Source organism: Chamaea fasciata, unplaced genomic scaffold (genome assembly GCF_029207755.1).
Source record: "Chamaea fasciata isolate MVZ Bird 193981 ecotype frontalis unplaced genomic scaffold, bChaFas1.0.hap1 SCAF_31, whole genome shotgun sequence".
NCBI classification, from domain to species: Eukaryota; Metazoa; Chordata; class Aves; order Passeriformes; family Sylviidae; genus Chamaea; species Chamaea fasciata.
The window spans coordinates 2,652,440-2,720,358 of record NW_027094116.1 but is presented as its reverse complement, the minus strand read 5'-3'; the positions used below and the strand labels follow the sequence as shown (position 1 = coordinate 2,720,358).

General features: G+C 52.9%; 9 protein-coding genes across 9 annotated transcripts in view; all 9 read left to right on the top strand.

The window, feature by feature from the left end:
* Positions 1 to 8,084: 8,084 nt before the first annotated feature.
* On the top strand, positions 8,085 to 9,803 carry LOC136302982 (uncharacterized). The gene has a single exon (XM_066206563.1). The coding sequence runs from the start codon at positions 8,085 to 8,087 to the stop codon at positions 9,801 to 9,803; it is 1,719 nt and encodes a 572-aa protein (XP_066062660.1).
* A 2,690-nt stretch (positions 9,804 to 12,493) lies between these two features.
* LOC136302986 (loricrin-like) lies at positions 12,494 to 13,840 on the top strand. The gene is made up of 2 exons (XM_066206570.1): positions 12,494 to 12,671; positions 12,735 to 13,840. Exons 1-2 carry the CDS (start codon positions 12,494 to 12,496, stop codon positions 13,838 to 13,840), a joined length of 1,284 nt encoding a protein of 427 aa, XP_066062667.1.
* A 5,486-nt stretch (positions 13,841 to 19,326) lies between these two features.
* On the top strand, positions 19,327 to 20,433 carry LOC136302988 (loricrin-like). Its single transcript, XM_066206572.1, has one exon. It carries the CDS (start codon positions 19,327 to 19,329, stop codon positions 20,431 to 20,433), a length of 1,107 nt encoding a protein of 368 aa, XP_066062669.1.
* A 21,169-nt stretch (positions 20,434 to 41,602) lies between these two features.
* LOC136303037 (putative small proline-rich protein 5) lies at positions 41,603 to 41,905 on the top strand. The gene has a single exon (XM_066206624.1). The coding sequence runs from the start codon at positions 41,603 to 41,605 to the stop codon at positions 41,903 to 41,905; it is 303 nt and encodes a 100-aa protein (XP_066062721.1).
* A 3,729-nt stretch (positions 41,906 to 45,634) lies between these two features.
* Positions 45,635 to 47,593, top strand: LOC136302985 (keratin-associated protein 10-1-like). The gene is made up of 2 exons (XM_066206569.1): positions 45,635 to 45,745; positions 46,274 to 47,593. Exons 1-2 carry the CDS (start codon positions 45,635 to 45,637, stop codon positions 47,591 to 47,593), a joined length of 1,431 nt encoding a protein of 476 aa, XP_066062666.1.
* Positions 47,594 to 52,046: 4,453 nt separating this feature from the next.
* Positions 52,047 to 52,289, top strand: LOC136302931 (keratin-associated protein 10-3-like). The gene has a single exon (XM_066206510.1). The coding sequence runs from the start codon at positions 52,047 to 52,049 to the stop codon at positions 52,287 to 52,289; it is 243 nt and encodes an 80-aa protein (XP_066062607.1).
* A 3,740-nt stretch (positions 52,290 to 56,029) lies between these two features.
* LOC136303038 (keratin-associated protein 4-8-like) lies at positions 56,030 to 56,251 on the top strand. Its single transcript, XM_066206625.1, has one exon. The coding sequence runs from the start codon at positions 56,030 to 56,032 to the stop codon at positions 56,249 to 56,251; it is 222 nt and encodes a 73-aa protein (XP_066062722.1).
* Positions 56,252 to 64,273: 8,022 nt separating this feature from the next.
* Positions 64,274 to 65,185, top strand: LOC136302992 (keratin-associated protein 5-5-like). Its single transcript, XM_066206578.1, has 2 exons — positions 64,274 to 64,825; positions 64,982 to 65,185. Exons 1-2 carry the CDS (start codon positions 64,274 to 64,276, stop codon positions 65,183 to 65,185), a joined length of 756 nt encoding a protein of 251 aa, XP_066062675.1.
* Positions 65,186 to 67,769: 2,584 nt separating this feature from the next.
* The window catches only part of LOC136302930 (loricrin-like), a 384-nt gene continuing 234 nt past the window's right edge, over positions 67,770 to 67,919 (top strand). Inside the window, exon 1 of the mRNA XM_066206509.1 lies at positions 67,770 to 67,919. This exon is cut by the window's right edge and continues 234 nt beyond it. Within this exon, the coding sequence (XP_066062606.1) occupies positions 67,770 to 67,919 (150 nt within the window).

The following is a 67,919-nucleotide window of genomic DNA, read 5'->3' as shown; positions in this document are numbered from 1 at the left end:
ATTACATTTGTTATGTTAAAAAGTCGTGCTGTATTAATATCATCTCTTTCAGTCGTGTGACAAATCGAATTTTTAGGCTTTAGCATTTGCTTTTGGTAACTAGTCCAGAGAGAAGCAGGAGAGGCAATTCGGAAATTCCTCACACCGTCCTATCTGGATGGAGATGACAGCAAAGACACCCAAAAAACTCTAGAAGGAAAAAATTTATTCCCTCCGTTATCAAAGGACTTGCGACTTTGTGGAGCCGCTGGAAAGATTTATTTGCAAGAGAGAACGGCGGGAGAGAAAAGTTAAAATTAAACAGAAAGCACTTAAAATGTTTATATCACGTCCGAAATTTCTGAACTTGCAATAAGCCGTGATATTAAAAGGAAAGATCCTTTGTCAGCCGGGGTGTGGAATTCCGGGCACACAGAGGTCTGTAACTTTTTGCTTTATATGGCTCTTATTGTATTTAATTTTAATTATTATAAAACTTTTGATTTTTTTAACCAAAGTGAGGCGTTCCGCGGTCCTCGAGCGCCCTCGTGTGGCCGTGCGGGCTCACAGCTTCTGGAATGTTTCCTCCCGACTCGGCCGGAGGCGTCGGGAATAATTAACAGCTGCTGCGTTAATGAGCTCTTGATGATTGCCAAGCCCAGCCCCTGCAGCGTGGCCGGGGAGGAGCCGCACAGACGGACAGACGGACAGAGGGAGGGACAGAGAGACAGGCAGAGGGACAGACAGACAGAGGGGACAAACGGAGGGACAGAGGGATAGATAGAGGGACAGACGGAGGGACAGACAGAGGGACAGAGGGACAGACAGACGGGTACAGACAGAGGGACAGACACGGGGATAGACAGACGGGGGGAGAGAGAGGGACAGACAGAGGAGCAGAGTGACAGAGGGACAGACAGACAGAGGGACAGTGTGGTGCTTTAGCATGGATGCGAGGCTTTTTTTTCTTTCTTTCTTTTCTTTTCTTTTCTTTTTTTTTTTCTTTCTTTCTTTTTTTTTTTTTTCTTTCCCCTAAAAAAGTTATAACACGAAATTACCCCCACGTTTCCCCCGGGTTTCCTCCCTCCCTCGCAGGCTCCGAGGTTTTGGGTTTTCTCCCCCGGGGGAATTCGGGGAGCTCCGAGCGGCCGTGGGCGGGGAAGGCGCAGCAGGACCCGGTGTCGAAATCCCAAATTCCTGCAGGGATAAAGGGATGGGGCAGAGGTGGAAAAGCCGGTCCCTGGTGCGCCCGGGGTGGTTCATTCACCCGGGACTCGGTGACGTGCTGGAAAAATGAGGCAGAACTCAAAGGAAAAGAGGGATGAACCTGTTAAAGGTGACCACTGAGCCCCTGGGAGTTTTCCCAAGGTTTTCCATCGGTTTATTCCTGTGTTTACCTTGCTCCAACCCTGTGGGAACACCCCCAGCAGGTGAGGGCTTGGGAAGAAGAAAATCCCATCTGCCGATGTGGGACACGAAAAGAAAGACTCCAGATATTTCAGAAGTCAAGCACCCTCGGCCGAGATACTTTTTGCCTTTCTCCCCATTGTTTGTTTTTTATTTTTCATTAAAATAAAAAATATTTTTCACACATTCCTTCCTCCAACCGTGCCCCAGACCAGCGAATCCCGATTGAGGCCAAAAAAAAAAAAACCTCCTGAAGCTCCTTTGGGGAGTTCCCAGGCGGGTAAATTAACAATCGGAAATGAGTCCCGAGGATAATGAATGGAGCAATTAAGACTTTTCCATCTGATGAATAATAACGATGAGGGGAGGAAGCTGCCTCAGTGTCACAGGGGGGGGAAAAAAAAAAATAAAAATAAAATATTGGGCAGATGACCCAATAAAAAGAGCTGGGTGGATCCTCAAAAATAGGAAGCAATGCAGTTGGACTGGCCGGGGCACGAGGAGGAGTTTGTCCTGCCTTGTCCCCACGGATCCCCGGAATGGGGCTGGAGGTGGCAGTGACACCCGGGTGACAATATGACAATGACAAACGGGCGGCCCAGAGTTGTGAGGAGTGGGGGGGAAAAAAAAAAAAAAAGCAGAAAGATTTCAGATGGAGGGATGAAGTTAAAAGGCTGCAAGAGGACGTAAAACAATGAAACTTGTGGTTTTGCGCTGTGCAGAGTTAGGCCTTAAAAAATAAAAATTCAAATATACAGAACATAGAGTTAGGCCTTAGCAAATATATGTTAAAATATAGGTTAAAATATATGTTAAAATATGCATTAAAATATACAGAACATAGAGTTAGGCCTTAGCAAATATATGTTAAAATATAGGTTAAAATATATGTTAAAATATACATTACCATATACGGAATATAGAGTTAGGCCTAACTCTAAGATGTTCAGAGCTGCAGGGAGTGACCCAAGGTAAAAACCACAAGGATTTATTTCCCTCCCTTCATTGTGGGTATTTTTCCCTCTGGGGAGATCTCAAAATATTAAAATTACGGAACCTCGGGGTGGTTTGGGGTTGGGAAAAAACCTCAAAAATCACCTTTTCCCACCCCAGGACATCCCTTTTCCTAGCCCAGGGTGCTGGGAGACAACAGAATTCCCTCCTGGGAGGGGGCAAAATAAAATTCCAGGCACGCCTGGCTCTCCTCACGCTGCCCCAGCCCAGGAAGAGCGTCATTAAAACTGAAAATATCCCTTCTCCTGTCCGTGCCCAGCGGGCTGGGGCAGCGGCAGCCGCTTCCCATCCTGTCAGGTGAGCTGTCCCCAAACCCAGGCAGGTGTGGGAGGGATCGCTCATTTCCCCTGATTGCCCTTATCAGGACAGGAAGTTTTGGCTCCGAGCTGGTGCCTGGGTCACCCCCACAGGGCTGTGGGGTGGCTTTGGGATGAGGGACACTCATTCCCCATTCCTCACCCCGGGAGCAGGAAGGAAATAAATGACGTTTTCCCACCCCCGGGAGGAGGAGGAGGGTGACACCCCTGTCACCGTCAGGGTGGGAAATCCAGTCCCGGGATCGTTTGATGGCAGCTGGGATGACACAACCCCAAAATGGGGCCGAGGGTTTGGGGTGTGCAGGGAGGAAGCGGCCCCGATTTCGGTGCCGCGACCGAGCCCTTGCCGTGATGGGGCTGATAAGGGATCTGCTCTTGCTCAATTTCCACCTCTCCTCCTCCTTTCTGTTTCATCTGCCTCGGCTCCAGGTCCTGGCTTGCCCAGAAAAGCTCGGATTTAATTTGTTTTCAAAATGTTCTTCCACTTCTTCGGGAATTTCGGTTATTTAAAAGGGATTGTTTCTTTTTGATCGCATTTGGGAGAGCTCCCGCTGGCCCAGGTGGTTCCAGTCTGGCCTGGGACACTTCCAGGGATGAGAAATCCATGGAATAACCTGGGCCAGGGCCTCCCCACCCCTCACAGGGAACAATTCCTGCCCAACATCCAGCAGGAATTTAAATTGAATTGAATTGAATTGAATTTAGATTTCTCCTCTTTCAGTGTGAACTCGTTCCTGCAGTTCCTGAGGAAAAAAAATCCCTCTCCAGCTTCCCTGGGGCCCCTGAAAAACCTGGAAAGGGCTCTGAGATCTCCACGGGCTCAACATTCCCAACATTCCCAACCTGGATCCAAAAGGAACAGTCTCCAATCCCCTTCACCATCCTCCTGACCACCAAGATTTGCCAGGAATTGAACGGAGCAATCAGAAATATTTTTGATCCCCAGGCCCTTCCTGTGCTGCAGCCCCTGGGGTTTAAATCCAGGCGAGGCTTTGCTAAGCTGAGCTTTGCTTTGGGCCATCCCAAATTCCCAGTGGAGCTCCGAGGGTTTCCCAAGGAGCCCCTTGGAATGAGGAACCAGGATGGGGAAAAGAAGAGAATTGAAGCCGGGGCGTGGCCGAGGCTTAAATGTCAGCGGCGAATGAATAAATAGTGAAATTAGGGAAGCAAATTCGCAATCAAAAGTGAAATTAGGGAAGCTGGACAATCGACTGTTCCACTGCCAAAACCACCGGCAGTTAATTATTGGGGAAAGTTGCCCTGGTTGGGGGACACAAAAACCTCATCACCTGTGTCGAAACTCCTTGGTAGGGAGATCCAAATCGGAGCAGGTGTTGAAATCAGGAGAAATGCTCCCAGAAATCAGGAGAAATGGTCCCAAAAAAATCAGGATATTCTCCCAGAAGTCAGGAGAAATGTTCACAGGAATCATAAATTCTCCCAGAAATCTGGAGCTATTTCCCTGTGCTGGGGAATTCCAGGAATCTGATCCCAGGACTGGCTTTGCAGCCCCTTCCCAGCCTCGTTCCCTCCGATAAATACATATATAAATATAGATAAATTTATATACATATATATATGAAAGTATAAACAATGATACATATTATATTTATATAAAAATATATGAAAAGAAGTATCAATATAAATATAAACATTATGTATATGTATATGTGTATGTATATGTGTATGTGTATGTATATGTATATGTGTATATATATATATATATAACTACCCTAACTCTGCACATCTTCCCCTCAGGCCACTGCATCCCAAAACCCCAGAATTCTTTTTTTTTATTATTTTCCAGAAGGTGCTGGATCCCTGAGAGCTGCATCCCGAGCGCCCTCGATGCCGGCAGCAGAGATAATAAACAAAGCTGCTCTAGATATGCAAAGCATGTGCTGCAGCCCTTAATTGGCTTTTCCGACCGGCACAGGGTTGATCCCTCCACGTCCTCCCTTCCCTGCCCTACTTTGAAACATCGCCTCGGTGTTGTGGGAAATACGGCACCGAAATCTGGGGAAATACAGCACCGAAATTTGCGGAATACAGGGCCAGATTTCGGGAAATACAGCACCAAATTGCGGCAAATACGGCTTTAAATTCCGGGAAATACAGCACTAAGATTTTGGGGAATGCAGCATCAAACTGTGGGAAGTACAACACCAAAATTGTGGGAAATACAGCACCAAAATTTGGGAAATACAGCACCAAAATTTGGGAAATACAGCACCAAAATTTGGGAAACACTGCACCAAAATTGTGGGAAATACAGCACCAAAATTTGGGAAATACAGCACCAAAATTGTGGGAAATACAGCACCAAAATTTGGGAAATACAGCACCAAAATTTGGGAAACACTGCACCAAAATTTCGGGAAAAGCTGGGAGGGAAGGGGGAGGCGACTTTTAAATTTGATTTCCCTTCTTTTTTTTGCAGATAGATAAGGCTGAGATAAGGCTGAGATAAGGCTGGCCAGGTGATGGTGTCACCTCCAGCCGGGTTCTGCGGTTCTGCGGTGGGGTTTGGAGATAGATAAAGCCGAGATAAGGATGAGCCTGGTGCTCCAGGGCAGGATTTGGGCAGGAAGGTGGCACCAAGGGTGACACAGCCTCCGGCTCTGCCGCCGAGATCAGCCCTGAAATAATAAATCAAGATCAGCCCTGAAATAATAAACCAAGGTCAGCCCTGAAATAATAAATCAAGGTCCCGTTGCCTCAATCGGCTCCATCTGAGCCAAAGATCCTCCCAGCCCTGGCACTTCGGAGCTCGCCTGGAGCTGGAGGAACTTCCTGCTGCTGCCATCTGGAACAATTCCAGGTTGGCAGAAGAAAGGCAGGAAAAAGTGGGAGCAAACTCCGTCCGGAGTGGATTCCCCGGGGGTTGAGGGCCTGAGGGCCTCACTGCGCTCACGGGGAGCAATTTTATCCTCACATCCAACCAAAATTTCTCCTCTTTCAGTTTTAACCTTCTCCTGTCACTCCAAACCCTGGTAAAAAGCTCTCCCCGTGTCCCTTGTAGGCCCTTCAGGTCCTGGAAGGCCACAATGACTTCACACCAGAACTTCTCTTCCTCAGGATGAACAATCCCAGCTCAGGCTCTCTCCAAATCCCCCCAAGGACCATTTCAGTGCTCCTTTGGCCTTCCTTCTACTTCTCTGCAGGTCAAACCCTCATAAAAACCTCTCCCTGTGTCCCTTGTAGGCCCTTCAGGTCCTGGAAGGCCACAACGAGGTCACCCCAGACCTTCTGGAGACCCCACTCCTCCTTTGTCCTTCTTCCCTCCACTTCTCTCTTCTCTCCAAAGGCCACAAATCACCCGGAGCCTCCCAGGTTTGCGTCACCCCAACCTCTGGAGTTATTTGGTGTGTGTGTGTGTGTGTTTTTTTTCTGGGGGAGCTGCAGCTTCTCCTCGGAGCCCAACGTGTCCGTCCAGTCCCTCGGAAATAACGTGGGAGTCATTCAGGAACGTATAATCCCACAGCCTGGGTTGCGTCACGCCTTTAATGACACGTCTGGCAGGCCAGAAACGTCTTCCAGAATGAGCAATAAATTGCCCACAAATACAAAAATCCCCTCAAATTTCCTCTCCGGGACGCCAGAATTTCTAGAGAGGGGGCACGAAATTAAATCGATTTTAATTGCGCTGGAAGTTTTCTCTGTTTTTTTCCTGTTTCCTCACCTCGCTCCGAGTAGGCGGAGCAGCGCAATAATTAATTTTAACGCCGCCAACGACAAAAAGAGGTGGTGGAAGGAAGGGCGATAGCGATCTCCGCAATGACGAGCCCGAGATTAGGCGAGGTTAAGTGGGCAGCCGGGGCTGGGCTTGGCCGTAAATAAATCAATCATCGTTTCTTTCCAAGAGGCCGACCAGGTCCTGTATAAAAGTTGTGCCAAGCCGCGGTTCCCTCAGTCCCGTTTGACTCCTTTCCTCCGGTTCGTGCCGTGGGACACGGTAAGAGATTAATTAATGGAAATTAATTTGGCTGATTAGGCTGAGGTGGGAATGTGGGGTTAAATGTGGGGTTTTTTGGGTCTGTCTCACAGTTCAAAAAATTTCCTCTTTATTTGCAGTTGTGGTTTTGATTTTTTCCTACCGGTTCAGGGATCATGGAACCACACGGGAGAAGGAGAGAGCGGGGCCATGGAAAATCTGGGCTTTGGAGCCCTTTGGGTTCCTCTGTTTGCCACCACAAACACACACAACTCCGGAATATTCTTGGGAAACCAACCTCAGGGGAAAGGACGGGGAAAAAGAGGGTTTGAGGGGACTCGGCAAAGAGTGGGAAACAGAGGAACAGAAACACAAAGCGGGGCTCCATCCTCATTTTCCAGCCTTTTATCTGGATGGGGAAGGGTTGTTTGGGGTTTTTTGGGGTTTTTTTTTAATCACTTTTGCTTCTTGGAGGAGCCGTTCTCGCCTCAGGTGTTTGGACACCGGATCCTGCTGATCCTTTCCTTTCAGAGCAGGTCCTTTCCCTCCGCAGCAACATCAATTCCTGCTGCCGGCAGACGAGGACGTGGCCAGGGTGGGGATTAAGTGCTGAAGGAGCGCTCAAACTTCAGAGCATCCCTCGGGGGACAGACGCCCATCAAACCCTGCAAGTGCTGCCCCGGAGCTGCTGAAGTTTTGAGCTTTTAAAATTTTTTTTCCTTTTTTTTTTTTTTTTTCCCCTTCTTTTGCATCGCTGACAGCTTTTCCACAGGCTGTTCCTTCTCCTTTTGGAGGAGACATGAAACACTGAGCTCCTTTGAAAGCGGGACTGAAGAATTTCAAAGCACCATCCAGTCGTTGTTATGCAAACGACGAGCCCAGTTCTTTCCTGCGGCCAGGGAATATGAAATCCCCATCCCTGAGCAGCGCAGACCTCTCAAAATTCCCAAACCACATCTGGATGAGGACAATTCTGGGGTACCACGGCCTCTGACACACCTGCTGCGGGAGGGAGTTATTAAGGAATGATAGATTTTAAAAAAAGAGAACAGTTGTATCTGTGTAAGGAGGCTTTGTAGATGGAATAAGCTGAAAGCTTCACAGACTTTCAGTTTAATTCATTAATTCCTTAAGGTGCAGGAGGGAGTTATTATTGTTGTCCTAGATGGAAAAAAGAAAACAAAAAACCCACCCCACAGTTTTATCTTGATAAGGAGGTTCTGTAGATGGAATAAGCTGAAAACTTCACAGATTTATTTCGCTATTTCCTTAAACTGACAACCTTTCCATCAGTCAGAGGTGCGGAGGAAGGAAGAGACGACAATTCCTGCTGGATGGGGGTGGATGGGGTGTCCCGTAACACAACTTTCCCTCCCCCTGGGAGCGCTCAGGGCCGGTTTTTGTGTCTCTCCAGCAGTCCCACCACACGGACCATGGGCTCCCACCAGCAGAAAGGCGACGGCCAAGGGATGTCTGAGCAATCCGGGGGCTGCCATGGCGGCGGTGGCGGCAGCTGCGGCTGCTGCTGCCACAGCGGAGGAGGAGGAGGAGGATGCCACAGCAGTGGAGGATCCATGGGACAGCAGAGCCAGGGATCGTCCTGCCACGGAGGAGGAGGAGGATGCTGTGGCGGCGGCGGCGGCGGCGGCGGCGGTGGCAGCGGTGGCGGTGGCGGGATCATTTATCAGACTCACATGGCATCGTCCTCCTGTGGAGGAGGAGGAGGTGGAGGAGGAGGAGGAGGAGGAGGAGGCCAGCAGAGCCAAGGATCCATCTGCATTATGGGTGGAGGAGGAGGAGGAGGAGGTGGTGGTGGCCAGCAAAGCCAAGGTCCCATCATTATTAGTGGTGGTGGAGGAGGAGGAAGTTGTTCTGACCACCAGAGCCACATGCCCATCTGCATCGGAGGAGGAGGAGGAGGTGGTGGTGGTGGCCAGCAAAGCCAAGGCCCCATCATTATTAGTGGAGGAGGTGGTGGTGGTGGCAAGGGAGGAGGAGGAGGAGGTGGTGGCTCAGGCCACCAGGGCCAAGGTCCCATCTGCATTGGAGGTGGCAGTGGAGGAGGAGGAGGTGGTGGTGGTGGCCACCAAAGCCAAGGCCCCATCATTATTAGTGGTGGGAGTGGTGGTGGTGGCAAAGGAGGAGGAGGAGGAGGAGGTGGTGGATGTTGTAGCTCAGGGCAACAGGGCCAAGGTCCCATCATCATTAGTGGTGGGAGTGGTGGTGGCGGCAAAGGAGGAGGTGGCGGAGGAGGAGGTGGTGGATGTTGTAGCTCAGGGCAACAGGGCCAAGGTCCCATCATCATTAGTGGTGGTGGTGGTGGTGGTGGTGGTGGTGGCAAAGGAGGAGGAGGAGGCTCAGGGCAGCAGGGCCAGGGTCCCATCTGCATTGGAGGTGGCAGTGGAGGAGGAGGAGGAGGTGGTCACCAAAGCCAAGGTCCCATCATTATTAGTGGTGGTGGTGGTGGCGGCAAAGGAGGTGGCGGAGGAGGAGGAGGTGGATGTGGTGGTGGCTCAGGCCACCAGGGCCAAGGCCCCATCATCATTAGTGGAGGAGGAGGAGGTGGTGGAGGAGGTGGAGGAGGTTCAGGCCACCAGGGCCAAGGTCCCATCTGCATTGGAGGTGGCAGTGGAGGAGGAGGAGGTGGTGGTCACCAAAGCCAAGGCCCCATCATTATTGGTGGTGGTGGTGGTGGCTCAAGCCACCAAGGCCAAGGTTCCATCTGTGGCGGTGGCATGGGAGGAGGAGGAGGAGGAGGAGGCTCAGGCCACCAGGGCCAAGGTCCCATCATCATTAGTGGTGGAGGAGGAGGAGGAGGTGGCTCAGGCCACCAGGGTCAAGGTCCCATCTGCATTGGAGGTGGCAGTGGAGGAGGAGGAGGAGGTTCAGGCCACCAGGGCCAAGGTCCCATCATCATTAGTGGTGGTGGAGGAGGAGGAGGAGGTTCAGGGCAGCAAAGCCAAGGGCCCGTGTGCATTGGGGGAGGAGGAGGAGGAGGAGGAGGAGGTTCGGGCCACCAGGGCCAGGGTCCCGTGGTCATCATTGGGGGTGGTGGAGGAGGTGGTGGAGGTGGCTCCTCCAGCTCCGGTGGAATGTCCATGCAGCAGCAGACCCAGCCCATCTGCTGGCCACCGCAGACCAAGCACAAGTAGAGAGGCTGCCAGAAGGACTCTGACACCCAGGAAAAGCCCAGCAGATGAAGATTCCTCACATTTCCTCCCCCCGTTCCATTTAAGATTATTTAAAAATTTAAGATTATTTAAAAATTTAAGATTATTTCGCGTTGTTCCCTTCTCCCTCCCCCTGACAGGAACCTTTGATGTGTAATTCCAGCCAGGGCTGTTGCGTGCCTGTTCCTGCCTCACTTTTTCAACTGCTTGCACCAGACAATAAAAACTCGCAGTTCTAGAGAGTTCTCTGTGTGAGTGGTTGGATTTCCCGGCTCCAGTTCCTTCTTTTCCATCCCTGGTTTGATTCCAGAGCTGTTGGAGTAAAGCTCCAGAGCAAAACTGCGCTGAAACCCAACAGCAGAAGAGATTTGGGGTTCACTGAATACTCCCAGGTCATCTTTTAATGTCTCTCGATGATGATGATCCCGACTTTTGCCTGTCAGAGGAAGTTGATCGCTGGGGTTTCTCCACCTCACCAAAATTCTGGCGATGCCCAAGAAAGTTCTGGGTGGGTTCGGAGAGAGAAAATGACAAAATTCTGCTGTGAAGGAAGTTTTTCCAGGGGCAGTTACCGGGGTGGGAGAAGCTCAGACCCCTTCGTGAGGTGGTGCAGAAGCTCCTGGTGCTCCCACCAAGTTGGGGAGAAATGAAAAGGGGTTCTCCAAACACTTTTCCAGCTCTGAATTCCCAGTGGAACCAGAGGCCCAGGACTCCTGCGAGGCCTTTCGGAACACCTGGGGATTTCCTCATCCCCACAGGGCCGAAACACAGCTCCGGGTGTGAATCTCCAGAGGGAGGAGTTTCCCTGTGGGCTGGGATCTCTTTGATGTGGTCTGCTCTGGGCAATTAGCAGGGAAAGGGAATTAAACTCAGAATTGTCCTACGGGGAGGCAGGTGACGAACACCTGGAATTGTCCCAGGAGTGACCCAGGATTGTAACGGCTTCTCCTGCCCCTCCACCCTCTGCCCTCTCCCCCCCCGGGGACCTCAGTGAGGCAAAAACACCTCAAAACACATCCAGATGAGCCCCTCCAGCCAGTGCTGCCTCTTTTCCTGGGAATTTCCTGGGAATGGCCGAATTTCCTGGGATTTTATCATGGGAAGCCATCGAGGGCGCTGAAATTCCAGCGGCACGAGGACTGAGGTTGCTGGCACAGAGCCAAGCCAGAGTTTGGGGTCCCCACTCCAGGGGAGGGTGGGGACGGTGCTGTGAAAAATCCCCGAACCCAAAAATAGCCCCAGGAGGAAGAAAACCGGGATCCAAATTCCAGAAATTCCCAGGGTGGCAGCAGGAGCACGGCACAGCCTCAAATCCTGGGTTTTTTTTTTCTTTGGAAACGCCAGAATCATCCCCAAAACGAGCAGGAATTCATCCTTTTTGGTCCAAATCCATGGAGATGCTGCTGCTCTGGGGGGGATGTTGGGTCTGGCACCCTTCCATCTCCATCACTGTAGCCTGAGATGTTTTGGTTTTCTGAAATTCCTTTCCCAGGGAATTTTCTGGAAACAAGAGACGTGTTTTGGCAAATTGTTTACATTTCTTTCCCTGGGAGGGACTCTCTTCTTGATGTCCCTCTGGTCTGACCAACGTGATTGAAGAAGTTTGTCTTCTTGTCACCAACCAAATTGGTCTCTGGAATAGAATAAAAAAAGAGACACGTCCCAAAAATAAAAAGTCATTTTCAGCCTTCTGAAGTTCAGAGTCTTTGTGTCCTTGTGGTGTAAAACAGCGTCAGGGGCCTTCCTGACCTCTGCTTTGCTCCAGGGTGGTGAAATCAAACAGAAAATCCCCGATCAACCCTTCGCTGCTGTGGTGGGAAATCTCCCATGGTCACGGGGGATCCCCAAAAACACCAGGATTCCCCTGGGAATCTCCATGGGGTGGTGGAATCACGGAATATCCCGAGGTGAAAGAGACCCCCCACCAATCCCCCTCAATAAAACCAGGCTCCCCAACCCCTGGTGTGGGCCACCAGCATCATCTCCCGGCTGAAGAGGAGGTGGCAACCTCCGAAATCCGCCCGGAGCCCCGGGATCCGAGCAGAGGATCCGAGCTCACGTGTGGGAGCTGCCACGGATGCAGGGCGGCCGAGGAAGTGATGCAGGCGAGAGGCATCGTCCCCACGCAGTGAGTCAGGGCAGGTGGGATGGAGGAGGAGAGTTTGTTTGGTAAATAAGGCTGTCACCATTCCTGGGCATGCCTCACTTCCCGATAAACCGTATAAAAGGTGGTGGGTCTCAGGGGGTGCTTCATTCGCTCGGCTTCGCCCTGAGGTGTCTCCGTGCTCAGAGCTGAGGAGGGTGAGTCCAGGTCTGCCCGAGGGAGGGGTTCTCCTCTTCCTTTCCTTTCCAAAACGCAAAAGTTTTGGTGAAAAAAACATCCGGTGGGTGGCGGTGGGATGAATTTAAATCTCTCGTGGGTGCCTTGGTCCCACCAGACCAAACAGAAGCGGGATCAGCCCGTGCTGCTGGAGGTTGTCTCTCCTCAGCATTGAGATGGAACGGCTTTGGGATGAGGAGATGGGGCAACTTTGGGATAAAAGTCTCTAAAAGATGATCCTGAACACTTCAAAGTGGCGTTGGTCTGGACCAGGGTCACAGGCCTTGGGAAATTCTCGTGAATTCCCTGCCCTGAAGTAAAAAGCTTTTCCTCGCAGGGTCACTGCTCCAAGATGTGCTCCAGACAGAGCGGGTGCCACGGCTGCGGCTGCTGCTGCTGCTGCCAGGGCGGCCACCAGTCCCAGAGCTCCTCCGGCGGCGGAGGAGGATCCTGCTGCGGTGGTGGAGGATCCTCCGGAGGATCAGCCCAGAAGATCATTATCAGCTCTGGCGGCGGAGGAGGAGGAGGAGGTGGATGCTGTGGAGGGGGATCCGGTGGTGGATCTTCGAAGAGCATGATGGGAGGAGGAGGAGGAGGAGGAGGTGGATGCTGCGGTGGAGGATCTGGCGGTGGCTCCGCAAAGATCATCATGGGAGGAGGAGGAGGAGGAGGAGGAGGAGGATGCTGTGGTGGATCTGGTGGTGGATCTTCTAAGAGCATGATGGGAGGTGGTGGAGGTGGAGGTGGATGCTGCGGTGGGGGTGGCATGGGAGGAGGGTCCGGTGGTGGATCTTCAGGAACCAAGATCATCATGGGAGGCGGAGGTGGAGGTGGTGGTGGTGGTGGATGCTGTGGAGGAGGATCTGGTGGTGGCTCCTCAAAGAGTATGATGGGAGGTGGAGGTGGTGGTGGAGGTGGATGCTGTGGAGGATCCAGTGGTGGCTCCTCAAAGAGTATGATGGGAGGTGGAGGTGGAGGTGGTGGTGGATGCTGCAGTGGAGGATCTGGCGGTGGCTCTTCTGGGATGAAGATCATCATGGGAGGTGGTGGTGGTGGTGGTGGTGGTGGTGGTGGATGCTGTGGAGGAGGATCCGGTGGTGGCTCCTCAAAGAGCATGATGGGAGGTGGAGGTGGTGGTGGATGCTGTGGAGGAGGATCCGGTGGTGGATCCTCAAAGAGTATGATGGGAGGTGGAGGTGGAGGTGGCGGTGGATGCTGCGGAGGAGGTTCCAGTGGTGGCTCCTCAAAGATCATCATTGGAGGCGGAGGTGGAGGTGGTTCCTCTGGATGCTGCGGAGGAGGATCCAGCGGTGGCTCCTCAAAGAGCATGATGGGAGGTGGAGGTGGAGGTGGATGCTGCGGTGGAGGATCCGGTGGTGGCAGTGGGGGATCAGCCCAGAAAATCGTCATCAGCTCCGGAGGAGGAGGAGGAGGAGGCTCCTCTGGGTGCTGCGGAGGGGGATCCGGTGGTGGCTCTTCAGGAGGGAAGATCATCATGGGAGGAGGAGGAGGAGGAGGAGGAGGAGGAGGGTGCTGCGGTGGCGGATCCGGCGGCGGCAGCTCCTCGGGCCAGACCATCATCATCAGCTCGGGAGGTGGCGGCGGGGGCTCCAGCCAGCAGAAATGTCCCATGGTCATCCCCAGCGTGGTGTCCCACCAGACCAAGCAGAGCTCCTACTGGCCCTGCCAGCAGAAGTGACAGCCCCCGGGCAGCTCCAGTTCTCTGAGCTTGCTCCCAGCACGTCCCCGTCCCTCGTGTCCCCTTGGTGCTGCGTCCCTTGTGCTGTGAACTCCCTGGTGGCCCCATCTGTGCCATGAATGTGACGGGAAATAAAGATTTCTGTGCACGGGACGGAAACTGGTTTTGTGAGGTTTGCTTTCCCCCTTTGCCGGTTTTTCTTCCCAGAGATGAATAATCGTTTAATAATGATGATAATAATCAAAATAATCAAAACATTTCTGCTGGGAAATGTTCTCCAGCCTCTGGTGCTGGGGCAGGTGCTCATCAATCGATTTTTCCTATATCCAAACTAAATTTCCTCTCTTTCATCCTGACCCCATTCCCCGTGTCCCGTGCCCGCAGTTCCTGAGGAAAAATCCCTCTCCAGCTTCCCTGGAGCCCCTGCAGATCCTGGGAGGGGCTCTGGGCTCTCCACAGGCTCAGCATTCCCAAAATTCCTGGCCTGGATCCACAGGGGAGGGGCTCCAGCCCCTTTATCCAATTCCTCTGGACTTGCTCCAACAATTCCTCGTTCCTTTTCTGCTGGGGACACCAGAACCGGGCTCAGCATTCCTGGTGGGATCTCACCAGAGCAGAGGGAAAAAACCCTCCCTCACCATCCTGCCCAACTCTCCTTTGGATGCAGCCCAGAGCTTTCCTCTCAAACTGGGAAAATCCTCTCAAAAAGGACTCCCAAAATCATCTTTAGAACAGGTGGGATTAGTCTTGAGTCCAGTGATCTTTAAGCTCAAATGGTTTTGTTGTTTTGTTGTTTTTTTTTTTTATTTCACAAACACACCTATTAGGGAGGAGACAAAATCAGGAATTAAAGGGATCATGGGCCACGAAACCCTTGAGGGATCAGCACTGACAGGGGAGGAAATGGGGATTTCTTTTTCAGGATCACACCCCACACTGTCAGCATCACTGCGTGAGGCAATCTGCTGGGAAAAGGGATCCAGGCTGCCGTAGGGTCTGGCCAGGGATTTCTCCTCTTTTCCTATCCAACCACACACGGAGGAGTTCGCAGCGAGGAGAGGAAGAGGCACCACGACCTTCCCGAGGGTTCCACTGCAGGGAAAAGGGCCCAGCAGAGCATCACAGGGCCGAGAACGTGGCCCCGAAAGCCTTTTCCATCCCCATTTCCCTTCACCCAACATTTTCCATCCCCATTTCCCTTCACCCAACATTTTCCATCCCCATTTCCCTTCACCCAACGCAGGCAGCCAAATTTCTCCCCCAACCTGGGAGAGGTTGTTGACGTTGTTTCATACTGCAACGACACAGACCCTGAACTTCAGAAGGCTGAAAATTATTTTTTTATTATTATTATTTTTGGGGATGTGTCTTTCTTTTATACTATTCTACACAGATTAATTTGATTGGTGAAAACAAACTTTTTCAGTCACTTCGGTCAGACCAGAGGGACATTAAGAAGTCCCTCCTAGTGGAAAGGAATGAAAACAAAGTTACAGTTTACAAAAACACTTCTTTTTGTTGACAGAAAATCCTTTGGGAAAAGAATTTCAGAAAAAAAAGAAAGCAAAACACCTCAGGCACGAAACCGGGGCTGACAGGTTTTGGCAGTGCCGACCCTTCTGCCAGCTGCGCACCCAGACGCGCTTTTCCTGCACATCTGGCCAACAAATCCACCTCCTCCAGCTTCCAGAACTTCCTGGGCTATCCACACTCCATGGTTTGCAGGAGCCCTTCCGGAACTTTCCACGGCCTTTCCTCATCCCTGGGCGAGGACAAGCTCCTAATGTCCCTCTGGGCAAGTCCCAACAGGTTGAAGGCACGGAAAGGGATCAAGGTGTTGAGATCCTGAGTGTAGCCCTGTTGTCGTTGCCTGAGATGTTTTAGTTTTCTGAAATTCTTTTCCCAGAGATTTTTTTGTAAATATATCTTTTTAAAAAGTGGGGTTTGTAACTATAACTATGTTTTCATTCCTTTTCCTAGGAGGGACTTTGTGGCTCTAACTTTTTGTGCCTTTCGGTGTTTGCATTTTGTTCTCACGCGGCTTCAAGAAAACTATGTGTGTTTTTAGAATTTATCTTTTTGTTTGCATATTTCTCCTCTCTCTGGGAGGAGAAATGGGATTGATGGTGATCTTCACCAATGAGGTCAAAAAGGTGGCAACCTGTGTAGCCAATCTTTTGCCTTCTGAAGGAGCTGTAGATAAGATAGAGTCAGAAAATCAAAGATAAAACTTTCCTGCTGGCCTTCTTGCTGCCTGCCTCGTTCTTTCGCGTCCCAAAGTGTGACGTGACTTCTTCTTAATATCCCTCTAGTCCTAACCAACGTAACAAAAAAAAATTTACCTTTCTGTCACCGATCAAATTGGTCTGTATAAAAGAGTTTCATATATAAATAATAAAACTTTTATAAATAATTTTTTTAAATTTATTTAAATAAAAAAATAAAAATAATTAAAATAATTTTTAAAAAAACCCCACATCCCGAAAATTTAAAAAAGTACATTTTCAACCTTCTAAAAACTCAAAGCCTGTGTTGTTGTAGTATGCTCTGAGGAGTACAAACACCCACACACGGGAGCAGCGGTGACACCTCAGATCTGCAGATGAGAACAGAGATAAGGCCACGGGAGGCACCCCAAAGTTGAACCAAGGGAGCCCCTGTGACACGTGTGTCCCCAAACCTGGCAGCCCCGTCCCCATCCCAAGGGCGTCGTGTGCTCAGAGTCACGCTCGGGGTGACACCTGGGTCCTCCTGCTGCTGCTGTCACACGTCCCCACAGCCCAAATCCCCGATTAGTCCTTCACTCGGCGTCCCGGGAGGGCGGATGCTGCTGTCAGGCTCCAGACACGCGTGACACACAGAGCTGCTGCTGGGACAGCTTGTGCTGACAAACTGTCATCCTCCAGCGCGGAGTCCCTCGTGCCATTAAAGGAATTTCCGACTGCCCTTCCCCTGGAAAAGCGAGGATTTAAAGAGACCCCAGGTGTAAAAAAAAAAGGCTTTTCCTCCCCATGGATCCTTGCAGACATTGTGCAGTCTTCTCTCGGGGTTTCCCAAGTCCATCACCCACCCCGTGGTATACCCCTTTCCCTGTTTGCCCCGTTGGTTTTATGGGGCCTGGTGTCCTGTTCCTCTCTTCCCTGTGGTCACTTGCCCCCTGCCCTGCCCCTTGTACCACCCACGAACCTTTAGATCCTATAAAACTGAGAAAAACCACGTGTTCCCCCTCTCTGGCTCTGGATTCACCTTCAGCCCACTGGAATAAACGCTCGCTGGGAATCGATTTGGGGCTGGGAACCTTCTGCCTCTCTTCAAACGTGTGTGTCTGTGCGAGCTTGAATTGCTGCCTGAGCAGTTCTCAGGCAGTTTTCTCCACTGGAGAGGCTGGCTGGGGTCTAGAAGGGCCGTGGCTGCACCCCGAAAAAGACAAACTGTCATCTTCCATCAGGGAATGTGCCCGGGTGACTCCCCTGCTCAGGCGTGGGTGGGGAGGCCAGTGAAGACCCTCAGAGATGGGTCCTGTTGGGGCAGAGGGGGTTTTTAACGTCCTGGAGTTCAAGGGTGAGGCCTTGATGGCCTTCAAGTGACAACGGGAGGGTTTTGAGGTTTTTCCCACTCCAGCCTGGAGAATGAGAGCCCTGGAAGATGGAAGGGAGCACGGAACTCCGTGGAAATCCAGCAGCTGCTTCCACCTTGGGGTGGCAAAAGACTGAAGGGAAAAGTCCCCTTTTGTCATTGTCCCCTTTGTCACTGTCACCCTCACAGCGTCCTCCAACACAGATTTGGGTAGATCCAGAGCAGGGAACTCCATTGGGGTGGTACCTCTGGCCTTTCCCAGTGGGATGGCCGTGCTCCTGCTCCCTCATCTTGCCAGTCCTTGAGGAAATCCTCCGAAATTCTTTAGGAATTGGCTCAAGCATGTCCTTTATCCTCGTCCTTCCGTCCCTCTGTGGCTCCAACTCGCTCCATCCCCATCGCTTGGCATCTCCTCAGTCCCCACTCTGTCTGAAGAGTCACTGTAGGACACGAAAGACTCCAAATATTTCAGAAGGCGAAAAAAGAAGAAGAAAAAAAGAAGAAGAAAGGCTTATTTTCTAATTTTCTAATTCTTACTACCTTTTATAAGGTGTCCCCATACGGACTTGGCACGGTTGGTGGATAGGAACGACACCTCCCTAATCCCGTTGGTTAAACTACAAAAACACCGGCCGGACAAAGATTATTTTTGAGAAAGGAGAGTTGTTTACCAAGGTCGTTTTGAGAAAAAAAAGCTTTCTCGAGAAACTTTTCCTCGGGGAAAAGGCAGTAAAGACACCCAAGCACCTGAGAAGTTCCAGCCCAGCAGAAACACATTGGACCCCCCCAGAACAGACCCTTGAGGTGTCGTTTGACCCCAAAAATTCGGATCAAGGCTCCCGGAAGGGAATCATTAGCCGGAATGACAGATACAGAACCGGGCTGATGCGCCTCCTTCGCATCGCCCCTGCTGCAGGTGAGTCAAGGAAGGAGGGCAGCCCGGGCCCAGCTCTGCCAATAAATCTCTCAGCATTCCTTAGGGTGTCTCACTTCCCTCGGGAGCCCGGAGCATCCCGTATAAAAGCTCGGCTACCCCAGGGCTCCTCACTCAACCATCGCTCGAGAATCGTGAATTCCCACCAGCACTGAAGGTAAGCCCGTGGACACGGAAACTTCTGGAAACTCTGCGCAGGGAGATCCCTCCACTGGTTTCTTTGGGCATTCTTTGAACCGTGGTGGCTCCACCAAAAACCAACTTGGAGGTTGCCAACAGGGAGGGGAGTTGCAGCCGGAGCTCTGGAAGCCGAGCTTGGAGCTGCTGAGTCAGGGTGAGACAGATCCAGAAGGATCCACGGGATTTTTTTTTTTTTTTAGGCGTGTCAGAGCGTGTGTGAGAACCTCGGGAAATGTTCCCGACTTTTCCTGCACGCAGAGGTTTCCCGGAACTGTTGGGACCTGCAGAGAACTTCCCTGGCGTGTCAGGGCAGGTCTCATAGCAGGGAGGGAGTTTAAAGCTGCCTTCCTTGTGTGTTGGAGCTCTGGCCACACTCGTAGGGCTGAAGAAGGTGGGACAAACGGGGCAATTCCTGGGAATTCTTCTTCCTCTGTCTGCTGGGAAGGCTCAGCTGAGTCTCCAAGGTGGACACAGAATGAAGGACACTCACGCACTTAGTTGTCAGAGCAAAAAGAGAGAGCGGTTTATTTTCGACCTCGATATATATAGAGAGATTCTGGACAGTGACCAGGGGTTGGAGAATGAGGTTGCCACCTCTCCAACTCCACTGGCCGAACTAGAAGTCCATCAATCGTTTATATAGAGCTATATAAACATCACTCTGTTCACCTGAAAAACCGTGGAAGAAAATTCCACTGCAAAAAACTCAAACATCAGGAGGCTGAGAAAGATCAGAGCAACGTCCGAGGTCCTCCTTCCTGACGGCTGCGTTCCTTTTCAGGGTCACAGCTCCGAGATGTGCTCCAGACAAAGCTCCGGAGGCTGCCATGGGATGTCCTCCCAGTCGGGCGGGTGCCACGGGGGCGGCTCCTCCGGCCTCCAGTCCCAGGGCTCCTCCTGCGGAGGGGGCGGAGGGGGCTCCGGGAAAATCATCATCAGCTCCGGTGGCGGATCCTGCTGCAGCGGGGGCTCCTCCGGATACGGGATGGGAGGAGGATATGGTGGATCCTCAGGATCGAAGAGCATCATCGGAGGGGGAAGCAGCTCCTCGGGGTGCTGCGGTGGAGGATCCAGCTATGGGATGGGAGGAGGATACGGTGGTGGATCCTCAGGGTCTAAGAGCATCATCGGAGGGGGAAGCAGTGGAGGATGCTCAGGTTATGGGATGGGAGGAGGATACGGTGGATCCTCAGGGTCGAAGTCCATCATTGGAGGGGGAAGCAGTGGAGGATGCTCAGGTTATGGCATGGGTGGAGGGTACGGTGGTGGATCTTCAGGATCTAAGACCATCATCGGAGGGGGAAGCAGCTCCTCGGGGTGCTGCGGTGGAGGATCCAGCTACGGGATGGGTGGAGGATACGGCGGTGGGTCCTCGGGGTCAAAGAGCATCGTTGTAGGTGGAGGTTCCTCTGGGTATTGTGGCGGAGGATCCTCAGGTTATGAGGTGGGCGGAGCGTGTGGTGGCGTGTCCTCAGGAACCAAGATCATCCTGGGAGACGGAGGCAGCTCCTCGGGGTGCTGCAGTGGAGGATCCAGCTACGGGATGGGTGGAGGATATGGAGGATCCTCAGGATCAAAGAGCATCATCGTAGGGGGAGGTTCCTCTGGGTACTGCAGTGGAGGATCCTCGGGCTATGGGATGGGAGGAGGGTACGGTAGTGGCTCCTCAAAGGTCATCATGGGAGGTGGAGGCAGCAGTGGATCCTCGGGATGCTGTGGTGGAGGATCCAGCTACGGCATGGGAGGAGGATACGGAGGTGGATCTTCGGGCCAGACCATCATCATCAGCTCCGGCGGTGGCGGCGGGGGCTACTCCCAGCAGAAATGCCCCATTGTCGTCCCCAGCGTGATGTCCCACCAGAGCAAGCAGAGCTCCTGCTGGCCCTACGGCCAGCTGAAGTAACAGCCCGTAAATATATGTTATAAATAATATAAATTATTTATATTATTTAATAGCTGCAGCTCCAGTTCTGAGTCTCCTTCGCCCGGCTCTGCTGCCTGGTCCTTCCCAGTGTGTCCCCAACTGTCCCCTGGGCGCTCCATCCTCATGTGACAACTCCAGGGTCCACCTGCTCCTGGTGTTGGGCTGCCCTTGATAATGTCCTGCTGCTTTTCCAAAGGAAAACTTGGGAAAACTTCCCACTTTTTACATCCAATAAATGTTATAATTGCTCAAACCTGCCCTTTTTTTTTTTTCTTTCTTTTTTTGGGGGGGTAGGGGGGGTGGAGTTAATTTATTTCTTGCAATATCAACCTGCACTTGATGGTCTTGGGATGTAGAAATGTCTCTGGTGAGGTGTTTTCATTCCAAAGCCACCCGGTTTACGGCCCCGGAGGTTTTGCACCTTCGTTTTCCACCCGGGCTCTGCGAGGGAGGAACGGAACGTCCCAAAATTCAAAGGAACCACAGCACCAAAACCACGACAAAACCATAAAACCTCGACAAAACCATAAAACCACGACAACATCCACGGCTTTGCCATCCTCCCTCTTCCTGCAGCAAACCTGAGGGAACGGCCTCGAGGTGGGAAATCAGCAGGAATTTCCCCATGGAAAAGGGGGTCAGGGCTTGGCAGGGGCTGCCCGGGGAGGTTTGGAGTCCTCATCCCTGGAGGAATTCCAAGAAATTCCTGGACGTGGCCCTCCGGGCTGGCTGACAAAGCTGGGACAGGCTGGATTTCATGGTCTGGGGGGGCTTTTCCAACCTCGGGGATTCTGGAATCCCATGATTTTATAGGGAAGCCTGACCTGCGAACCAGCCAGCCCGGGCAGGAGGGAATAAAACCAGCAGCAAAAAAAACCCCAAACCCCTCGGGCAGCTCCAAATCTTCCTCCCGGCCTCAAATCCCTCCCTTGCCAGGCTCTGCACCCTGTCCCACCACCCCAGGCACGGATTTCTCCCCGGGGATGAGATTTTGGGATTCCCTTTCCCCTTCCAAAACTCCCCGGAGCTGAGCGGAGCCGGTCCAGCCTCCAGGAACTCAAATTTGCCACCCCCAGAGCACCGGTGCTCTTTCCAAAGCAGAGGAAGGAGATGGAAAAAGAAGGATGGGAGGGATTTAATTCCTCATTAAGTCCGGCCAGGCTGGGTTGAAGCACCGGGACATTCACACCTCCGCAAATTCTGTCCTGGGGCACCCTTGGCACACTTGGAAAATTCCCACTCAAGGGCATCAATCACTTGGAACAAACTTCTGGTTCGTATGCAGATGTTTTCCTCGGGGAAAAAAACAAAAAAAAACCCAAACACAAAAACCAAAACAAAAACAAAAAAAGCAAAACAAAAAGAACAAAGAAAGAAAAACACCCCCGCAAAAAAAAAAAAATTAAAAAAAAAAAAATAAAAGAACCCAAAATACCACGCACAAAAAAAAAAAAAAAAAAAATTAAAAAGACAAAAACCTCCCCCTGGAGCCACCAGGGAGCTGCGGGAAGGGAACCAGCTTGTCACCAGAGCATCAGTTTGTCACCGGAGCATCCCTGAGCATTTCTGGGTCTCGCTGCTCCTTCTCCACCCACATCCCCACCCACCCGTGCCGGGGCTGGGGGCCCCAGGGTTCCCGCGGAGCCCGGGGCAGGGGCGCAGGAATTGGCTCATTAAGCAGAAGTAACAATTAACAGCGGCGAAAATGAGCGGTGGTGAAGGCAGATACGGATCGGGAGTCAAAGCAAACACTTGGAAATCGCCGTTCGGTAAATAAATCCTTCTCATTCCCGAGGGTGTCTCACTTCCCATCCGCGTTAAACGCCGTATAAATGGTGCCGAGGCTGTTAAAGCTCCTCATTCCGTCGACTTTTACCTTCTAAATGTGTTTCCGATGGCTGAAGAGGGTAAGTCCGGGGTTGGTGGGGATTTTTTTCTGGGATTTTATCACTTTCCTGGTGATGGGATGTGATTTGAGCTCTTGGCTGGGCCACGTCCTGGGGGTCTGGGTGGGCTCCTGCTCCTTTCTGGATCCAAATCCTGGGGGAAAAGGGGAAATCAAGGCTCCAGACTGGGCTGCAGAGGGATGAGAAGGGTTAAAAACCTTAAAAAGGGTGGGTCTGTGGTGGCACAATCTTTGTGGGTTTGAATGTGCAGGGCACATTTTTATATTAATTAATAATCAGCCTAAATGAGTGTGCAGGACACTTTTTAAATAGTAATTAATTAATTATTAATTTTGATATTAAATCATTTAGATATTAATTAATTTTGATATTAATTATTCGCCAATCGAATAGTATAAAATAGAGACACATCCCATAAATAAAGGAGTCCCTTTCAACCTTCTGGAGTTCGTTGTAGTACAAACCAGCGTCAGGACATCAAGAAGTCCCTGCTAGGAAAAGGAATGAAAACAAACTTGCAGTTTACAAAAACATTTCTCCCGTTTGCAGAAACGAAAAGAAATTCTTCTGGGAAAAGAAATTCGGAAAACCCAACACGCCTCAGGCACGGAACTAACAGCGTTTTCATTTCGATATCCGCAGAAAGCCAATCCGATACCAAATACATGAAATATAACATTTTAATAAATACAATAATACAATATAAATACAACAAAAATAACATTTTTCCCTTCCCTCTTGCAGATTTACCACTTCCTCCGGCGGAAATGTTCCCGGCGGAGCCGCGGCTACAGCCGGGAGATCTCCCTGAGCCACGGCGGGTTTTGCTCCGGGAGTTTCTCCACCCGCCACGGCCGCGGCTCCTGGTCCTGCGGCCGGGAAGGATCCGTCACCTTCACCCGCAGACCCTCGCCCTGCCCGCCCCCACCACCCCCGGCCCCCTTCAGCATCTCGGGGGGCTTCTCCTGTGACGCCCACGGCTCCCTGGAGGTCTCTCACGGCAGGGATCGTGGGGTGACGTCCGGCTGGGATGTGACAGCGGGGACAATCCCGGTTTACGGCCCCAGAGCGGGGATGGGGTACGGCAGTGAGGACGTGGGGTCAGGAGGAGGAGCAATTTATCACCCGGGGGGTTTGGGATCGGCTGAGGGAGCGGGGTATGGGTACACCGCACCCCTGAGCGACCCCCTGACCACTGAGGGGTCGGGGTATTACGGGGCGGGGTTGGGATATGGGGTTGGGGCATTGCCGGGCCCCGAGCTCGGCCCTGCAGGCACGGGGTGCGCCCAGGTGGTGCAGCAGAAATGCCCCGTGGTGGTCCCACCGCCCATCCAGAGCCAGCAGTGCAAGCAGAGCCCCCAGTGGCCCCCCGTCCAGAAGAAGTGACCGGCCCAGCAGCTTTTCCCAAATCCCAGAAGTACCCCCCCCGGATGTGCCCGGCGTGGAATTTTCCCCTGGTGGTATCACAGAGCCCCGCATCCCTCATCTGGGGCTGTGCTGACAGCAGCGCCCCCAAGAACTGCTGGGAAAAAAAAAAAGGGGGGGATTTGCGATGGGAAAAGGTTCTTTTCTCACGGGGTTGGAAAATAAAACCTCACGGTCTGTGGGTAGCTCCAATACCGGGACGATTTCTTTTCATTTCGGGCTCGCTCACTCAAAATCCTCAAGGAATCTCCGCAACACAAAGGACCTTCTTCATTCGTGTTTTAAACCCAGTCATTCGTATTTCAAACCCAATTTAGGTGTAATATTTATATTGGTACAATTTAAACACAGCTTTTTCAACAGCCAGAGAGGTTCAGGTGGCAAGAGGACGGTGCCAGTGGCGCCCAGTGACAGGACAAGGAGCGTGGCCATAAACCAAACCCCGAGTTCCACCTCAGCACGAGGGAGAACCTTTTTCCCTGGAGCAGGCAGAGCCCAGGGAAGGAGCAGAGTCTCCCCCTTCCAGAGACATCCCAAACCCATGGGATGGGACAAATCCCTGTGCCCCCTGTGCTCCCAGCTGGAGACTGGGACGTCTCCAAAGGTCCCTTCCAACCCCAACCGCTCCAGAATCCTGTCCTGGAGATGCCGTTCCCACCCCACGGAGCCCCGTGAGCGTTATCACCGAGCTCAATCCCGGGGGGATTTCCCCGGATTATCGTTTATTATGATGATTATTGTTTACAGCCCGACCCTGGCAGCCAAAGGTTGTTTACGCGGCAGCAAAATTCCCGAAGTCCCGGAGATTGTTGGGGATGGCGAAACCTCCTGCGTGAGGCAACCCCGAGGAGCTCCTTGGCTCGCTCCCCAGAACCTGCTCCTGGCATTCATTGATGGGATCAAGGCCCTAAATTAGGCACGGGGAGAGGAGGGATCCACCGCTGGTTGGGACGTGGGGTTTGCCCAACGTTTAATCCTCCACGACTCTTCTCCGGGGTTGACTCATCCAAATATTTGTCAGGAAGGAAAAAAAAAAAGAAACGCCCATGGGCCTGGGTCCATTTAAAAGTGAGGCATCAAAGCAGATTTTTTTTTGTTTTTCACCGTTCTGCTTTCACCCACCTTGGGGGGATTTTGAGCCTTTCAACTCGGTAAAAATCCAGAAAACTTTGCCCTGAAAGACCCAAAATCGTCTGAGCTCTAAACCCGTGTTTGATGCCAAGGGATCCTTCACACGTAAAGTGGTGTAAGATAATCACGTGGGGACAATTACACAAGATTTTCATCACCAGCCCCATTAAATTCCATTCTAAAATTAGGCAGCGTTATCATTTATTTGCTTTTTATTTCTGTTTCTAAAACCTACCACTTCGTTATTGATATTTCTGTGCCTTGCCTTCCTTCACGAAGGGAGCAAAAAAATTCTGAAAGCTCAAATTCCCAGAGAATTCCAGAAAACCAAGGCTGGGACCCTTCAAATATTTGTGTTTATCCAGCTGACTGAAAACCACCTCAACACTTCGGTCCCTCCCAAAACCAAGAAAAGAGAAAATGCTTTAAAATTCCATTTCTTACTCCCTGGTTCTTGAGGCTCCTCTCAAAGGGCGCTGCCCAGGCTTGGATGGTTCAATATTTAATATTGAATTAAGGCAATAATTCAACGTTGAAATAATATTTACTATTTAATATCATTACATATTAATATTTAATATTACTATTTAATAATTCAATATTTAATTAAAGCAGCCAGAAGAGGGTGAGTTTGCACCCGGAGGTTGGACACGAGGAGACAAAGCTGAGCTCAGAGCCCTCCCCAGAGCTCAGCTCAAACCCGAGGCTGGGAGGAGTCCCAGGCTGGGTTTTATCCTCGGCACGGCGAGGGTTCCTCCCCTCGCCTTGTGCAACAGGGCAGGGACGAGTCATCCTGTGAGGAACTCTGATAACACGGGGCTCATCCCAAAGGCTGATAAGACAGGGCTCAATCCTGAACTCTGATAACACAGGGCTCAATCCTGAACTCTGATAACACGGGGCTCATCCCAAAGGCTGATAACCAGGACTCATCCCAACTCTCGTAACACAGGGCTCATTCTCAGCTCTGATAAGCCGGCACTCATCCAGAGCTCTGATAAGCCAGGGCTCATCCTGAACTCGGATAACACAGGCCTCATCCCCAGCTCTGATAAGCCAGGACTCATCCAGAGCTCTAATAAACCAGGCTCATTCCCGACTCTGATAAACCAGGGCTCATTCCCAGCTCTGATAAGCCAGGACTCATCCAGAGTTCTAATAAACCAGGCTCATTCCCGACTCTGATAAACCAGGGCTCATTCCCAGCTCTGATAAGCCAGGACTCATCCAGAGTTCTAATAAACCAGGCTCATTCCCGACTCTGATAAACCAGGGCTCATTCCCAGCTCTGATAAGCCAGGACTCATCCAGAGCTCTAATAAACCAGGCTCATTCCCGACTCTGATAAACCAGGGCTCATTCCCAGCTCTGATAAGCCAGGACTCATCCAGAGCTCTAATAAACCAGGCTCATTCCCGACTCTGATAAACCAGGGCTCATTCCCAGCTCTGATAAGCCAGGACTCATCCAGAGTTCTAATAAACCAGGCTCATTCCCGACTCTGATAAACCAGGGCTCATTCCCAGTTCTGATAAGCCAGGACTCATCCAGAGCTCTGATAAGCCAGGACTCATCCTGAACTCGGATAACACGGGGCTCGTTCCCAACTCTGATAAATCAGGACTCATCCCAAGCTCTGATAACACAGGGCTCAATCCCGACTCTGATAACACAGGTCTCATCCCAAGCTCTAATAAACCAGGCTCAATCCTGACTCTGATAAGACAGGGCTCGTTCCCAGCTCAGATAAGCCAGGACTCATCCCGAGCCTGTCGGTGCTTGCTAAGCCGCGCTCTCCCGCAGCCGTTGGTGGAACAGGCCGAGCAGCAAACACGGATCTGGCTCCCGGATCAAAGGCTCCGGCTGGCGCCTCTGGAGAGAAACTCCAGGAATTGTTCCAGCGATAAACGGGAACCTCCCCTCGGCTCCAGGGATCCCTGCCCAGAGAAACCTCCCGGCTCCGTGAGGGAGCTCAGGTGGAAAATGGGTGGAAAACACCTCAGGAGTCCTGCTGGAATTCCATGGTTGGGATGGGAATGGGAGGGAAAATGAGGAATGGGGAAGGGAAATGAGGAATTGGGAGGGGAAATGAGGAATCAGGAGGGGAAATGAGGAACAGGGAGGGGAAATGAGAAATGGGGAGGGAAAATGAGGGACCAGGAGGGACAATGAGGGACAGGGATGGAAAATGAGGAACGGGGAGGGGAAATGAGGAACTGGGAGGGAAAATGAGGAACAGGGAGCGGAAATGAGGAACAAGAAGGGAAAATGAGGAATGGGGATGGAAAATGAGGGACCAGGAGGGGCAATGAGGGACTGGGAGGGACAATGAGGGACCGGGGCTGTTGCAAACCTGCAGTTGCATCCCCGGTTGCACCATCCCGGTGCTCTGCACTCAGATGCTCCCATCCCGCCCCAGGGCAGAGCTGGCGGGGCTGGGGATGCGTGGGGAGCTCGGGCTGCACGGTCCCTGACCCAGCGTTTTACTCACAGCTTACTCACGGGTGTAAGGTTTGCACAAGCGACTTCCGCCGGCAGCGATCTGCCGGCAGATAAAGCGGAGTAAAACCCGAGGAAAAACGGGATTTTTCAAAGAGAAAATTCCATGTGGGGCATCTCAGGGCTGGGGAAAAATGTCAGCGATGAGAGTTGGTGGTGACTGTGTCAGGGATGGCGGAAAAGCCATAAAATGAGGTGGGAAGTGGATGGACGCAGAATCCGGGAACCGTGGAAGCACAAAAATCTCAGAATCCCTGATCCCACAATCACTGCGGGGGAGCAGGGTCACCCGGAGCAGGTGACACAGGGACACGTCCAGGAGGGTTTGGGATGACTCCAGAGGGGCCTGGACACTCCAGGCCTTCCCTGGGAAGCCGTTCCAGGGCTCTGCCACCCTCTGTGGGGAGAAATTCTCCCTCACCTTGAGGGAACCTGGTTACATTTTTTGGGGAATTCGCAGGGAGAAGCCGACGCTTCCCAAAGTTGCTTCCTGGGTCTGCCAGGTCATTTCCCAGCCAGAGCCTCCCACAGACCTCTCCACCCTGGTTCTGGGACCCTCAGCTCACTCCTGGCACCTGCAGGTGTCTCACGGGGTGAAAATCCCTTTTAAAGACATTTCCCAAAGATGCCCAACCGGGACTTTCTAAGAATTTCCCATTTTTTTCACGGCGAGGACCCGAGAGTGGCGGGGGTTTTTTCTCCACGAAGAACCCACAAGGTTTTTTTTTTTTTTATTCTGCCAAGACCAGTCGGGGAGGACTGAGCCACCGGGCACCTCTCCTTCCTTCCTGCCGGACTCGGGGTGAGAGGTTTCGGCAGGACGGGAAGCCCAAAACTCCGCCACCTTTGCCACCCGTTTTGCAACCTAAAAAATGAAAAAACTCATCGCGCCGTGAGGGTGAGACAGCCGGGCCGCCCACACGGTTTTCACTGCCGAGCCCGCCGGGGCAGGGCGCAATTAAAAGCTGTGTAAGACGAGGAAGACAATCCCGAGGCTGACAAGTCAATCAAAGAAACGGGGTGGAAGGAGCTTTGGAAGGTGGTGGTGGGGGGTAATTACGGGGGGGGTGCGGCTGTTTTGTAAATACCTTTGGTCATCTTTTTTGCCCCCGGGGGGAGTGATTGCGTTTTTCAGGAAGGGACTCGGGGACTGTATAAAAAGGTCCTCGGAGGGGAGAGCAGCTCATTCACTCCGCTTCTCCTCCTCCTCCTCTTCCTCCAGAGCCTTCGCAGCCGAGGTGAGTCCCTGCTCCGCCTTTAATTCCAGGGAAAATTCCCTGCGCTGAGCTGAGCTGAGCTTTGCTCTGGGGGAGCATTTCCTGGGGTTATTGAGAGCCAAATCCTCGGCTCCGTGGCTCTCGGGGCTGTTTTTGTGCTCCCAGAAAATCAGGACGTGGAATTTTGTTACCTGTAGTTCCATCTGGCGCTTTCCAGGATCCCAAAAAAGGACGAACTGGAAATGAATGGAAGCAAAAAATGGGATTTTGGGGGTGAATGGGAGACAGCAGGCTGATCTTTCTTGAGAAACCTTGGGGTTAAGCTGGGAATTTTAATTGCATTTATAAGCCTGACTCCTTTGCTAAGCTCCTTTGGAAAACATTCAGGAGATGAAAGCATTAAAACCTGCCTGAAGAAATTCGGGGAAGAGCGGAGAAGGCGGATTTAAACTGGATTAAAACGGAGAGAGGGAGGAGCAGCAGGATCCTCTTCCAGCTCAGCATCCCGGACGCCTTCTGCCTCCCTGAAATCCCAGGAGAGGGTCGGGAAGTGCTCAGATTTATTCCCTCAGGAAGTCGGGCCTGGAGGAAGCAGAGGGCTCCGGGAGGGAGGAAGGCGCAGGAATTTGTCTTTATTTTGGGATTTTTGTCCCCCGGGGCTCTGCCTGGCTGTGCCAGGGCCCCTCGAGGCGACGAGGTTTTGGGATTCTTGCCGAGGCGCCTCTTTGCTGGCGGCGGGATATCCCAGCGTCACACGGAGCATCCGCTCCTCCGGGAGCATCCCGGGATGCAGCCAAGGAAGAGCAGGGAAAGGGCTCAAGGAATAGCAGGGAAGTGGCTCAAAAAATAGCTGGAAAATGGCTCAAGGAGAGCAGGAATATGGCTCCAAAAATAGCAGGGACACGGCTCAAGCAGAGTAGGGAAATGGCTCAAGGAATAGCAGGGAAGTGGCTCAAGGAAAAACAGGAAAATGGCTCAAAAAATAGCAGGAAAATGGCTCAAGGAAGAAGAGGGAAATGGCTCAAGGAAGAGCAGGGAAGTGGCTCCAGGAAGAACAGGGAACCAGCTCATGCAGCCCAGCAGGAACAGAGGCCAGGGCAGCTGAGGGCACTCGAGAGGGAGCTCAGCTGGTCCAGGCTGACCCAGCACTGTGGGAATGAAACCCCAGACTGGGGAAACTGGACGGGCACCAAGGCAAATCCTGCCGGGGCCCCACGGCAGAACAGGGAGAGAGCAGGGAACGGCGCCCTCCCCTCACCTAACCCCAAAACTCCTTCTCCTCCCCAGCTCTCCTCCGAAAAAATGTGCTCCCGCGAGAACCGAGGCTGCCACAGCTCCGAGAGCTCCTCCTGCCACGGGGGCAGCTCGTCCTGCCACGACAGCGACCGCTCCTGCCACGGCTCCGAGGGCGTCGTGTGCCACGAGGTGACCGCGGTGCCCGACGTCACCCCCGTGGTGGTGCTGACCCCGCAGTGCCCGGTGCCCACGGGCCAGGTGGCCCAGGTGGCCCAGGTGCCGTGCCAGCAGCAGCAGCAGCAGATCAAGCAGCCGGTGCAGTGGCCGCCGCAGCAGCAGCAGAAGTGAAGAGCGGGGTGACCCCAAAGCTGCTCCTGTCCCCTGAGCTTGGACAGGCCCTGCCTCATCTCCTGCAGCCCCTTCCCCTGCTCCTGAGAACCCCAAAAGTGGCATTAGCGCGGTGGATTTGGGATTTTGTTTTTCCCTCCCCCCCCCCCCCCCACATCAAGAATTCCGATGTGTTCCCCGCTCCCGTCTCCGGATTAATTAAAGCCTAAAGCTCATCAAACCCGCTGGCGTCCTGGTGTTTTTCCACTGGTTTTTGCCTTTATCTTTGGCATCGTTCCCGAAGCTGGCTGGGCTCTCAGGGGAGCAGCTTTCCACGGCTCCCTCCCCTCCCCAGGGCATTCCAGCGGCTGGGATGGCTCAGCCGGGCAGTCCCTCCACACACCTTGGGCACCTGCCAGGCCGATTTCCAAAGCTCTGTGGGGCCGGAGGTGCAGATCAGCATCTCTGCAATCCCTTGGCCGGGAGCCCCAGACCCTCACGGGAATGCTGTGGAGGGTTTGGAGTTTGTTCCTGGCTGGTGAGCACAGGGAAGGCTCCCTCTGGGAATTCTGGAGATCCCCAAAAACGGGAGGATATGAGCAGAGCGAGGACCACGTCATGCTCAGGGTTCCTTCTGAGCCCTCCAAACGCAGAATTTGGGGCGTTTTGGTGTTTTCTGCAGAGGGAACTCTCCCTGCTTTGAAAATCCCATCAAGGGTCTGCGTACCCTGGAGGAAATCCCAGAGTAACTGAGGTTGGAAAAGCTGCCCAAGACCTTTGAGTCCGACTTGTCCCCACCTTGTCCCCAGGGCCACCTCCAGGTGTTCCCTGGACACCTCCAGGTTTGGGCACTCCAAACCTCCCTGGGCAGCCCCTGCCAAGCCCTGGCCGCCCTTTCCATGAGGAAATTCCTCCTGATTCCATCCTGAGCCTCCTGCCAGGGAGTTGTGCAGAGCCCAAAATTCCCCCTGAGCCTCTTTTCCTCCAGGCTGAGCCCCTTCCCAGCTCCCTCAGGATCTCTCCAGCCCCTTCCCAACCTCTGGACCCTCTCCAGCCCCTCCTGAGTGAGAAAAAAAACATTCCCAGTTCCTCCCGAGTTTTAAATTGATTTAAAACGCAAAAGTTCCGAGTGCCCCTTGTAGACGTGAAAGGAAAAAATAATAAAAAAGGGATGTGGGGTGAAGGGGTGTCCATGGAAACCTGCAGCTGGATTTCTCCAGCCAGGCTCTGGGGTCGGTGGCTCTGTGGGGTGAGGGCAGCCCTGTGTGACACGCTGCAGACATTTAATGAGCCACGGGTTAGTCCCGAGCTCCTGAAAGGAGCCAGGAAGGTGCCATTAGTGCTCCTTTAATTGGTGCTCTTAATTAAAGCAACGAGCAGCCTCAGCCCCAGGTGTGAGGTCCATGATGGCAGAGCCAGGAATGAACGGCGGGGTCGGGAACGTGCGGCTCCAGCCTGGCACGGGGACACCACGGGGACACCACGGGGACACCACGGGGACACTATGGGGACACTATGGGGACACTATGGGGACACCAGAGAGCAGTGCCAGCCTGGCACAGGGACAGCCTGGCACGGAGACACCACGGGGACACCACGGGGACACCACGGGGACACCACGGAGACACCATGGGGACACCACGGGGACACCACGGGGACACCACGGGGACACCATGGGGACACTATGGGGACACTCGAGAGCAATGCCAGCCTGGCACAGGGACAGCCTGGCATGGGGACACCATGGGGACACCAAGAGGAAATCATGGGGACATCACAGGGACATCACAGAGCGGTGCCAGGCTGGCACGGGGACACCATGGGGACACCACGGGGACACCACGGGGACACCATGGGGACACTATGGGGACACCAGAGAGCAATGCCAGCCTGGCACAGGGACAGCCTGGCATGGGGACACCATGGGGACACCAAGGGGACATCACAGAGTGGTGTCAGCGCCAGTCCCCGTCTCCCCCCGGGCAGTGCCAACCCCACCCCAAGCCCTCGGGGGCGCAACCCCCGGCAGACGGGAGGCTCCAGGCTGGGTCTGAGCCCGGCTCTGTGGGAGGGGGAGATAAAATCTCCCAATTTGATCCTTCCCGAGCAATCCAGGATTCCACCCACACTCCCGGCAGAGCCAGAGCGTTCCAGGCTGTGTCACTTCGCGGAAGGAAAGGCTCGGGAGGACGGAGACAGGGGATCTTTGCCGAGCTGGAGCTCTGTTATCTCCTCGCACATCTGCAGGGAAGGCTGCAGAATTCCAGCAGGAAATTGTCCCCTCCCGCAGCAGCAAAGGTGCCGAATCCCTTCGGAGAAACATTCCAGGGAAATTCTCTCCCCTTCGAACTGTTTGCAGCAAGCACGGGTTGGTTGGGGCAGGGGTGCAAACGCGGGGCCTGTGGGTGATTTTAAATATATATTATATATATTTATATATAATATAATATTATATATACTATATATTAAATATATTATATATTATATATTATGTTTTTGTATATTATATATAATACATATATATGTATATGTATGTGTATATATATATATATATATATTTAGTTCCAGGCCAGTGGCAGCCCTGCTGGGCTCCAGCTGCTCATCCCACTTTTCATGGAGCTGGAAAATTCCAGAGTGAGCCACTCCTGGCGAACGGGGGCTCTACCCTCGCACAACCCTCAGACATTTCTTTTTCCTGATTTTTTTTTTCTTTTTTTTTTCTTCTCTTCTTTTTTTTTTTTTTTTTTTTTTTTTTGGGTCATTTTTCTCTCCTCACTTGATAGCAAATCTCCCCCCCACACGTGGCCAAAAATCCCCAAAACGCTGCCTGGCTGCAGCCTGAACCCAAACCTGGCAGGGAAGAGTTCCCAGGTTTGTTCCGTGCCCTGGGATAACGAAGCTCAGCCGGGAAGGGACCAGCGTGAGGGATCCCGGTGAGTCAACAGAGCATCACCCCAAATCCTTCGTGCCTCACCCCTAATCCCCGGTGCCATCCCGGTGTTGACACATTCCTGCCTTTTATGGGGCCAGGAGATGTAATTGACGGGGTCAGATGGGCATGACTTGTACCCAGGCACGGGAGCCCAAAGTCTGCCCGTGATTCACGGGAAAATCTGGGTCTGCAGTGTCTCCTCCATCCCTTTGCTGCGTTTGTGTCTCTCGTGAGCTTCGTCCCTGCCTCGTCATCCCCGAAGTCATCCCAGAAGTGCTGGGAGCGGGGCAGCAACTGCAGCGCTTTGTGCCAGCTGAAATTAAAATAAATTCTGAGCGAAATCAGAAAATAAAATAACCCTGAGAGGGTGAGCAGGACTTGGGGCACCCGGGAGGTGTCCGAGGAACGCCTGGATGTGGCGCTCAGGGCTCTGGGATGGGGACAATGTGGCCAAAGGTTGGGCTCAGGGGTCTGGGAGATCTTTTCCAACATCAGTGATGCTGGAAATGTGGGGTTCTGTTCACCTCAGGCCATCCCGTCCCGGGGTTTGGATCCCCAAAACCACGTTGGAAAAGCAGAATAAAACAGGGCCTGAAGGGCCAGGTGGGTTTGCTTGGCCAGGTCTGGGTGGGTGGGGATCCACAGAGGTGGCAGAACCTGTGACCCCATGGACAGGAACCCACCCTGGAGCAGGTTTTGTGGTAGTCCATGGACAGGAACCCACCCTGGGCCAGGTTTGGTGGCACCCCATGGACAGGAACCCACTCTGGGGCAGGTTTGGTGACAGAACCCAAGGACCGTGGACAGGAACCCACCCTGGGTCAGGTTTGGTGGCGCCCCATGGACAGGAACCCACCCTGGGTCAGGTTTGGTGGTGCCCCATGGACAGGAACCCACCCTGGGGCAGGTTTGGTGGCACCCCATGGACAGGAACCCACCCTGGGGCAGGTTTGGTGGCACCCCATGGACAGGAACCCGCTCTGGGGCAGGTCTGGTGGCATCACCCGTGACCCCATGGACAGGAACCCGCTCTGGGGCAGGTCTGGTGGCATCACCCGTGACCCCATGGACAGGAACCCGCTCTGGGGCAGGTCTGGTGGCATCACCCGTGACCCCATGGCCTTGGTGGCACCTGGAGGAGAAGTCCTCGCTGGGCCACACTGAGCAGGCAGGTTGGAATTACCGATGAAGGACGGATTTGGGCTGATGTAAATCTCCCGTTGAGATATCCGGCCCCATTGGGCAATCCCCCTGGAGCATTCCTGCCCCAAACCTAAATCCCCAGGGATTAACATCAATAATTGTCGGTGGAGGTCGGTCAGGTGGAGCTCCCGGCCCACGTGACCCCGAGGAATTGGAATTCCTGGATTTACCAACACCTCCTCTGTCCCTGAGCTGATCCATCTGAGAGGCGCTGGCGTCACTTCACGTGAAATTCCTTCCAATCTCCTTCATAGGGAGGCGAAGGAATTAACGAGCTAATAATAATTACAATGCTAAAAAGCACCGAGCATCAAAGGGAGAATACGGGAAGCTGATGGAAATGGGCTGGGATCTGTAATTAGGGATGCCTCATGTCCCAGATAAACCCTGTGCAAAAGTATAAAAGGTTTTCCCATCCCAGTTTCCCTTCACTCGCTGCTCTGCTCCAAAACAGCTCCGTCCCCACTGCTCAAGGGTGAGTCCAGTTTTTCTTTTCCCCTTCGATTTTTCATTCCCCCCTCTTCGATTTTTCGTTCCCCTCTCTTCAATTTTTCATTTCCTCTCTTCAATTTTTCATTTCCCCTCTTCAGTTTTCATTCCCCCCTTCAACTGGGACTTCAAAAAGTCCCTAATTTTTCTTTAGGGAGCTGGATGTTTTCCCACGAGTTTGGGTAGAACTGGAGGGTTGGATATTCCCTCCTCGCCTCTGGATCTCGGTCCTGGCTGGAGACCAAGTTCTTGTTACCCACAGGAGGAAAATGTTAAAACAGATGAGAAGAAAGGGCCTCGAGCAGAGGCTCGAGTCAAACCAAAATAACAAAAAGGGTAGAAAATACAGAGAGAGGGGTTTGGTGGGAAAAGAACTGGGAGGTTTCCAAGCAGGAGGAACCTGAGGGTCTGGAGCTGCTCTTGGGAAACGGATGTTTGGGCCAGTTTTTCCTCTGGGAATCCAGTCCCATTGGAAATGGATGTTTGGGCCATTGAATCAAGTCCCATCCATAAAATCTCCTGGGTTCAGTGTGGGATTAAAGCATCTCCCAACAACACCGGCCCCAATTCCTCACCCCTGAATAAAATTAGGAGGAAAACGGGGAACCCCGGGGCAAATATCCACGGGCTTTAGTGAGGGATTAAAGCATCTTCCAACACCACCAGCCCCATTTCCTCACCCCTGGAGAAATTAGGAGGAAAACGGGGAACCTCAAGGCAAATGTCTGTGGGCTTTAGTGAGGGATTAAAGCACCTCCCAACACCACCGGCCCCATTTCCTCACCCCTGGAGAAATTAGGAGGAAAATGGGGAATCCCAGGGCGAATATCTCTGCCCGCTGTGACCGCTCCTCTCCTCCCTGCAGCCCTGCCACAACTCCAGCACGATGTGTTCCCGCGGGTCCTGCCACAGCCACGAGACCTCGTGCCACGAGTCCCGCTCCTCCTGCCACGACTCGGGGCCCTCCTGCCACTACACCATCCAGAGGCAGCCCGTGCAGAAGTTCAGCTACGTGCAGCCCTGCTGCCCGCCCGTGCAGCCCTGCTACGCCCCGGTGCAGCGTTACTGCCCCCCAATGCAGCCCTGCTGCGCCCCGATGCAGCGTTACTGCCCCCCGGTCTGTCCCCAGGTCACCAAGAACATCTGCAAGCTGCCAACCTACCCCAAGTACTGAGGGTCGCTCCTGCCTGGGGTGCTCTCCACGCCTAAAGCCTGAATTGATGGTTCTTTATTCCCATTTCTAATTTGATTCTCTGTCCATAATTAGAATTTGGTTCCTGGTTTTGCTCCTGTTCGGTTTAATTTGTCTCCACAAAGCTGGGGGGGTGATTCCTGCCGCCCTTCGCCCCACCCGGCAGCCTCCAAAACAATAAAATTTGATTTTCCCAAAGCAAAAAAGAGGTTTTTGGCCTGTTCATTCTTTGACCTTTTCTTTTTTTATTTTTCTTCGGAGTAATTCTTACCTCCAGCTTCTTGGTCACCACTTCTCGCTCTTTTCTCCTCAAGCCGATCACAGTGTGTCCCTAAAACTTCAAAAATAATAAAAAGCCAGTGGTTCCAGAGGCGTTTCTGGAGCAGATGAGGGCTCGGGGAGCTCCTCTGCACCCTCTTTATTCACATATCAACACACAGAATATGAATTTATACGTTTATATCCAGGAGGAATCGTTCCCAAGAGGGTGGTGAGCCCTGGAGGTGTCCAGGGGACCCCTGGGATGGTGGGAGATGTCCCTGCCCGTGGCAGGGGTGGCACTGGAGACCTTTAAAGTCCCTTCCCATCCAACCCAACCTCAGTGTGGGACTGTCCCTGTCCCCTCCTCAGCAGCTCCTCACACTTCACTCGTCCCTCTGACTCAGAGCCACAAACCTTCCGAGGTGTCTAATAAATGCAAATAAGCACCTCGTGGGTTTTCCCAACCCCTGCTTCTTTCACTGGGCTCCAAATTACTGTTTTCAGCGACAATTGCTGGCGCTTAAAATAAGTGTGAAGTGTCTCCGGGCTTTTGGCGAGCTCAGACTTTCCTTATCTCCCGAGTCCGGCTGAGACACCAGTTCCAGAACTGGCTCTGTGGCTGCATCAGCTTCCCCACGAGCCCAGCGAGCAGACTCAGCTGGAATTAATGACCCTGGGAGTCGGGTGAGATGATCTTTAATGTCCCTTCCAACCCCAAATCGTTCCGTGTTTCCCTGATTCCGCGGATTCCTCCTGCCTGACGGGGAATTGACTCAGGGGCCGCCCCCAAAAAGGAGTTTTAATCCACCCCAGGTGGAGAATTTCTACATCACAGCTGACAGCAAAGTTCAGATTCTCCTAAGCAAGGACTGGCTCTAAAAGATTTTCTCAAAAGCTTTTGGGTTTCTGACAGATTAATAAAAAAGAATCATAAGATAGTTTGGGTTGGGAGGGACCCTAAACATCATCTCATTCCCTGACCCCTGAGTTGTTCCTGCGGCCCTCACCTGGATAAAAGTCACAGGAAAGGGACAATCACTCATTTCATGGTCCTAAAACCTTCGGCTGCTCTGAGAGAAGCAAAGAGCCAAATGTGGGAATGAACAAAAACTACAAAACCACTCAAAAATAAAACAGGACCCCGCAGAAATCTAAAAATCCGGGGTAGAAAACGGGTTGCCAAGAGGTAAAATCCTCACACAAACCCTTCCCGCTGAGGATTCGAGATCGCCTCCATCCAGGAGGAACCTGAGCAGGAAAATATTGTGCCACAAAAACCAAAAAAAAAACCAAAACAGCTGACGGTTGGCAAACAGAACGGGAAAAAAAAAAAAACGGGATTGGGATTTTTGGTGACGTCACTTTGGTGTCACCTCCGGAGTCCAAGCAAGTCACCAGGACCTCCCTCTAATGAAGTCCCTGGGAGTTGTGGCTCTTAATTACAACCCCCTGTGTCGGGGGGAAAAAAAAATCCCATCAATCAAAACGTGACTGTGCCAGGGAGAACCAGGGGCAGCACGCGGGGATGGGTCAAACCCTCCCGGAGTTGACGCAATCCCGGTTATTACCCAACGACAAATCACTTAATAACTCCAGGGACAGGGTCATTTTTTTGCCTCCAAAATGCACTTCTAAGCAGGTTGGGAAATCATTTTGCTCATTTAAAGTGCTGAGGAGAAACTCATCGTTGGGTTTGGTTCGGTTTTTTTTGTTTTGGTTTGGTTTTAATTTCCTGACCGCGTCGGGTCGGAAATGCTCGAAATGAGACGCAGGAGATAAATATGGACATGAGGGTTTGTGTCAGCATTGCCAAGGGGTGTCTAATTCCCAGGAAAATGCTTTGGGAGATATAAAAGTCCGGCACCCCCTTTCCACCCCTCACTCAGCATCAGCTCCCCGAGCTCCTCCTCCTGCTCCAGCCAAGGGTGAGTTTTGGGTTGTGTTGATTTTTCTGCTCTTGAGCAGCAGAAGTTCACAGAGTTCTGTGTTTAAACCTTGACTTCGGCTTGGAAATCCTTTAATTTTGGTGATTGGGTGGCTGAGCAGACACAAGGAGATCTTGGCATGGCAGAAAAACAGGAGTAACTGAAGGAGCAGATCTGCAAAGACAGGGAGACTTTTGGGAGCCAGCAAATTCTGGAATTCTGGGAATTCCTCCCCAGACTGGCAGGGAATGGAGGCAGAGAGGGCTCAGACAAGCCAGAGCAGCTTTAGAAGGAAATTCTGCCTCAAAAAGCTCCAACAGGAGCATCTGGGGAGGGGAATTCCCGTCACGGAAGGGCCGCCACAAAACAGAGGGAAAAATCATTTCCCCTTCCAGATGGGAAGGAGGGGCAAGGGAAAACGCAGGAGGGGGGCAGCTGAATTTCCCAGCCTGACCATCCCTCTCCTCCCTGCAGCTCTGCCGGACCTCCAGCGCCATGTGCCACCGCTACGAGTCCTCCTCCTCCTGCCACGGCTCCCGCTCGTCCTGCCACAGGTCCTGGTTCTCCTGCCTCCGATCCCGCTCGTCCTGCCACCAGCCCGAGCCCTCCTGCCCCGAGATCCAGAGGGAGAAATGCACCTACAGCAGGCCCTGCTGTCCCCCTGTCCCCGTCTGTCCCCCCGTGCAGCGCTGCTGTCCCCCTGTCACCTACTGTCCCCAGGTCTCCTGCTGCCCGCAGGTCTCCTATTGTCCTCCTGTCCCCTACTGCCCCCCTGTCCCCCGTTGTCCCCCTGTCCCCTACTGTCCCCAAGTCCCCTGCTGCCCCCAGTACACCAAGAACGTCTGGAACCTTCCGCCGGCGTGTCCCAAGTTCTGAGCAGGATCCAGCTCCGACCCCGGCCGGACTCGCCGGGTCTCTGCCCCGTGGGATCCTGCCGGGGATGAAAATCTCCCCCTAATTAATGCCCGTGGTGTCTTTCCTGCTGAATTATTGGGAAACGTCCTTTTTAATTATTCCGGGGCGTGATTGCTCGGTTGGGAATCTTCCTCTGTCTTTGCGCTGCTGTTTCAGAACTCCTCTGGGTGTGGGGAACAATAAATCTGATTCATGAGACCCTCGTTGCCTTTGAATTTATTTTATTTTTACTTGATTTTTTTTTTCTTTTTTTGGTGGGGTTTTTTTTGGTTGGGTTTTGTTGGGGGATTTTCTGGGCTTTTTTGTTTCTTGGGTGGTTTTTTGGGGTGGCTTTTTTTGGCTGTTTTTTGTGGTTTTTTGAGGTTTTTTGGGGGGGAGTTATTTTTTCAGGGGGTTTCAATTCAAATTTCTTCGCGTTTCCAAAGTATCCCAGCATCGGGTGGCAGATAATTCCCACATTTGTTTGGGAATAAACAGAAGACGCGTCAGTAAGGAAAGGGGGAGATGGTCAAAAATTGGACTCGGTGATCTCAGAGGGCTTTTCCAGCCTCAGTGATTCCAAGGAAATTAAATGGAAGGGGAATAAGTCACAGTTGCCAGTGCTCCTTCTCAATACGCAATAACTTACTCCGAGCTCTGTTTCAGACCTTGGATATAGGTCTTAAATATCTTAATAAATAAATATCTTATCTTAGATACCTTTCAAACATCTGAAAGCCTTTGAGCCCCTGAAAACACGAAGCCAAAATTCCTGTGAAAGAACTGCGAGGAAAAGATGACGGGAACTCTTCTGAGATCCCGTTTTCCTGAGCAGGAACTTCCTGAATTTGAAAGGTTTCCTGGGTGGTTTTGGGAGGCTCTTGAGGAGGCAGAAAGATTTTGGAGAGCATCAATGTGTTGCTCCAAGCCAGAGCCAGGACAGAAGGAGAACTGGTTCACACAAGCTCCCACTTTGTCCCCTGGGCTGAGGGACCCACACCTGAGTCCCCAAAGGTCCCCGAGGAATTCCTGCCATCCCTCCCTCACTCCACAAAACTCCGCACCAGGAATTTTCTGCCTTTGGCCTGGAGAGCAGCTGTGGGACACCCCCAGTTCGGGAGATCTCCCCTCCCCAGTCAGTGAATTGCTCTAGTGGGCAACATCTCCCCGGGCTGAGGATTTCCATTTTCTCACACTTCAAAACTCCGAGTCAAAAACACGGTCACAAATCCATCTCCAGTGCCCCAAACTTCCACCAGCGGCGACAAAACCCAACATTTGCTCAGGCTTCAGCTCCTCTGAACCCTTTTTGTGGAAAAAAAAAAAAAAACCCTGAGGGAATCAGAGGAGGAAAGAGAAACCAAGGAGTGGGAAAATTTAATATCCTCAAACCCCGTGCAGAGCTCAGGGTGAGATGTTTTTTCCCCAATTTAGGCATTGATAATCCGAGATTCACGTGGAACACCCTGATGGGATCACCCCGAGCCGAGGGGACACGTGAAGGATCAGGAACATTTTACCCCTGGTCATCCCAGGGAGCCGAGGAGATCCCGCTGGATTTTCCAGTGTTGTGCCATGCCCAGAAACTGCAGTCCCGGGTAATCCCATTTCCTCTTGGCACTCGGCAACAGGGGAATTAAATCCCTGAGCTGTCACCTGCGCCCGACGGGGGTGAAACAAGTCAGCATTTTCCAAGGCTCCTTCTGCTCCTGATGCAACCCCCGGTCCCTAATTAAAGCTGTCACATCTCTGTCATTCTCCAGGAAATGGGAGACAGGTGCTGCCTCCCTAAAATCCCCGCGTTGGGAATCATCGCCGGGACGGGACGTCAAGGAGGGAACACCTGGAGACGGGGGAAGCGCAAACATCCGCGGGATTGGAGGCACAGTTTAATTAAAGTGTCGTGACGAGGAGGTGCCTCACGGCCTGGACAACCCCCGGGAGGGTATAAAAGGTCCCTCAGCCCCGGCCTGGGCAGCCGCCGGCCTTCGCTTCCAGAAACTTCTCGCCACAGCTGAAGAGGGTAAGGCCGATTTCGTTATTCCTGTTCTTGCCGGCGGAGAGGGAGAACCTCCAGCAGGGGTTTTTATGGATGTCTTGGGAGCTGGGATTTAGGGAAGAGCCTCTTGGTTCCCAGGGATTCCCGGGAAGTGTGCAGAGCCCCCGGAGGGGCCCTCGGGTGACACAAAATCTGCTGGAATTTGGGCTTGGCTGACGGGCTCCTGGAGCTCAAATGGACCCTCATTTTTGGGTCCATTTTGATTTCGCACCGAAAAGGACCCCCAGGGCCCTGATTTCACACCCCAATTCCCAGAGCACCCCCAGCAGATCCGGCGGGATCAAGGGGATGCTGGGTCTGGATTAGGCGGGTGGAAAAAAAGCAAGGCACAGTCCACGGGAGATCTCTAGGGAAAAATTATCACTTAAAAGAAAAAGAGGGGAGTTCAGGAAGGGAACCAGAGCCTCCTCTCACCGCACTGACCCCTTGCTCCACAGAGAACCCCAGCACCATGTGCTCCCGAGGCTCCTGCCACGACTACGAGTCCTCCTGCCACGAATCCCGCTCCTCCTGCCACAGCTCGGGGCCCTCCTGCCACTACACCATCCAGAGGCAGAAGTTCAGCTACGTGACACCCTGCTGTCCCCCCGTGCAGCGTTACTGCCCACCTGTGCAGCGTTACTGCCCGCCTGTGCAGCGTTACTGCCCGCCTGTGCAGCCCTGCTGCCCCCCAGTGCAGCGTTACTGCCCCCCGGTCTGTCCCCAGGTCACCAAGAACATCTGCAAGCTGCCACCGATCTACCCCAAGTTCTAAGGATCTGGGATGCACCGATGGCTCCTCACCCCAAACTTCCAGCTCGTCCCGGTGCAGCTTTGTCACTCCTCTCCAAGCAAAGCCTCCCAAAACTGCCGAGGCTGAAGCGGTTTTGGGATGAAACCTCCCGGTTTTAGGAGCTCCGAGCTGTTTTGCCTTTCCTCTGCCAACGCTGGGAATTGTTCCCCTTTCCTGCTTCGCTGCTTCTCTCTCCAGCAAGACAATAAAAACGGTGTTTGAGCCGAGCCAACAGTCCTGGGGGTTTTCAGTCACTGCCCCATGAAATGGGCTGGGGCAGGAGGGGCACTGAGGGGCTGGAGAGGGTCCAAGAAGGGAACAGAGCTGGGGAAGGGGCTGGAGAAATCCTGAGGGAGCTGGGGAAGGGGCTCAGCCTGGAGGAAAAGAGGCTCAGGGGGAATTTCTGGCCCTGCACAACTCCCTGGCAGGAGGCTCGGGTTGGAATCAGGAGGGATTTCCCCATGGAAAGGGCGGCCAGGGCTTGGCAGGGGCTGCCCAGGGAGGTTTGGAGTGCCCAAACCTGGAGGTGTCCAGGGAACACTCAGGGCTCTGGGGACACGGTGGGAAAAGGTTGGATTTGGTGATCTGGGACCTCTTTTCTCAGGGATTTCTCTGGGGTTCCCTGCCGGTCTGGCAGCACCTCTGTTTCCCCGTGGGTTTGGAATCATAACTTAATCCCCGCAGCCGGAGGAATGCCAAGAGAACTATGAAATCCATGGAAAACGCCCGCGGGGCTGGGAGGGGCACGCGGGGTGAATTCCTGGGGGAGACAAATCCTTGCCCCGGGCCCGGCAGATGTTGGAGGGTTCAGGTATCTCAGCCTGACCTGCGTGGTCATGTTTTCCCCACGTGGCTTCTGCTTTGCTTCTGCTATTTTTGGAACCGTAATAAAACCAAATCCCGCGGGGGTTTGGAAGGCGGAACGGCCTCGATTAACCCGTTTTTTGCAGCGTAAAAATAAAATAAGTGAAGGTTTCCCCCAGAGTGACTCACCCCTCGTCAGCGTGGGGAAACAGCCTGGAAGGAGCTGAGTGCTGCAACAGCCGCCAAATGACCGGTTGGGTCAATAAGGAATTGGAATTAGTTATTTATAGGTTGTGGAGAAAGGGCTCATTAGGGAGGAATGGGTTAAAAAAGGAAAAGTTGCAGCCGGGGACAGAAATGATTCAGCTGCCTGGGCAGGTGAATTTTTTCAGGAACCTGAAAAAAAAAAAAAAAATTTAAAATTTATTTTCTTACTCATTCCTGCCCTCCCTGCAGGTGGGAATGGAGTTGCTGAGGTTTCCTGGCCGCGGCACCAGTTTGGTCAAATAACGACACAGCGGATCCCACAGAAGGGATAAACAGTGAGGAAACCCCCAGGGATTCCTCACGGGGGATTAACGGGCAGGAATTCTGCCTCAGCTGTCTCCCAGCAAGGATTGTTTTCCTGGATCTCCAATCCAAAACAAACAGAGCTCCGCATCCCTGGGCGTCGCTCAGAGCCTGGGCAGTCCTTTCACTCAGGGCAAAATAATAATTGAGAAATTGTTATGGCCCTAATTTGAATATTTGCCTTTGTGAAATCGCTGTTGGGTCTGTGAATTCACCTTGCAGAGCTTTAAACACCTCCGGTGTTCGCATGGAGCTGGAACGATGGGTTTGGGTTTTGGGGGTTTTTTTTAATTATTATTTTTTGGTTTGTTTTGCTTGGTTTTGGTTTTTTGGGGGTTTTTGGAGGGGGCTTGTGGGGCGTGGTTTCTTGGTTGGTTGGTTGGTTTTTGGGGGAATTTTTCGGGGGGTATATTTTTGGTTTTGTGGGGTTTTTGTTTGGGGTTTTTTTTGGTGGGGGTTTTTGTGTGGGTTTGTGTTTCTTTGGGGTTTTTGGTTGGTGGGGTTTCTTTTGTTTTTGGGGGGTTTTTTGGGGGTTGTTGTTATTGCTGTTGTCGTTTGGTTTTGGTTTCTTTTTTCCATGAATCCATGCCCCAAACCTGTACCAAATCACCATAAAACGGCCTCGTTTCGGCCAACCTCTCCTCCTTCACCTCCCAGGCCAGGATATCCCGTATTTCTTCTCTGGAGTTTCCTGACCCTTCCCTGGAATCCCCCGCAGCCTCCTGGGGTGCGAATTTCAATCACTAATTAAGCGATAATGGGCAGGACCCGGCTCAGGGTCATTAACCCAAATAAGACATTGAGCTCCGGGGGAACAGGAACGTTGACCTTGGGGTGTCCTTGCCCGGAGAATCGGTGACCTCACGGTCCTGTGGGTTCCCCGAAGTGTGACCCGGCCGAAAATCACGGGCAGGACCGAGGGGGAACGGAGGATTTGTGTCACCGGGAGTCACACGGAAGGTTCTGGTGACCCGAAGTGTGAAAAAACGAGGTTCACTTCCTTAGGAAAATCTATGAGTTTAATAAAAATTTTTAAAAAGGGATGATTAGGAGATGGACAAGCAAAAATATTTGTGAAATATTTATTATTTGCAAATATTTTAATGTTTAATATGCTCCTTCCCCCGGGGGGTGACCTCAGACACCAAACATTTCACCTGACCAGAGGCAGATCATTTTTTAATACAAACTCGTCGTTTAATTTGAGATCCTCGAGGTGCCCGGGACATCACACCGGGGGAGAGGCTTTTATGCAAAACAGATATTAACATCCGTCATTAATGACTGATCACTGCATGATCATTAGCATCGGCACTAATCGCTGCCAGCGGGTGACTGACTCCGGGAGCTGAGCACGGGGAGTTTTTCCAGAATTTGCATCCGTAGGTGGCTCTTCCACTACTCCAGGGCATCTTGGGACCTGGAAAGAATTGAATAGGAATTCTGCAGGTCAAGTTACGCCGGGCACGAAGAGGATGCAAAAAATTCCAGGGCGGTTTTGCATTTTGGTTTTATTTAAATAAATAAATATTTAATAATTCATTTAAATTAATTAATTAATTAATTAATATTTTCGATTGGAAAAAAACGCGGGCTCCGGTTCGGCCAGAAAGCCAATTCCAGATTCTCAATTCCAAATTTCCGAGATGAGTTTGCAGTGAAAATGTAAATCTGCAAAACCTCGAGCCTGACAGAGCTCAAGGAGAGTTTGGGCAACAACCTGAGGCACGGGGTGGGATTTTTGGGGCTGTGCAGGATTTTTGGTCCCTGTGGGTCCCATCCAGCCTGGGATATTCCATGATCCCAGGATTCTGCTCCAAATGTGTTTTCCCGTGCACAGATGGGATGAGGGATGAGGTGTCAGGAACTTTCTGGGTTTCAGGAACTTTCTGGAACTTCTGGCAGCCTCAGAGGAGGACTTTGGGCTCCACCATTTCGGCCTTCAGACTCAAAGCACGGGACCATGGAATTTCCCTTCCTGGAATTCCGTTTTAAAAATACGTATATCGAGGGGCAAAACTGATGTCCAGAAGCTTCTGCAGGCCTCCGGAATCCACGGCGCCTCGATCTTAATTAGGATTTTTATGTTAATTAATCATCTCCGTGCAGCAAGCCTGGCCATACGCAAAGCGAGGACAGGGACAACCCCCCTCCGAGCGTCCCGCAAGAATTAACTCGACATTAAAAAATTGTAAAAAATTCACGCGGCAAATTGATAATAACCCAAAATTGAGGGGTTGGTCGAAAGCCACGAGGCAAAGGCTAAACACATGAAGGCCCTTGGGGTGAATAAGTACAGGCTTGGTGCGTAAATCACGGATTGCTGGGGGGTACCTCATGTCCGGCAGGACAACCCCGACCTCAATAAAAGCTCCCCAGGCTCCTCTGCTCCTCACACACCTCCAGCTCTCAGCACTCAGCGGTGCTCAACCACTCAACAACTCAACGGTGAGTGTTCTCTTCCAGGGGTTCCTGGTTCCCCTTTGGGCAGGCGATGGGGTTGAGGTTGTGTTTTTGTGTCTGATCTCTGCAGGGCTTGGATGGGCCTTTAAAGGTGTCTTCCAGCCCAAACTCTCCTTTGGTGCCGTGGCTTTGTGAATTTATGATCCCGTGGGTTGACGGTTCCAAAGATTTACAATTCCATGGTTTTATTTTATGGTTATGGGTTCTGTGTTGTGGGTTCCGTGACCTGCAGCTCTCTCCGAGGTCCTGATTTTTGGTGACGCTGTTGATCTGTTGCCTCTTGGAAAAGGTGGAGAGGGCTCAGTGGAAAACGACCTGCTGGGGGTGGAAATTCAGGGAGGGAACGTCCTGGATGAGCAGAGTTCAAGTATCTCTGGGGCAGAGCAACAATTGATTTGGTTCCTGTGAGGATCTTGGGTTTCCAGCTCAGGACAAAGAAATGGGGAGCAGGATGGGATGTGGGCCGGGGCAGTGTGGAAAATGGGATGAATCTCCAAGCCCTTCGTGTTTCAGGTCCTCGCTCCGGCCACCCTCCACTCCTCTCCCAACACCATGTGCTCCACCGGATGCTGTCCCACGGCTTGCTGCTCTGTCGTGAAGAGCAAGACCATCTGCTGCAGCCCCTGCAAGACCGTGTGCTGCAGCCCCTGCAAGACTGCGTGCTGCAGCCCCTGCAAGACCGTCTGCTGCAGCCCCTGCAAGACCGTGTGCTGCAGCCCCTGCAAGTCTGTGTGCTGTGAGCCCTGCAAGACTGTGTGCTGCGACCCGTGCCAGCAGTCCTGCTGCTGTGACCCGTGCCAGAAGCCCTGCTGTGATCCCTGCCAGTCCTGCTGTGATCCCTGCCAGTCCTGCTGTGACCCGTGCCAGAAACCGTGCTGTGATCCATGCCAGACCTGCTGTGATCCCTGCCAGAAGCCCTGCTGTGACCCGTGCAAGACCGTGTGCTGCGACCCGTGCCAGTCCTGCTGTGACCCGTGCCAGAAGCCATGCTGTGACCCGTGCAAGACTGTGTGCTGTGACCCATGCCAGACCTGCTGTGACCCGTGCCAGAAGCCCTGCTGTGACCCATGCCAGACCTGCTGTGACCCGTGCCAGAAGCCCTGCTGTGACCCATGCCAGACCTGCTGTGATCCATGCCAGAAGCCCTGCTGTGATCCATGCCAGACCTGCTGTGATCCATGCCAGAAGCCCTGCTGTGACCCATGCCAGACCGTGTGCTGTGACCCGTGCCAGAAACCTTGCTGTGATCCATGCCAGACCGTGTGCTGTGATCCATGCCAGAAGCCCTGCTGTGACCCGTGCCAGTCTGTGTGTTGTGACCCGTGCCAGAAGCCGTGCTGTGATCCATGCCAGACCGTGTGCTGTGACCCGTGCCAGAAGCCCTGCTGTGACCCGTGCCAGTCCTGCTGTGACCCGTGCCAGAAACCTTGCTGTGACCCGTGCCAGACCGTGTGCTGTGACCCATGCCAAAAGCCCTGCTGTGACCCGTGCCAGTCCGTGTGCTGTGACCCGTGCCAGAAACCTTGCTGTGACCCGTGCCAGTCCTGCTGTGACCCGTGCCAGAAACCTTGCTGTGACCCGTGCCAGTCCTGCTGTGACCCGTGCCAGAAGCCGTGCTGCAACCCCTGCCAGTCCGTGTGCTGCGACCCGTGCCAGTCCGTGTGCTGCACCAAGGTGAAGTCCGTGTGCTGCGTGCCCCGGCCCTGCTGCTGCCCCTGCTGCTCCTGCCTGGTGAAGAAGCCCGTGGTGGTTTGCTGCGCCCCGGTGAGGAAGTTCTGCACCCCCTGCATCCCCATCCAGCAGTGCTGCGCCAGCCTCAAGAAGACCTGCTGAGCTGCCCCCGAGGTGAAAAGCTGCTCATTTCCATCCGGTTTTCATCGTGATGGAGCCAGTTTATACCGATTTTCTTCTTCTTTTCAAGCTCAAATTACTTCTCCTTTCTCTCCCTTAGTTATCGACTGTCTTTAATTATTGACCGCGCCTGAATTTATCACCCGTTGTGGAAGGCGTTAGATATTAGCGGGGTGTTAGTTCTCCTCTCGGTGTTGGGGAAACCTTCGGTGTCACTGTGGTCACCCTTCCTTTCCTCTCTTGGCTCGTAGGCAATAAAATTTAGCAGCAAGCAAAAACGCAACGTTCGGTTTCTTGGTTGTTCTTAGGCGGCTTTGCCCTTTTAATTTGTCACCTTGCCAAGGGTTTGTCACCTTGCCCAAAGTTTGTCACTTTGCCCAGTTTGTCACCTTGCCCAGGGTTTGTCACTTTGCCCAGAGTTGGTCACCTTGCCCAAAGTCTGTCACCTTGCCCAGAATTTGTCACCTTGCCCAGGGTTTGTCACTTTGCCCAGGATTTGTCACCTTGCCCAGGATTTGCCACCTTTCCAAGGATTTGTCACCTTGCCCAAAGTTTGTCACTTTGCCCAGGATTTGTCACCTTGCCCAGAGTTTGTCACTTTGCCCAGGATTTGTCACCTTGCCCAGGATTTGTCACCTTTCCAAGGATTTGTCACCTTGCCCAAAGTTTGTCACTTTGCCCAGGATTTGTCACCTTGCCCAGAGTTTGTCACTTTGCCCAGGATTTGTCACCTTTCCAAGGATTTGTCACCTTGCCCAGGGTTTGTCACTTTGCCCAGGATTTGTCACCTTGCCCAGGATTTGTCACCTTTCCAAGGATTTGTCACCTTGCCCAAAGTTTGTCACTTTGCCCAGGATTTGTCACCTTGCCCAGAGTTTGTCCTGGTTCTAGCACCATCTGTGCCTTTGGCCCAGGTCTTGGCCATGTCCCCATGCCACAGCAGAGCATTGGGGACACAACGAGCTGACCGGGCTGTTGGCACGGATCAGGTCCCGCCCGAAGCGAGTGGAACATTCCTGATCCTCTGGAATGGGTGCCCTGAGCAGCTGTGGCTGCCCCTGAATCCCTGGAAGTGTCTGAGGCCAGGTGGGACAGGGCTCGGAGCAGCCTGGGACACTGGGAGGTGTCTCATGGGCAAGGAGAGGAACTTTAAAATCCTTTCCAGCCCAAAATATCCCTTGGTCCCTTCTGGACCCTCCTGATCATTCACCTCAGCTCAGATTTCACTGCGAAACTGAAAGCTGGAGTAATTAAAGCTCAAAGGGCAAGGGCTGAGCGAGGCACAACATTCCATAAATCAGAGAATCCCCGAAAATCCTGGTTTGGAAAGGATCCAACAGGATCGTGGAATCCAACAGATACCCCAAAATCCCACCCTGGGAGCAGTGCCCAAACACTCCCAGAGCTCTGGGATCCTGGGCAGCGTCCCACCACCTTCTGAGGGGGCAGAGCTTTCCAGAAATATCCAACCCGGACCTTCCCTGACCCAGCTCCAGCCGTTCCCTCGGGTCCTGTCCTTGGGAGGAATTTGTGGGAAAAGCCGTGGGATGCATGGGAGCTCATCCCTGACCTGGGAAGGGATTTTCCAAAAGGCACCGAGGGGAATTCACTACTCACTGGACAGCAGGCAGCGTCTCCTTCCCACCACCATCTTCCAAAAAACAAAAGCTTAGACAGGCCCTGAAATCCTGGAAGGATTTTTAGGGGAGCAGAGCGTTTCCCCCTGGAGTTCCTGGACAGCCGAGCCACGGAATGAAACCCGGGGTTGGCTTCCAGCTTAAAAGACTCATTCCTAAAATAGCAAAGCCGTGAGTCAATGAGACCTTCCCTCCCCGGCTGGGACTTTCTTTGCTATTAAAATGCAGGACTCGCTGGGAATTGCAGGGCTGGAGAAAATGCCCGGGGAGCTCTGCCTTGATTTGCTTCCTCCGACCTTCACGTCTGCATTAAAATCATCTCCTCTGCGTGCCTGACTCTCCCGAAAACATTTCTTTCTTTCTGGAAACATTCCTGGGTCCTCAGGAGGGGGTTTTTTATTTGGTGTAAATCAGGCAGGATGCACAGGTGGAAGGATATCTCATATCAGAACATTTTATAAAGTGTTTTCTGCTTGGGGAACCTTGTGAATATTCATTATCTTTGAATCACAGAGCCACGGAATGGGCTGGGTTGGGAAGGGATGTTAAAAACCACCTGGTTCCAACACCTCCAGCAGGACCAGAGCTCCATCCAGCCTGGCCTCACCCTGGGAAAGCCACAGGGGCAGATTCATGAAGTTCCTGCTCCTCAAACCCACGGAATCACCGTGGAAGTTCCCAAAGACATCACAGGGCTTGGCTTGTGAAAGGAACTTGGTGTGGATGTTATTCCTGACCCAAAAATGTGCAGGTTAAACCGAGTTGAGCAGCAGGGAAAATGCTGCCAGTGCTGAGAGCGGTGGGGTGGTTCACCCTGGAGGAAAGACAGGTTTAGATGGGATTTTGGGACGACATCCTTCCCTGTGAGGTATTCCATGGGTGTCCCATCCCTGGAAGCGCCCAAGGCCAGTCTGGATGGGGCTTGAAGAAATCTGGGATAGTGGAAGTTGTCCCTGCCCATCCCAGTGGGGTTGGACCGGATGATCCTTGGGGTTTCTTCCAAACCCAAATCATCCCGTATTTCTATGACAGCAACACCCAGCCAACAAGACAACAATGAAACCCGATAAAAATGCGATGAATGGTCGATCCAGGGGAGATGTTTGAGGCTTTTACACGGGGAGGACGTTGCTTCCCGCAGGCAGCTCTCGGTGATTATCGGGTGACCGAAACAATGCTCCCCTGGGGGACAATTCCAGAGGAGGGACACCCGACAGCGTCACAGGAGGTCGTGGTCACATCCTGGAAAGGCAAATCCTGTCCCAGTCACCGGGGGATCAGCTGCCACCACGTCAGCCCCACAGTCAGAGTCTCCTGGGTGTGATGGCAGCCTCTTTTTGCCGTGATTCGGTGCTGCCTCAGCATCCTGGAATTCCCATTTTTCACCTCTCATCACATGGAAACACCGTCAGCATCTGACGCGGAGTTGTCCCTGCTCTGCGTGTTCCCCCAAACACGATCACCACGTGTCTCCTCAGCACCAGAAACCTTGGGGGCGATCCCAGAAAACGGGATGTATGGAGCCAGCACAGGGAAAAACCCTCACGGGGTCACTGCTGCTTTGAAAGCCGCTTCGCTGAGACTCAACCCATCCTTCCATGGATGGAAATGAAAAAAAAATTTAATAATATGAGAAAAATTAAAAAGCAGAGTGTGAAGGAAGGCCCAGGAGCAAAGCTGGGAAATTTCAGCCTAAACTTCGACCACATAACCAGGGGGGGAAAAAAAATGATCCCCATAGAGCAAAAAATTTCCACTGGCCCCCCAAGAGATCCCAGCCAGGGGACAGAGGGGACACGTGAGCCACGACAGCTCCGAGTTCCAGGCGTGGTTGTCCCACAGCTGGCTCCCCACAGGCACATTGCTCAGCGTCCCCAAGGTCATTCCTGGGGAAGGGATGGGAACACCTCAGGGCTCCGGGAATACCTCGGAGCTCCCTCCCATTAACGCGAATCCATTAGAAAAATTTGCATCTGTTGTTCCCCCTGCTGCCGGAGTAATTACGGGGACACAATTGAGGCAAACAGGAGGGCAGGGATGAAACGCCCCGGCACGTGAGGGGACACCCCGGGTGATCCACGGAGTTGGAATTGCCGAGGGATGCCTCATTTCCAGGGGAGGAGGCTCTGGAGCGTATAAAAGGCTCCCCTGGCCCAGGGGGTCTTCACTCGACCTTCTTGGCTTCTCCTCTCCTCCCTCCACCGCTCAGCAGGGTGAGTTTTGCTCCTTTCTCTTTACTTTGGGGGTTCGTTCCTGTGAGCTTCTCCAGGAGTTTTTTGGGCTGTCGGTTTGGGGCCTGGACACTGCAGAAGATTTGGGATGGTGGATTGGCTTTTGGGGGAACAGAGGTCGGTTTCTGAAGACCAGAGATCGGTTTTTTGAAGACCAGAGGTTGGGTTTGGGGCTCACAGATTGGTTTTTGAGGACCAGAGAATGGTTTTTGGGGACCAGAGATCAGTTTTTGGGGACCAGAGATTGGGTTTGGGGATCCCAGATTGGTTTTTGGGGACCAGAGATCAGTTTTTGGGGATCACAGATTGGTTTTTGGGGACCAGAGATTGGGTTTGGGCTGCTCCCAGGTGGATTCTCTCTGGACTAGAAATGCCGAGAGCACAGGAGTCTGCCCTGGGATCCAGGACACCGGGCACAACCCTGGCCAGTTTGGGACGGGTTTGGGGCTGAGAACGCTTCGAGCCGCCTCAGCCTCTGGGAGATCCAAGCAGAGAAAAAAAGACAAACCCTCTCTCTCTCTCTCTCTCCCTTCCAGCTTCGCCTCCACCACCCCAACCACCACCAAGATGCCCAACGGATGCTGCGGCGGCGGGAGTAGCTACAACGTGTGCTGCTACAGCAGCCCCAAGACCTGCTGCAAGAGGCCGATGTGCTGCAGCCCCATGCAGTGCTGCAGCCCCTGCTGCACCCCCTGCTGCATGCCCATGCAGTCCTGCTGCATGCCCATGTCCTGCTGCTACACCATCAGCAGCAACAACAGCAGCTGCTGCGGCGGCGGCAGCAGCGGCGGCTGCTGCGGTGGCAACTGAGCTCACTCGGATAATTCCCGCTTGGATATGGATGTGGATGTGGATAACGCCCCCTGAACACTCCTCCCTCCGTGCTCAGGGACTGTAGAACTCCTTTTCTTCTCCTGTTTTCCCTCCCCTGGTGATGCGGCCCGGCGAGTTTCCCGGCCCGCTCTCGGTTTTCCTCTCGGTGCGCGTGGGATGTTTCCCCCCCTTTTTTCCCGCTTTGCTTCAGCCTGTCTGGAAAAAAAAACAAAAAAAAACAAAAAAAAACCCCAATAAAGTCTTGTAGTTTGTGACCCCCGCAGCCTCCTGGTGCTGAGCTGTTTGTTCCCTGCTGGATTCGCCTTTTCCCGGGTTTTGGTTTTGGTTTTTTTCCCAGGTGTTGTTGGGATTCTCCTGTCTCCGAGGTGTTCGCTGGGGGAACATGAAGGAATTCAGGGTGCTCCCTGGTAAATTAATTAATTCAAGCCAGAGTTTCTGGCACCTCTGGGGGCGATATTTGCCCTCTCAGGGTAAAAATGACAGAGAAATAGGGAGAGAATGGGAGGGAAAAAATGTTGTGTGGAGACCTCAGGGCACCTTCCAGGAGCTCCAGGGAAGCTGGAGAGGGACTTTTCATCAGGAACTGCAGGGCCAGGACAAGGGGGAGCGGGGCCAGACTGACAGAGGGGAAATTGGGGTTGGATATTGGGAAGGAATCCTTCCCTGTGAGGGTGGTGAGGACCAGGCACAGGTTTTCCAGGGAATTTCTGGTTGTGCCATCCCTGGAAGTGCCCAAGGCCAGGTTGGGCGGGGCTTGGAGCCACCTGGGGTAGTGGAAGGTGTCCCTGCCGTGGCAGGGGGTGGAATAAGTGGATTTTTCAGGTCCCTTCCGACCCAAACCAGTCTCTGATTGTACGCAATTAATCCATAAACTCGCGGACAACGGGAATGTTTTCCCAAAGAGTCTGGCACGGACACATCCAGGAAAGCTCCGTGGATCCCAGACAGCCAAAGATCTGCCTCAGGACCCACAGACTGACACTCAGGGCATGGAAGTTCTGCCTCCGCCAAGCTGAGTTCCCAGGTGGAGTCGTAAAACAAACGCTGAGAAATGCTGGAGGTGTAAAACAAATGCTGGAGGTGTAGAACAAATGCTGGAGGTGTAGAACAAATGCTGGAGGTGTAGAACAAATGCTGAGAAACCTCTGCTGCCGTCAGGGGTGGGTTGGAGTCATACCAGAACATGGAAACTCTGCGCTTCCGCCCTTTTTGATGCATTTAACTCCCTTTTCTGACCCTGTCTCCACCCTGCTTCGGTCCCTGGTTTGCTTTATGGTCCACATCCCCCGTCCCCAAAAATGATTCGGGTGCTTTGGGTCCACCGAGAGCTGGATGCGACCATGCAGGGTGGGAAGTGGCCACCTGGACCTCCCCTGCCACAGCTGCAGAGTTCACCTGGAATGGAAAATCCCCCTCAGGAGGCACCAGCTGAGCTCATCCCTCTGCTTCAGCCCCATTAATTTCCTTTTTAAACCCCAGAAGTGTCTGTCCCGGGTGCGTTCGTCTCTCCCGCCGGGAAGGAAACGCCGCTCGTGTTCTCCTGCCCTTCCCCGGGAGAACTCACCTGAGCTGCTTCTCCAGAATTTCACTCCAGGCATTTCCCTGGTGCCAGGGAAGCCTGGGCAGGAGCCCGTTGGCATTTCCTGCAGGGATGAAGCAGCTCCGAAATCTCCCTCTGCTCCCTAAGCCAGGTGGCTGTCGCCGTCCTCGGGGCTGGTCCCAGCTCACCTGGGCCGACCCCTGTCCCCGGGATCCCTGAGGACGTCCCTGAGCTGCAGGGAACAGGCCAGGCAGGATCCACCGTCCTCTCATTAAGCAGCTCCCAGGATGATGTGGTCCTCCAGCAGAGAGCTGCTATTCCAGACGGGAAAAAGAATTCCTCCCAAAAATTCCTCCCCGCTGTTCCCGCCCGGCTGCAGCTGCCCAAGGCTCTGCCTTGCCTCGGCGTCCCTCCCTTCCTCTCTCTCTCTCCCTCCCAGAAAAGTTTCATCTCAATCAAAGTTCCTGAGTTCCTGCCTCCCACTCTGCTCCACCAGCAGCAGTTTCTGTGCCAGGCCTTTCTTTTCCTCCTCAATTTTTTCACCTTTTGGTTCATTTTTGGACTCTCTCCCCTTTTAATGCCCTCAGAGGGTCCTGCACCACCTCCAAACCCTTTCCCTGCCTGCTGGGGGGGTCCTGCTCAGGATTCCAGCACCCAGCTGGACTTCAGGGGAGGCTGCAGGAGGGAAATGTTGGTTTGGGGTGCAGCACACCCCAATCCCGGAGCCGCCGTCTCTTGGGGTTGTGCCTCTTGCGCAGGCAGAGCTGCCCCTTTCAATTTTAATAAAATTTCTGCTAATGATCGAAATTAATAAATAAAAGCAAGAACTTCCCAAACCTGGAAGTGTCCAAGGGCAGGGCTGGATGGATGGATGGATGGATGGATGGATGGATGGATGGATGGATGGATGGAGCTCTGAGCAGCCTGGACGTGTCCCTGCCCACGGTGGAAACGGATGATCCTTTAAGGATTCCCAACCCAAACCATTCCAGGACGGATTTGCGCAGAGCCACGTGCGGGTGACTGAGCCCCAGACATCCCAAACACGCCTCACGTGTGCCTCCAATGACCAGGAACAAACATCCCCATTTTTCTGACGTTTTCCCCAAACCCCATTCCGACAAAAACCACCGGCACGACGCCGGGGGTTCGGTTCCGGCTCCCGCTCTGATTCAGCGCCGGCTGCTGCTGAGTCAGTCCAGGAAAAATCTCCGTCCAGCAGATCCGAGGCCGCATTTTTTGGCTCCTTGGCAAGGTTGTGGGGAGGACAAATTCATCCAAATTCATGGGAACCCTCTGATTATCTCCCGGGCTGAACCGTGACGAGGCAAAACGAGGGCGGTGATCTCCGGTAATGAGGCGAAACGCAAATTCCAGGTGACACGTGTGGCTGAAAAAAATACGGCTTTGGATGGATAAACAGGGAAGCTGGAATGGTCCACGGCTGTCTCACTTCCAGCAGGAAGGATGGCCAGGGGTATAAAAAGGCTCCGGGCCCAACTCGCTTCATTCGCTCGTCTCCTCCTCCCTTCAGCCTCTCCTCGCTCTTCAGCAGGGTAAGTGAGGGCTCCCAAGCCTTCCTTCTCCTCTCAAAAGGGAATTTCGGGGATCCTACAGCAGGTCCAGGTGCTGCTGGGGGTCTGGGATGGGGCTGGCACCTCGGCGTTTTAGGGATTCTGCACGAGGAGCTCCGGGGATGAGCTGGAAATGTTCGGGGAGGCTCTGGGAAAATGAACTCCCAAAAGGGAATTTCAGATATCCTATAGGATATATCCTATATCCAGGTATTGCTGGGGGTCTGGGATGGGGCTGGGACCCATCAGGCTTTTATGGATTCTGCACAAGGAGCTCCAAGGATGAGCTGGAAACCTTCAGGGAGGCTCCGGGAGAATCCACAGGGGAGGGGGACGGGGAATATTCCAGAAGGGCCCAGAGCCAGGGCTCGGTGCTGGGTTCCTCTTCCTAAAACACCGGGAATGAGTCCTTGGGTGGGACAAAATCAGATTTGGGGACACAATTTACAACCCAGACACCACCCCTGGGCTCCCTCTCCTCGAACCCCCCGAACGCGAAGGAATTTAAATTAACTCCGACTTAATTAATCAACCCCCAAACCTGCTGGTCCCACTCACAGCCCCCTTTTCTGCCCCTCCCAGCTCTTCCACCACCCCCCAAAATGCCCAACGGATGCTGCGGGTGTGGCGGCGGCAATAACTACACCGTGTCCTGCTACAGCAGCCCCAGGTGCTGCAAGACGCCGATGTGCTGCAGCCCCATGCAGTGCTGCAGCCCCTGCTGCATGCCCATGCAGTCCTGCTGCATGCCCACGTCCTGCTGCTACACCATCAGCTGCAACAACAACAGCGGGTGCTGCGGCGGCTGCGGCTGCGGGAACTGAGCCCGGTTTATTCCCGGTTTATTCCCGGCTCGGACACGGATGTCACCCCAAACTCTTTTCCTCCTGAGTCTGGACGCTTCGAACTTCTCTTCTTTGCTGCTTTTAGTCCCTCGGGTGCTCGGAAACCCGGCGAGTTTCTGGTGCCGCTTTTCCTTTCCCCCTCTCGGTGCGTGGGATGTTCAGCGCTGCCTTCTCCCTTTCTTTAATCCCCAATTAGCCGGTAGAAATAAAATGTGCAAGTTGTGATCCTGCAGACTCCCGGGTGATGTTTATTCATTTATCTTTATCCCTTAAACGGCGGCTCCCGGTTGCGGGGATGCTGTTTAGCGTTTGCCTAATTGGTTAATGCAATTAATTTTGCGTGTGTTGTCATGCTGCGATGATGACGCCCGCTCCCGGTGCACCTGGTGAACTCACCTTGAGGGGAAAATGCAGGTGGGAAATGTCACCTCAGCAAGAGGAGCATCATTTTAATTCCATTTAATTCCATTTAATTCCATTTGATTCCATTTCTCCTGCTGGTTTGAGATCCAGTCTGCAACCAAAACCATCTCCTAAAGCCAGAGCTGAAAGGGTTTGGTTTTTTTTCCTAATGGGAATCTTTCCAGAGAATTTGCTGAGCTCTGAAGGAGGGTTCTTAAATCGAATAAATAGACCAGGATAGTTCAGGTTGGAAGGGAGTCCCTGCCGTGGACAGGGACAGCTCCCAGATTTAGGTCCAGCCAGAAGGATCCAGAAATCCTGAGCGTTCTTTTCCCTGGGCCCTATTAAAATGTGGGAAACTTCAGGGGACGGGATCGGAAATTCAACATTCACCCTTGGGGATTCGTGAAACACTCGGGGAGGGAAGCGGCTCCAGAACTCCTCTAACGTGAAATAAAAATAAAAATAAAATAAAATAAAATAAAATAAAATAAAATAAAATAAAATAAAATAAAATAAAATAAAATAAAATAAAATAAAATAAAATAAAATAAAATAAAATAAAATAAAATAAAATAAAATAAAATAAAATAAAATAAAATAAAATAAATTTCCAAACCCAGCATAAACCTGGGACTCTGGCAAGGAGTTCTAAACCTAAAATCCTGCTCGGCCCTGACGGATCCCGAGGGTTTTTTTTCATCTTTCCACGAAAATCCCGTGGCGGTTTCATGCCAGGCAATTCCAGTTGTGCTGCAGCTGTAATAAATCCCAGCAGAGCCACACCCCCGAATTCTGCGGATGCATTTCCCGGTGATTCAAACCCAAATTCCTCCGAGCATCCCTCACTGGAGGCTCCGCACGGAAACCCCCGGCGGGGCTCCCGGGGAGAGGAATTTTCCTGGTGCTTAAAAAAAAAAAACCCAAACAAAAGTCTGGGCCACAGAAATGCAAAATGGAGCAGCAGCCCCACGGAACTGGGAATCAAAGGGAAAAATTCCAGAAAGGAGGACACGGTGCTTGGCAGAGCCCGGGATTGTTCCTGCGTGAGCTCATCGCTGCTCCCGTGTCCCCATTCCGGAATTTCCACGCATGAAAAGGTTTTCCTTGCCGCTTGCTCGGCACTCGGGAGGGATTTAATCCATTTAAATCAGGGAATGAACATCCAAACCTCCCATCCCCATCCTCCCCCGTCCGTAGGAATCCCGGATTTTTGTCCCCCCAGTCACCCAGAGGAGCAACTCTCTGTTATAAATCCATATTATAAATTCATATATTAATAAATTATCATATTAATATAGCAATGTTTGATTAATTAATAAATAATAAAATAATTATTAATATATTAATAATTTATCCATATGATGCTTGGCTTTTCGCGAACATTAACATGAATACCACGCGTGCAATAGCACGGTCATATGTTTTATTTATAGAATTTAGAAAGGCAATGAATGTATTTTTTTTTAAATTGTAACAAAGAGTTAACAGTAAAAGACTGGGGGTTTTTCTTCTTCTTCTTCTTCTTCTTCTTCTTCTTCTTCTTCTTCTTCTTCTTCTTCTTCTTCTTCTTCTTCGGGGGAGTTCGTCACCTTGTAACCCTGAATAAAAAACTGCTAACTTTCTGGGGGTTTGTTTGTTTGTTTGTTTGTTTTAATCCAATAAAGTAAAAATATGCAAAATAAAAATAAGCAAAATAATAATAATAATGATTAATAAATAAATAAATAAATAAAAATAATAAAAATAAAATCTCAAGAGAAGGATTTATGAGACCAGAGTTACCGGCCAGAGCGGAGCCACCCACAGAGAAATCTATCAGATAAAACGATCAAGGACAACTCGAAGAAAATGTTTAAATCGTTTAAATCATGCATATGTAAGGCAGCGATGTTTAAAGGTAGAGAGGTCTGAGGGAGTGCAAGGTGTGCCAGGCACCCTCGGCCGAGAAACTTCGGCTTTTTTTAGTCTCCCAATTGTCAATTTTTATTTTTTATTATTATTATACTTATAAATTTTAAAAGGGAGTGGAACTCGTTTTTCACACCCCGGTGCTCCTGGATTTGCCCTCCTCTTCCTCTGGAAAGATTCCCGGGGCTCTCCGTGGTTTTCCCAGAGCCTCCTTTGGGGCGCATCACTCAGCACCGCGGCATCCCAGGTATCCGCATCCCGGGATCCCATCCGAGCATCACCGGGGCTAATGACATAATGAATGGCCACTGCCCCCTGCGCTAATTGCGGCTGATTAATCCCGCCGAGAGTGCCAGAAACAAAACACACACACACACACACAGAGGGCAGCGGCCTCAGCGCTCAGCTGCTCATTCCCAGGACGTGCCTCATTCCCCGGCAGAGCCCGGCCGAGTATAAAAGCTTCCAGCTCCCAGCTCCGTGCTCTCAGGATTCCCTGCTCGGCCCGTCCGTTTCTGCTCGCGGGGTGAGTTGGATTTCTCTCAGATTCCTCAGGTTGTTTTTTTTTTCCTCTGGAAACAGCCAAAAAAAAAAAAAAAAAAAAAAAAAAAATACGGCGTCGGTGTTTTTGTTTTCTTTTTCCCAGGCTGTTTGTGGTCACCCCTAGGAAGGGTTTGTGAGTCACGGGAGAAGCAGCTCCCGAGGGAGTTGAGGGGGGCTCAGCCTGGGGAAAAGGAGGCTCGGGGGGGATTTTGGGCTCTGCACAATTCCCTGACAGGAGGGGACAGCCGGGGAGGGATCGGGATTTCTCCCAGGGAACAGGGGCAGCAGGAGAGAAGCTGTGACAGGAGAGGATCAGGGTGGAATCGGGAGGAATTTCCCCGTGGAAAGGGTGGAATCAGGAGGAATTTCCCCATGGAAAAGATGGAATCAGGAGGAATTTCCCTGGGAAAAGATGGAATCAGGAGGAATTTCCCCGTGGAAAGGATGGAATCAGGAGGAATTTCCTCATGGAAAGGGCGCTCAGGCCTCGGCAGGGGCTGCCCAGGGAGGTTTGGAGCCCTCACCCCTGGAGGTGTCCAGGGAATTCCTGGACGTGGCACTCGGTGCTCTGTGCCAAAGGACTCTGATCCATCCCAGGTCTGGCCTGGCTGACCCCGGAATCCTTTTCCACCCTCGGTAACTCCCCGTTTCTTCCATCTCCGCCCCAGGATGCTCCACCAGAAAGGCGGCAGCGACCACGAGCCGTGCCAGCTCTCCCCGGGCTGCGACCACAAGAGCTGGACGTGGCCCAGCTCCTCCTCGGGACCCTGTCGCGACATCCCCGAGCCGTGTCACCAGCCCGGCAGCCTCAGCCACGACACCGAGGGCTCCTGCCAGAGCCCTCCCCAGGGCTGTCCCCGCTCTCCCCAGCCCTCCTGCTGCCCGGCCCCGCAGAGCTGCAAGCCCCGGCGGCGGGTGGAGGTGAGCCCGGTGCCCCCCGTGTGTCCCCCGCCCGTGAAAATCCACCGCCGGCCGCTGGAGCAGCATCGCCCGCGCCCGCCCTGCCCGGAGCCCGATTCCTGCGGGAAACCTCGACGGAGAGTGGAGCAACGCCCGGAGCACGATGAGGAACCTCCGGTGGTCCTGCAGCCCCGGCCGGTGCAGCATCGTTGTCCCCGGGCCGTCCCCTGCTGTCCCCGACCCGTGCCCTGCTGTCCCCGGCCCGCCCAGCGCTGCTGTCCCCCCGCTGTCCCCCTGCCGCCACCTCAGCAGCAGCACAAACAGGTCACCCTGGTGCCGCTGTGCGTGAAGAACTGAGCCCGGGGGGCCCCCAAAAAGATGCTCCCACCTCCTCCCCCGCTGCTGCTCTTTGCACGTCAGGTTTGGGGTCCTCCGTCGCCTGCTTGGCACCGGCACTTTAAGGGTTAAATTTAATTTAAATTTACTTTAATTTAATTTTATTTTAAATTTAATTTAATTTATTTTTATTTTAATTTTTTATTTATTTTATTTTTTATTTCATTTTAAAGACTTTAAATACCCGGAGTCCTCCCCTGCCGGGTTTTTTGGGGTTTCCTATTTTTGGGGAGCAGCACCGGCTGTTTCCCCATTCCCGAGGGGAAGATGAAGGAACCGCGGATTTCCCGGGCTGTGATTTCGAGGTTGTCTGAAAACAACTCCAGGACTTTACAGGGAAGAAAAATTTAAAAAAAAAAAAGGAACCACTGCGATGGGGCAGGAGCACCACGGGCTCCTGCGGCTTTATCTCCTCCCCGTGTATTCAAGAATAAAGTTGAAAAAGAATTTAACAAACCCTTGGCTCTTCTCCTTCTTGCCCCCCACGAGCATCACCGACGTTACAGCGAGAAAGCGTTTGAAGACATTAAAACTCTCGCGAGGAAAGTCGGGCATTTTAAAATAAACAATAAAACCGGTTTAAATCAGAAGCGGGGTTGGCACGGGAGGGTCTCAGCTCTGCCTGCGGAGGTTTCTCCAGGGAAAAATCCTCCCCACGGGATTTAGCCAGCCCTGGGTGGGCAGATTCGGGCTCCGTGGCCGCTCCAGCACCTTCATGCCCGGGATGGAAGCAGCGCATCCTCATTTAAATGTTAATTATGATAATGAGCGGCCCGGCGCGGGAGGCGTGGCTGTGCATGCCGGGGATGCCTCTTGGCTCCTGCAGGGTAACCTGCTCCTCCTCCTCCTCCTCGCTTTGGTGCCAGAAAAGCCTCCCACAAACAACAACAACAACAAAAAAATTAAATTTAATTTTTAAAAAAAAAATTAAAAATTAACTTCTTTTTTGTGTTGCCTGAGCACGGCCCAGGCGTGTTCTCGCAGAACCGCCCCGGAGAACTGGGAAGGGGGAAAAAAAGGAAATTCAGCCTGGTTTTCTTCACCACAATTTATTGTTCCCGTGTCTAATTCGAGCCAAATAAAAAAGCACTTGCCTGTGAAATTCACCTCAGGAGAGCCCTTCGTTTTTGGGGATTTTCTTCCCAGCCTTTGCCCAGTTCCCGAATCCCAGTTCCCTATCCCAATTATCCCAGCCCAGTTCCTCCATCCCAGTTATCCCATCCCAGTTCCCCATCCCAGTTCCCCTATCCCATCCCAGTTCCCCATCTCAGTTCCCCATCCCAGTTCCCCTATCTCATCCCGGTTAACCCATCCCAGTTATCCCATCCCAGTTCCCCATCCCAGTTCCCCCATCCCAGTTCCCCCATCCCAGTTCCCCCATCCCAGTTCCCCCATCCCAGTTCCCCTATCCCTGTCCCCCATCCCAGTTCCTCCATCCCAGTTCCCCCATCCCAGTTCCCCATCCCAGTTCCCCATCCCAGTTCCCCCATCCCAGTTCCCCATCCCAGTTCCCCCATCCCAATTCCCCCATCCCAGTTCCCCCATCCCAGTTCCCCATCCCAGTTCCTTCAGCAATTCCAGCCCCTCACCCCAATTCGGTTCCACTTGAGGATTTTCCCAGCCCATCCCATTATCCAGAGTTTTAATTAACGTTTTAATGAAGCACCAGAATCAGTCACTTTTTAACCCCTCGTGGTTCCTCCACCCAGCCCAAACCTCCTCCAGTTTAACCCCGAGGCTGCTGTGGGTCAAAAACCTCACAGGGGTTGGGGCAGCACCATCATCACACTGAGAACCACGGGATGGTTTGGGTTGGGATTGATCCCAAAAATCCATCTTGGATGAGGGTGAAGGGCAAGTCTGGAGCGCAGAAATGGAGAAATTATGGAATGGCTTAGGTTGGGAGAAACCCTAAAAATCCAACTTGGATGAGGTGAGGGTAAGGGGCAAGTGTGGAATGCAGAAATGGAGAAATTATGGAATGGTTTGGGTTGGGAGAAACCCCAAAAATCCATCTTGGATGAGGTGAGGGTAAGGGGCAAGTGTGGAATGCAGAAATGGAGAAATCATGGAATGGTTTGGGTTGGGAGAAACCCCAAAAATCCATCTTGGGAATGAGGTGAGGGTGAGGGGCAAGTGTGGAATGCAGAAATGGAGAAATCACGGAATGGTTTGGAAGGGACCTTAGGGATCATCTCCCTCCAACTCCCCCAGGCAGGGACACCTTCCACCATCCCAGCCCTGGACACTTCCAGGAACGAGGCCACCAGAAATTCCCTGGAAAAGCCGCGTCAGCCCCGCCCTCGCTCCCTCACGCCCAGACCCAACCCCTTCATCAACCCAAACCGACAACTTTGCTTTTGGTGACTCTGAGCTGGCGCTTCCCCATCACCTGCTCGTGCTTCACCTGGAAATGTTCCTCAGGAGGGGAAGGATCAGAGCGGTGCCATCACCGCCCCTGACTCACAGGCCACCCGTCGGTGTCCCCGCTCCCCTGCACGGGGTGAATAAATCCTTTATTACCCGTCTGACGGTGCCCAAAGTGTGGCTCAGGCTTTTATGTGCCCCGCTGAAGGGGTGTTATAATTAATGTCGTAATTAAAAGATGCTTATCAGAAAAATCCGTGAGTCAAGCAGAACGTGCCGGGCGCCGGGAACAGCATCCCAACGGAGGAGATGTTTTGGCAATAAATAATTTAATCCTCGTTCCTGCCGCGTGTTTCACGGGCAGGGGAAACACTCGGGGCTCTATAAAAGCCCTGAACCCCTCGGCCTCTCACATTCTGCTCCCCTGGCCAGCGCCTGCCTTTGCTGGAGAACGGGTGAGGCTCGGCCGGGTCCCTTCTTGGGTGGGGGGTCTGGATTTTGGGGGGGTCACACCTGGACCTTCAAACCGTGGGAAAAAGCTCTTGAGGGACCCTGGAGTGGGATTTACAGCGGTGCCACCACACCTGGCGGTGTTCCTTGCGGTTGGTTTTGTCCTTGGAGGCGAAGAAACGGAAAGGGAAGGTCAAAAAGAGGGTTTGGATGCGGTTTGGGTGGAACCTGGGCAACCACAGGAATTTCCTCTGGGTCCAGGCTCTCAGCGTTGGAGCCCTGGGCGCTGAGAAGTTCAGAATTTCTGTGCCGACAGGCACTGGCCCCGAAGAAAACACCGAGTTTGACCTGAGGCCTTGGAAAAGGCTTCCAAAATAGCACCGGGATCGTGGGGGTGTGTAGCCCTGCTTCGGTGCCTGAGGAGTTTTGGTTTTCTAAAATTCTTTTCCCGGGGAATTTTCTGTAAACGAGAAAAGTGTTTTTGTCACTGCACCTATGCTATTAATTCCTTTTCCTGGGAGGGATTTCTTCTTGGTGTCCCTCTGGTCTGACCAATGTGATTGAAGAGGTTTTCACCAATCAGATTGGGTCGAATCGGTGAATCGCCTTTGTTTTCACCAATGAAATCGGTGAATTGCCTTTGTTTTCACCAATCGAATTGGTCTGTGTAGAATAGCATAAAAAAGAGACACCTCCCGAAAAGAAGAGAGTCATTTTCAGCCTCCTGAAGCTCGGAGGAGTCTGTGTCGTGGTGGTGTGAAACAACATCAGGTGTGCAGCTTGAACAGAAGCGTGTAACGTTTAAAAGTGTGTAAAAACTCGGGATAAACCCCACGGTTTTACGGGAAATTTAGCGGAATCGGAGGAGATGCTGACACCAACTCACCATTTCTCCAGGTTTGGGGGATTTTTCCCTCTTACTCGGGACAAACCCCACAATTTTAGGGGAAATTAAACGGAATCAGAGGAGATGCTGACACCAACTCACTGTTTCTCCAGGTTTTTTTTTTCCCCCCCTCTTACAGCCCCACCATGATTTACTCCTCCGGCAGAGAATCCTACTTCAACCTCAACTCCACGTGGTACGACCCTTCGGGCTCGTGGCTGGACACCCGGCGGACTCCTTTCCGCTACGGCTACACCAACTGCTGCTCCTCGGGGTGCTCCGAGGGCGCCCAGGGCATGTGCGGCCACGACTACCGGCACTACGGCTACCGGCAGCCGCGCTGCTCCGAGCGCTGCCACGGCAACGCCGCGGCCTCCTCTTCCTCCTGCCACGGGGCGGGCTCGGGATGCGGCGTCAGGAGACCCACCTACAGTTATGGGGGCTCGGGGGGCTGCCAGGGGTACGGGAGGTCGGTGTGCTCCGAGAGGTGCCAGGGATCCTCGGGGTCGTGCCATGGAGGGGGGTCTGGGTGTGTCAGGAGACCCTCGTACAGTTATGGGACATCGGGGGGATGCCAGGGGTACGGGAGGTCGGTGTGCTCCGAGAGGTGTCACGGATCGGGCGGTCAGGGTGGGAAACCGTGCTGCGGGGAGACTGTGCAGAGTGTCCCGGTGCAGAGCTGTCCCCAACCAGTGCAGGTCTGTCCCCAGCCAGTGCAGGTCTGTCCCCAACCAGTGCAGGTCTGTCCCCAGCCAGTGAAGGGATGTCCCCAACCGGTGAAGAGCATCCCAGTGAAGAGCTGTCCCCAACCAGTGAAGTGTTGTCCCCAACCAGTGAAGAGCATCCCGGTGCAGGTCTGTCCCCCTCCAGCGCAGGTCTGTCCCCCGCCGATGCAGAGCTGTCCCTGTCCCACTCCAGTGCAGGTTTGTCCCCCTCCTGTGCAGGTCTGTCCCCGTCCCTGTCCCCCTCCTGTCCAGCAGAGCTGCGTGCCCGTCACCAAGGGCATCCCCTGCCCTCAGCAGAAGATCTGCCAAGTGCCAGCCCGCAAAATCAAATAAAGGACGTGAGGAGAGAGGAGGGGAACACGAAGAGGATTTGTCCCCTCTGGCCCCGTGTCCCCACCGCGCGTTGTCACCAATCTCCGCTCTGTCCCCCCCGGCTTGCAACGCGCTCCCAAGTTGTGACCCACCGGCGCTGTGGAATTTATTTTTCACCTCGTTTCACGGCAGACGTGGAGGCAATAAAAAAATCTTCCCTTCGCACCCGTGGTTGTTTTCGTGGGGTTTTTTTTTCCTCTTCATCCCTCTGAGCGGCTTCTGGTCCTTCTGGTGGCCAAAGGCGGGTTTGCAGCGGCCTCAACAAGGTTGGTTCCACCTGGTGGCTCCTCATCCTCACTCCAGGCAAATTTCCCGGCTGGTGAAGCGACAGTTTTCGTCACGGGGTGTTTTTGTGCAAGAGGGTAATTGAATGTTAATAAAACCGCATGAGGAAAAATCCATGTTTTGTCACACAGGGGGAAAAGCAGAGGGTCTGTTGGGGACCGTGAGGGAACGAGTGCAGCTGGGTTTGCACCCTAAACCTCCAAAAAAAAAAAAAACAAACAACCCTGGAGAGGATTTGGGAATGGCCCTAACGGGGTGAAAAGGCCCCAAATTCCTGGTGGGGCCTGGTGGGGTTGGGAGATGAATCCTCTGGAGGATTTTTGGGATGTGGAGCCACTGTGAGTCCCAATGCAGTGTCCTCGGGGGCTCCTGGCACCTCACCTGAGCCAGGTGAGAGCCTCCATCCCCTCCCGGCTCGGGATGTGGCTCCCCGGGGTCACTTCTGGGGATTTCTCCTGCAGGATAAGGAAAAGAAGCAAAAACGGGGTGGAGGTTTTAGGGGTGGGCACCTGGGGGCTGCTGGCACCGCCCCAAACCTCCCCTGGCAGCCCCTGCAAAGGCAATTCCTCCATAAAACCAACAAATTTCCCCCCCAAAAAATCCATTTCCCGCTCAGAACGGGATCAGCGGGTCCAGGGATGCCCCTCCAAGGAGCGGGAGGTTTGGAGGGGATTCAGGGACCCACTGTGGGGTCGGCACAGCCCCGTCCCCTCCGTGGCCCCAGGTGCCCCCGGGGGCCCTGCTCAGGTGTTTGTCTCCGTCGCCGACACGAACGAGGGAACAGGTTTATCCCCGTCCAGGGAATCAGGGCTGTAATTAATCGTGAATAATGAGTTTCACAAGGATTTCCATTCTCCCGACGTTTGTGAAATATCCCGAGTTGGGATTTCCTCATCCATCAATCCCGGTGATTCAGCTGCACCGGGGACCCAGGAGCCTCCTGGGCTCTGAGTTTTATTTTAATTCAATCCGGGCTGTTTTTGATATCACAGTGGCCTCTAGAGTCCTGCAGGACATCAGGCCCGGAGCTGTCCAGGGGCGGAAAGAAACTTTTTGACCCCAAAGCAGAGATCCCGATGTCCTCCCGCTCCCACCGGGATGTTTTCCACATCCTTCAGGGCTTTAAATTCCTTCTGTTTGGGTTGAAAGCCTTGGAGTAAAGAAAGGACTGGCTTGAGGGATTCCAACACTGCTTTTAGTGCACCTCTGCTGGCTTTAGTCAGAATTTTTGGGGGTTCTTTGCCACCTTTTAGTGCACCTCTGCTGGCTTTAGTCAGAATTTTTGGGGGTTCTTTGCCACCTTTTAGTGCACCTCTGCTGGCTTTAGTCAGAATTTTTGGTGTTTCCTTGACGCTATGGCCCGTCCAAATATGTTTATTTTTACCACCCACCACCACGGCCTGTTTTTATTCCCTCTCCCTTTTATTTCTGGGGTTCCCCACAATCGCACCTTCCCACCCTCCAACACCTGTCCCTTCTCAGGTTGAATTTTGGGCACAAAGAACAGGAAAACGTCGCCACCAAAGGTGACAAAAAATCCCAAACGTGACCCGGCCCGGCGTGGTGGGCAATTAACATTTTTAATGGAGTAACAGGAGCGGTGTGGGGATATCGATCTGCTGCCCCGTGAGTCAAAGCGGCGGCGGCAGCAGCACAAAAACTCCCAATTAGCTCGGGGTGCTGAGCAATCAGGTCCCTCCAGTGGGGCCCCAGCGGGTTTCCGGAGCTGGGATATAAAAACCCCGGCTCCCCGTTTCTCCTCAGCGCCTCCGCTCCTCGGCCTCTCCTCTCCGGCTCCTTCTGACCCAGGTGAGTCCAGACCCATCAGATTTTTGGGGTTTTTTGAAGCTTTTCCCCAGCCCTGAGCTCCCCGGATTTTCTCCTCCCCATCCCGTCTCCCTCTCAGTCCTTCTGCCAAGAAGGAAAAGGGGAAAAATTCCTGCCTCAGGTGGGCTCTGGAGTCTGTCCAGCTCGTCTCTTTTAACTTCTCTCTGATGTGCAAAGAGAAAAGCTCAAAGAGGCACCACGGACGGGTGAGGACTCTCCTCCCGCTCCGGAGCTCGGCTCAGAATCACGGAACCGCGAAATCACGGAATCGAAGGGTTGGGCTTAGAAGGGACCTCAAAATCATCTCTCTGGTTTGAGGGACACCCCTCCCCTTATCCCCCGGGGTTCTCCAAGTCCCACCCAACACCACCTTGGACACTTCCCCCGTGGTCGCCTTCACTCACGGATGAGTTTTCCCGGCAGGTCTCCGGCCATGTGCTCCCGCCAGGACAGGGACCAGTGCCACCAGCAGGAACGGTCCTCCTGCCACGGCGGTGGCACCTCAGGGTGCCACGGTGGCAGTGGCGGCTCCGGGTGCCACAGGAGCAGCGGATCCAGCTGCCACGGGAGCAGCGGCGGATCT

What these genes read in the sequence shown, in the direction of transcription:
- LOC136302982 (XM_066206563.1), top strand. Translation starts at nt 8,085, where the DNA reads ATGGGCTCCCACCAGCAGAAAGGCGACGGCCAAGGGATGTCTGAGCAA.
- LOC136302986 (XM_066206570.1), top strand. Translation starts at nt 12,494, where the DNA reads ATGTGCTCCAGACAGAGCGGGTGCCACGGCTGCGGCTGCTGCTGCTGC. An exon ending in CGGCGGAGGAGGAGGAGGAG is followed by an intron (nt 12,672 to 12,734) that starts GTGGATGCTGTG and finishes GAGGAGGAGGAG; the next exon opens with GAGGAGGAGGTGGATGCTGC.
- LOC136302988 (XM_066206572.1), top strand. Translation starts at nt 19,327, where the DNA reads ATGTGCTCCAGACAAAGCTCCGGAGGCTGCCATGGGATGTCCTCCCAG.
- LOC136303037 (XM_066206624.1), top strand. Translation starts at nt 41,603, where the DNA reads ATGTGCTCCCGAGGCTCCTGCCACGACTACGAGTCCTCCTGCCACGAA.
- LOC136302985 (XM_066206569.1), top strand. Translation starts at nt 45,635, where the DNA reads ATGTCCGGCAGGACAACCCCGACCTCAATAAAAGCTCCCCAGGCTCCT. An exon ending in AACCACTCAACAACTCAACG is followed by an intron (nt 45,746 to 46,273) that starts GTGAGTGTTCTC and finishes TTCGTGTTTCAG; the next exon opens with GTCCTCGCTCCGGCCACCCT.
- LOC136302931 (XM_066206510.1), top strand. Translation starts at nt 52,047, where the DNA reads ATGCCCAACGGATGCTGCGGCGGCGGGAGTAGCTACAACGTGTGCTGC.
- LOC136303038 (XM_066206625.1), top strand. Translation starts at nt 56,030, where the DNA reads ATGCCCAACGGATGCTGCGGGTGTGGCGGCGGCAATAACTACACCGTG.
- LOC136302992 (XM_066206578.1), top strand. Translation starts at nt 64,274, where the DNA reads ATGATTTACTCCTCCGGCAGAGAATCCTACTTCAACCTCAACTCCACG. An exon ending in GCTGTCCCCAACCAGTGCAG is followed by an intron (nt 64,826 to 64,981) that starts GTCTGTCCCCAG and finishes ATCCCGGTGCAG; the next exon opens with GTCTGTCCCCCTCCAGCGCA.